At 45.5% G+C, this 72089-nt stretch overlaps 2 protein-coding genes across 6 annotated transcripts in view; one reads left to right on the plus strand and one right to left on the minus strand.

Moving 5' to 3' along the window:
• Positions 1–22993: 22993 nt before the first annotated feature.
• SOCS4 (suppressor of cytokine signaling 4) lies at positions 22994–35194 on the minus strand. Of its 4 annotated transcripts, none has more exons than XM_073577931.1 (2): positions 35174–35194; positions 22994–27496 (listed from the first exon to the last, which is right to left on the minus strand). In XM_073577931.1, exon 2 carries the CDS (start codon positions 27437–27439, stop codon positions 26162–26164), a length of 1278 nt encoding a protein of 425 aa, XP_073434032.1. In that variant the 5' UTR covers positions 27440–27496; positions 35174–35194; the 3' UTR covers positions 22994–26161. The 4 variants fall into 4 exon arrangements, with proteins under 4 accessions (XP_073434032.1, XP_073434030.1, XP_073434029.1 ...); XM_073577929.1 differs by lacking the exon at positions 35174–35194 and adding an exon at positions 34985–35124; XM_073577928.1 differs by lacking the exon at positions 35174–35194 and adding an exon at positions 34158–34327.
• Positions 35195–58643: 23449 nt separating this feature from the next.
• The window catches only part of WDHD1 (WD repeat and HMG-box DNA binding protein 1), a 72586-nt gene continuing 59140 nt past the window's right edge, over positions 58644–72089 (plus strand). The window contains exons 1-9 of one of the 2 annotated variants that reach the window (XM_073577933.1): positions 58644–58799; positions 60245–60324; positions 62836–62947; positions 67726–67877; positions 68934–69045; positions 69778–69828; positions 69918–70013; positions 70919–71011; positions 71489–71595. In XM_073577933.1, coding sequence (XP_073434034.1) covers positions 60248–60324; positions 62836–62947; positions 67726–67877; positions 68934–69045; positions 69778–69828; positions 69918–70013; positions 70919–71011; positions 71489–71595 — 800 coding nt within the window. In that variant the 5' untranslated portion in view covers positions 58644–58799; positions 60245–60247. Of the gene's footprint in view, positions 58800–58821; positions 59184–60244; positions 60325–62835; positions 62948–67725; positions 67878–68933; positions 69046–69777; positions 69829–69917; positions 70014–70918; positions 71012–71488; positions 71596–72089 lie in introns of those variants that run through there. The other variant, XM_073577932.1, reaches the window with a different exon arrangement.

Raw genomic sequence — 72089 nt, forward strand, 5'->3', positions numbered from 1 at the left:
GTCAATTCTTTCTGCGGTTTCAAAACCGCGCGGAAAAATCTGCACCGTCTGCACAGCGTTTTTTTATTCCCATAGGAAATACTGGTACTGTACTCCACAGCAAAAACTGCTGCGGACCTGCAGCGGCCAAATCCGCTGCGGAACCACAGCAGAATCCGCAGCATGTGCACACACCCTTAGGGTACGTTCCCACACTCTGGACCTTGCAGCACTGTAGCTGCGTCCAAAGGGCTGCCGTCTATTGAACGAAGGTAAATCCTCTCTGATCACTGAACCGTGCAGACTCACCGAGTCTAAAACATTCTATTGGCGAAATTTCTCTTGCGGAGATTAGCGCTTCCACAAAAGAGATTGACATACTGCGGTCTTGAATGCCGCAGCATATGTCAGTGTCAGCGGGTGATTCGCAGGCGACTATGCATGCATATTGGATATGGGATTTCTATCCCATCCACTATGCTGTAACATCTGGCAGCTGCAGATTTGACGCTGCATAAATGCGCAGCGTCCAACACGCAGCAACTCCTGATCACGGGCAGATACCCTTAGAGATCATGCAGACAATGGTGGATCTTGATCCAAGTACAGACCCCAACGCCCGGTCTGTACGCAGGTCACTGACCAGAACCTGACAGCCTCATAAAAGCCTATGAGGGTGTCACGTTTGAGTCAGAACAGTGGACAGATCATGCATTGTGGTCTGTGCTCAGACTGAGATACATGGATGTCTTCATGAGCCCTTAGGGTAAGTTAGGGTGGGTGCACACATTGCGGATTCTGCTGCGGATCCGCAGCGGATTTGGCCCTGCGGATCCGCAGCAGTTTTTGCTGCATTGTACAGTACCTTTATAGTTAATGGTAACTGAAAAACGCAGTGCAAATGCGCAGGGGAAAACCACAGGCTAATCCGCACTAAATCCGCTAAATTTAGCTAAATCTGCACGGCGGAAAAATCCGCAGCAGAATCCGCAATGTGTGCACACACCCTTAAACTGGGACTACAAGGCAAATCTCTCTATGCCAGTGCAAAATTGTCATCCGAGTGCAGTCCAATTTTTTTTCCATGGACTCATTGACTTGCATGGTCGATAAGAATATTGGATGCGCATCGGACATGCTGCGATTTTTTTTCCTAGGACAAACTCTGTAGGAGAAAAAAATCGGATGTATGCACAGCTTCATACACTAACAAATATTTTGTTGGATCGCACTCTGACCGAAAACATGGTCATCTACACGAGCCAGTCAAGACAGATCTGACCGTTTTCAGATGGGTATTTATTAAGATATCATTTGAATAGTAGTTTTTATCATTTGCATAGTAATTTTATTTTTAATAGAGACACATCACACTAAATTAAAGTCACTTTTGGTCATTTTGGGGGGAAGTTCACAGAGGGCAAATTGTGGCAGAAGTTTCTGCAGCTGTCCCTTTCGCCTCAATAGACTTTACAGAAACAATCCCATTCAGATATATGAACACGTCGGCCACTTGTCAACACACTTGTGTTCTACAGTTTGGGTTGACAATGGAAGTTTGTGTTTTAGGCTGAGTGCAGACGGACTTTTTGGCCCTGCGGATTTTTCCGCGCAGAATGGAAGAAATCCGCAGGTCAAATGACCTGCATTTTTCCTGCGGATTTCTTCCATTTTTCATGCGGTTTTTGTGCGGCTTTCCCCCTGCGGATTTGGTGACAGGGGAGATGGAAAACCGCACAAAAGAAGTGACATGCTGCGGATTTTGTACCGCGGGAAAACTGCGCGGAAAAATCTGCAGCGTCTGCACAGCGTTTTTTTTTTTCTATTCATTTTAAGGCTACTGTACATCACAATGCGGATATGCAAAGTTTCTGTGCAGTAAAATCCGCTGCGGATCCGCTGCAAATCTGCATCGTGTGCACACAGCCTTATATGATTTATTTATCTTTAGTAGTAGGGCTTGTTTTTACTGTGTTTTCAGTATTTTGTAAACATATTTTTATCCAATATATCTACTTCAGGAACTTTTAGATTTTAAATCTTTTATTCTAAAAGCCACAATGGGTTGAATAATCATGAGAAGTATAATGGAAGGACTTATTTGTGTCTTCAAAAATCACAGTAGTGTCTTTCTAAAAACCGCCTAGTGTATTTTATCAAGAACCTGTCTCCACTCATAGGTGACCTTCACACCCACTTTCCTTTGGCAGTGTTTTATATAAGGTTTTTGTTGCATTTTATTAGTGACTATGTTTTAGTAGGTGCAACTTTTGGCGGCCCTTTTTTTTCGTCATTGCCGTTCTAACATTTTGAGTCATGTGATTCATTAATCCTGAGATTTCTAGACTATCCATAGAATCACATGATTGGACAGATTTTTTTCATAGATAGCTAAACATAATAACAATGGAGGTAATTATTATTATTTATTTATACAGTATAGCACCATTGATTCCATGGTGCTGTACATGAGAAGGGGTTACATACAAATTACAGATATCACTTACAGTAAACTAACAATGACAGACTGATATAGAGGGGAGAGAGGACCCTGCCCTTTCGGACTTACATGCTACAGGATGGTGGAGAAGGAGACAGTAGGTTGGGGGGTTGCGGCAGCTCTGTTGATGGTGAGGCTGTAGCTCCAGTAGTGGTGAGGAGGTAGCGGGATCATTGCAGGCTGTAGGCTTTCCTGAAGAGGTGGGTTTTCAGGTTCCGTCTGAAGGATCCGAATGTGATTGATAGTCGTACGTGTTGGGGCACAGAATTCCAGAGGATGGGGGATATTCGGGAGAAGACTTGGAGGCGATTAGGTGAGGAGTGAATAAGTGTGGAGGAGAGAAGGAGGTCTTGGGGAGGACCGGAGATTACGTGAAAGAAGGTATCGGGAGATTAGTTCAGAGATATATGGATGAGACAGGTTATAGATGGCCTTGTAGGTCAGTATTAGTAATTTGAACTGGATGCACTGAGGGAATGGGAGCCAGTGAAGAGATTTGCAGAGGGGAGAAGCGGAGGAGCAGCCACAGAAAAGGATGTTGCAGTAGTTGAGGCGGGAGATGATGAGGGCATGCACAAGCATTTTATTAGATTGAGGGTTGAGGAAAGGACGGATTCTGGAAATATTTTTGAGCTGGAGGCAACAGGAGGTGGCGAGAGGTGGATGTTAGGTTTGAAGGACAGGGCAGAGTCAAGGGTTACTCCGAGGCAGTGGCCTTCCGGTACGGGGGAAAGCGTGATGTCGTTAATTGTGATAGATAGGTCAGGTAAGGAAGATCTGTGAGATGGAGGAAAGATGATGAGTTCAGATTTGTCCACACTGAGTATTGGGAGTATAATGTCACAAACTGACCAAAACAAATGCCATAAATAGAGAATACTTTAGAATTCGATGGCACAAGGGTGGCACTTTTGCAATATGACCCATGGTGGATATTTATGACATTCTTTCTCCGTGATGTAATGCCCAAGTAGTGCTGCCAAAACAATGACCAAAATCATTCCGTTCAATAGATAAACTCAGGAATATAGCTGAATCCAATACAATAGTGCATCAAGTGTTGAATCTGGAGTGCAAGCAGCAGTGGCGCAGGTCATCAGTGGAGTTTCTTACACAAACACTTAGGGTGCTGTCACATTGCACTTTTCTCCAAGTACTCGGGTCCCGCCTGGGCTTCTGTCTGAACTGCCTAAAAGAATGGGATTCGGACGTCTGCGCCGACTAGGGCGTAGACTATAATGGTACTGGCAGAGCAAACGTGCGCTCTGACGTGCATCATTTTCAGAATAGCCCTACTGGAGGCGGATAATCAGACATAAAAGGCAGATGTGAAAAGTGGATGTTGCACATAATGAACCATAGGGGGCCCTGTTGGACCAACCAAAAAATTGGTAAGTATTTAAAATAGATGTCAATCATTTTTTTTATCTCCTACAACAAAGACATGCATTAAGGGGGGTGGATAATTTTAGTAATTTAAAAATCCTGGTGTACATGAACAAAAGTCTTGAGGTAGTGTAAAGTATGGAAGAAAATGTAGCATGTCGCGATTTGCAACAAAAGTATTAAGTAATGTTTCATTTTGATAACTTTGGCCCAATTTGCTCTCTCTTTGTACAGTGTTATTTTCGCACTATTGATGTTCTCTGTAGTTTCTTCATTTTCTCCATTTTTTAGGGTAGCTATATGCAAGTGAAGATTTCATTTCTCGCTCTACACGCCTGACTTTTCAGGACCGGTTTATCTTGTATTGCTGGTCCGCATTTGTGTAAATTAATAACATTGCTAACGAGTCAAGAAATTCGTAATCTCCCGGACAATCTATAAATAAAAGGGCATTTATCCAGTGTATGCAAAAAAAAACCCAAAACATTTCTTCTGTGATCTGTTTAGTTGTTAAATGCCGCTAATGTGGCCATATCATTATTCCAGACTGTGTAAACACACACCCAAATATTAATTATTTTTCCCAATTTTTTGTCATCAACTGAACTCTAAAAAGTCAGAAATTGCAAAAAAATATTTTTTTCTCACCATTTCCCAGTTTTTAAAAGTGCAACAAAAAAAGGGTGTATGGTTATGATATAGCGGGTGTGACCTACTAGGAAAAAGACAGGAAATGGAGCAAATTTTGGTGCACATGTGTGCCTGCTAATAGACAATCTCTAATGCATTCAGTTGATTAAATAGTGTGTGCCTTTTAATAAATTTGGCAATATATATTTTATTAAAATGTCTGATTTGCCTTTAAATTGTTATGCTTATTCAGCCAAAATGGCCAAAAATGCAATGCCCTGTTTGTCCATTATGGGGTGCAATACTGGAACCCATCTATACATTTTTTTTTATAAATAACTTTATAAACATTTTACATTTCATTTTTTTTACAACTGTGTACCGTATATTATAGTATCTTTACCTGTAGAATATAATAATTTCCAATGCATGAGTCCATTACATTTTTTGACTCGTGTAATATGGTCACAATGCATGTATCCGTATCATCTCTGTCTGTAACCAAATTACCGCCCATTCCTTCTATTACAGATGGGACTGACAGAAAGTCTAACTAGCCCAGTCTCCTTGGCGGAGAAAGGAAACATGGCTGCATTTACCGCGGAGAGGTCTCCAAAGGTCACAGTTTCACAGGAAGGAAATTGTCATTGCATTACTTGATCCATAGAGATGACTGTAGCGGCAGCAAGTCAGGAAGCCAATAATCTAATTTATCATCTTAATGGACGTACTTCATAAATAAGTAATCATGTAGGTTATTTATCTTCCTGTAAAACAGTTGAAAGGAGGAAGAAAATATTCCTCAAATTCCAGATTCACATAAAGAAGACGGCAGCCGGTGCTGTATCCCAGACATGAATCCTGACAGCTACTCAGCCGCCTTAGTAGCGCAAAATTCCTCTAATCCGGCATGCAAAATATTAGATTGCGTATTTATGAATGGCAACTGTGCAATGCTTCATTTCCCCTTTGGTGGCGTTGTTGAGATATTGAACACTTGCTGCAAAGTTTGTCTCCGGATCAGAGCCGATTGCTGCGAGTCTCATTAGGGAACACTTTGTGATCATCTTACTGTCAGAGCACCCTTGTCTTTTATAGAAAAGACATATAGTGAACACAGTGCACCGGAGCAAACGTTATGACTAGAGATGAGCGACTTTGCCTTTTTTCGGGTCGAGTCGGGTTTCACAAAACCCGACTTTCACAAAAGTCGGGTCGAACGAAATCAGCCGATTATCGTGAAAAGTCGACGTCCGACTGAAACACGAAACCCAATGCAAGTCAATGGGGAAGAAAAGTCAGCAGTGAGTGGAGGACAGGAAACACACCTACAGTGCTCATTTTAATGCCAAAAGCATCAATTCTTATTACTTAAGCTTGTCAACCTTAATTTACTTTATAATAATAGTTAGGCATTGAAAACTGGGGGTTATTTGGCTAAAGTTGTGGGGGGGGGGTAGTGCTAGCTTCAGATTTTCATGGGCCCAGGGCCAAAGAGTGTCACTGGGCTCCTTTAACAAATGCCACAATTCATGATACTCTGATACGGCAGAGAAATAGCGGTATAGTACAATGAAAAATACTTCACTTCTTACATCACATGACTGATATCCATTTTAAATTCTCCAATAGCTCCAAAAACAGACAGTATATTACTCCATACAGTATTATGGCCACTGCATAGTGCGCTATACAGAGTAATGAGGCCCATATATTTCTCTATACAGAATCATTGGTTCCATATAATGTTCCATACACTATATGATGAGCTCCACATAATTCTACAGTATATGTTGTTCACCATGGATAAAGCTCCACTGTCTTATGGGCCCAAATAATGCTCCATATATAATGGGCCCCATTTCTAATGCTCCAGTGTATAATGGGCCCTGTAAATGCTGCTCCAGTGACTGATGTCCACCTTTGGAATGCTCCAGTGTATGGTGGGCCCCAGATATCATTCTCCAGAGTATAGTGCTCCACAAAAATTGCTCCCAACCTTTAAAACAATTAAATAAGTCTCCTCGCTAGGGAATCCCTGTACTCTGGACTCCTCCTCGTCCCCATCTTCCATCTCTCTGCACTTGAACTGTTTAGTCAGAGGGCGTACAGACATGATGTCATTGCGCTCTTTGACCAGAATGTCACTGTCAGGAAAAGTGTTTGGTTTCCGGGGGCAGTATGGTTGCAAAGCTGAACCTTAAAGGAATGTCCAGAAGGGCACCACCAGGAGTGGAGCCTGCGGCTTAATTGGACTCAACACGGGCAACCTCAACCATGCCATCCACAAAAAAACTGCACAGATTGCAAGCTTAATTCTGTTAACGAACGAGACTCAGGCATGCCCCCGCGGTCCGCGTCCAGCTTACTAGAGGGGCACGCGAGATCGGCCAATAACAGGTCTGTCATGCCCTTACATGTTCGGGGCTGCACATGTGCTACAATGAAAGGACCAGCGTGTATCGCTTACAGGTGCGGATAACACGCTGAACCCCGTTAGTGATGGGAATCTGGGATTACAATTCTTCCCCGCGAACAAACATTTCCCAGTAAGTGCAGGTCAACCATAATTCCGGAATTAGGACTAAACGGCATTCCAGAAAGAATGTGAAAAAATTAAGTGTCCAAACCACAGGTGCTGTAGCTTGCTTAATAGCTGGGCTCCTCTGCTGAGTAGCACACAGTTCTTACATAAACAGGCGGCATAGCTTGGTTCACGGGTGGCCAACTCTGCTGAGTAGCATACACAGTTACTAGGCCCAAAGTATTAAGTGGTGTAAATGCAGTCAAAAACTGGTTCTTTCATAAACAGGCTGCATAGCTCGGTTCACGGGTGGGCTCCTCTGCTGAGTAGCATACACAGTTACTAGGCCCAAAGTATTAAGTGGTGTAAATGCAGTAAAAAACTGGTTCTTTCATAAACAGGCGGCATAGCTCGGTTCATGGGTGGGCTCCTCTTCTGAGTAGCAGACACAGTTACTAGGCCCAAAAGGATTTTCAGGACAATATGCGGTAAAAAATTATTAGAAACACACACGGTGTAGCTCCTTCACAGGTGTACTATACCGCTGGCTACCAGACACCGCTACTATGCCCTAAAACTGTCTATTATCATTGAAAACCATTATTAATGTGAAAAAAAGATACGCTTTTGCTTAACGAAACGTTCTCGAGCGGAAACTCGAACAGCCGAATTTTAATCAAAGTGTTGTAGTTCGACGAACGGATAAAACACCGCCCAAAACAGCTAGAATTTGAACTTGGCCAACAGTTCCACTCAAACACCACTCATCTGTAATCAGGAGGCAGACTCAGACGGTCTCAGGCCCAGTATGAATTCGACAAGATTGCAGAAAGTTGAGAAAGGGTACAGTATCACTGGATAGCAGGTATATATAGCATAGTTTAATCATTTAAAATCTCTGTGTTTATTTCCGGAGTCCGACAAAGACAATCACAGCCTCAGTATGGATTAGACAACAATCTAAAAAGTAGAAAAAAGGAAATGTTTTTGAAGCGTACACCAGTAATACACTGTTGGGGTATTTTTAAATCTTCATATATATTTCTGTCTCATTAAGACAGTCCAGACTCTCCACAAGAGGAAACGAGATGGATAAAAGTACAGACATAAAGTCGAGTGATTGCAGAAATTTAGGAATTACTAATCACGGGAAAAACTCCCGGGAGAATTCTCAGAGGCGATGCTGACCCTCAATTACTTTGTGTGTGGAGACAGCGAAAACAGTTCTTTGTGAAGAAAGGGTTGCTGTATCGCAGTACCATTGATCACATCACCGTTACTCATCTCCATCAAATTTTGATCACAGGAGAGATGTAGACATGGTCCTCACTGCCTATCATGATCTGTCAGGTAACTTTGGAGTGCAAAAGACAGAAGCCACAGGCTGTAGGCAATTCTATTGGATTGGCATGAGAGGGCACATTTAAAAATGTGGGCAGAAATGTCACACGTCTGTGAGTAGGAAAACTGTGAAAGCTGATGATAAACCACCACTGCATCTCATTGTGAGTCGACGTCCATAAGAAATGGAAGCCATTGATCATCTGAAGCTAGAGCCTGGCCAGCAGGACAGGGCATAGCTACGTCTTAACCATCATCTATCAGTTCACCAAATGTGTAGTGACAGTCCCAGGGAAGGATTTGACAGCCCAGACTACACAGCGGAGGAGCAGGGAGAGGTAAATATTGCAAATGCTGGGGCCCTGCCCAAGCAAGGGGGGCCCACTTATGGGCGTCGGTACTGGCACTGGGCCCTTCATAGTACGCCGGTGTGTCTGACGGCGGGTGTGCCCAAGAGTCAGCCCACCCACCTGTCCAGGGCAATGGCACTCGCACGGTTGCGTGCGCTAGGTGGTGACCCCGGCCATCGGGGGGGAGGCAGCCCAGTTAGGGAGGTTTAAAAAATGGCATATGTTGATGTTGGACATTCAGCAGCTGCAAATGGAGGAATTGGAGAAGTCCGAGGAAGAGGAGGACAAAAGCGAGCCATTTTTCTGGCAACCTATGTGTCATCAGGGGAAGGTGGGCCAAAATCCTTTGAAACCCATGCATGGTTCATATTAATGAAGGTTAGATCATCAACATTTTGGGTCGACAGATGGGTCCTTTTTTCTGTCAGGATTGAGCCAGCAGCACTTAAGACTCTTTCCGATAGCACACTGGCAGCAGGGCAAGCGAGCTCCTGTAAGGCATATTATGCCAATTCAGGCCAGGCGTCCAGTTTAGAGGCCCAATAGTCAAAGGGGAATGACCTGTGAGGGAGAACATCGATATGGGACGAGAAGTAGTTTGTAACCATAGTTGACACCTGCTGTCTCCTGTCACTTTCAATCGATGCAGTATTACCAGTCGTGTGAGCGGGACTTGAAAAATCAGTCCACAACATGGTCATGAAACCCCTGTCTCCAACGCCACTTCTGATGTGTGCACCACGAACACCTCTTCCATGTTGCCCCCTACGGCTCGTTGGAGAACCATCACCGCTGCTGTGTGCTGGGAATGCCTCAAACAAACGGTTTACCAGAGTTGCTTGTTTGTTAGCCAATATTAGGTCAAGGTTCTCCTGTGGCATGATGTTTTGGAATTTGCCTTTATAGCGTAGATCCAGGATGCTGGCCAACCAGTAGTCGTCATTGTTCATCATTTTGGCAATGCGGGGGTCCCTTTTTAGGATCTGCAAGGCATAATCTGACATGTGGGCCAATGTTCCAGGTGTCAATGATGCACTGCGAGTGCTGGGTGGAGGAGCACTTTCTGGCAAATCCACAACCCTCCAGTCATGCACAAACCCTGTACCAGACCTTGCCACGCCAACATTTTCTCTTACCCCACGAGAAGCATCCTCCTCCCCTAAATAATCATCCCCATCATCATCCTCCTCCTCTTCTTCCTCCACCTCGTCCAGGAGAGGTCCCGGAGCAGACAATGGCTGACTGTCATCAAGGCTTCCCTCCTCCTCTTCCTCATCCTCCTCGGCTGCAGACGCCTGCTCCTTAATGTGCGTCAAAGTTTGCATGAGCAGACGCATAAGTGGGATGCTCATGCTTATGATGGCGTTGTCTGCGCTTACCAATTGTGTGCATTCCTCAAAACACTGAAGGACTTTACAGAGGTCTTTCAGCTTTGACCTCTGCACACCCGACAACTCCATGTCTGTCCTCAAAGTGCTTGGCCGTGTATCCTCCCACAAATGCATTACAGCCTGCCTCTGTTCGCACAGCCTCTCAACCATGTGCAGGGTGGAGTTCCACATTGTTGGAACGTCGATAATTAGGCGGTGCTTGGGAAGTTGGAGCAATCGCTGCAGCTTCTGCATATGACTGGAGTGTACGGGCGACCGTCGGATGTGCGAGCACAGTCTTCGGACCTTCTGGAGCAGGCCTGTTAACTCCAGATAATTATTGAGGAAGCACTGCACCACCAGGTTCAAGGTGTGAGCCAGGCAAGGTATGTGTCGGAGTTTTGAAAGGGCTATGGCTGCCACAAAATTCCAGCCGTTATCACTAACTACCTTGCCTGCCTCAAGATGTAGACTGCCCAGCCATGACTCAATTTGTCGCTGCAAGTAGTCGGCCAGTACCTCCACGGTGTGTCTGTTGTCGCCCAAACACATCATCTTCAACACAGCCTGCTGACGCTTACCACTAGCTGTTCGATAGTGGGACACCTCGTGTGCAACACTGGCAGCTGCAGATGGAGTGCTCGTGCGACTGCGCTCTGTGGACGAGCTTTCGCTTCTGGAGGAGAGGAGGAGGCGGATCGAACGCCTACAGCCAACTGTTTCCTATACTGTGAGCTAGGCAGCACCCTCCCACCGCCGCTGTCCCCTGTGGACTCTGCATCCACCACATTAACCCAGTGCGCAGTGATGGACAGGTAACGGCCCTGGCCATGCCTACTGGACCATGCATCTGTTGTGAGGTGCACCTTTCCACTCACTGATTGCTTGAGTGCATGGAAAATGCGGTCTTTCACATGAAGGTGGAGGGCTGGGATGGCTTTGAGAGAAAAGAAGTGCCGACTGGGTAGGTCATAGCGTGGTACTGCGTAGGCCATAAGTTCGCGGAAAGCTTCGCTTTCTACCAACCGGTAGGGCATCATCTCTAACGAGATTAGTTTGGCAATGTGGGCATTCAAACCCAGTGTACGCAGATGAGAGGATGAGTACTTTCTTGTCCTACTCATAGTCTCTGGTAGGGTGAGCTGGACTTGAGAGCTGCATATGGTGGAACTAGAGGTGGACATGGCGGACTGAGAGAGGGTTGATGATGGTGATGGAGTTGGAGTTCTTTCTGATGGCCTAGATTCAGTCTTTCGTAGCAATAACATTGTGATTCCCTGACTGCTTTGGCTTTGCAACGACACCTCAACATTTGCTGCTGGTGGTGTGCTAACCGGTGGGCTTACAGTGGGGGAAACAAAGTAGCGTTGCTGACTACCTTCATTGGGAGCAGTTGCACATGTGGTACGTGAGGTTTGGTAGTCCGTCCACGCTTGCAAGTGCATGGTGGTTAAATGTCTAAGCATGCAACTGGTATTAAAATTTCTCAGATTTTTCCCTCAGCTAAAGGTCTTTGCGCACTTCTTACAGATAACCTTTGCCTGATCATTAGGATTTTGTTCAAAAAAGTGCCACACTGCACTGTTCCTACTATGGAAGACATTTTGAGACCTTGCACGCTGTGCTAATTTGACCGTCTGGCCTAGCTGTCCTGCAACTCTTTTGGTTTTTGCAACCCGTTTTTGGGCCTGCCAGATAACAGCTGTTGCGATGTCGATGCCTGCTGCGGATGCTCCTCCTCCTCTTCTGAGCTATTGGCAGTGGCACCCTCTTCCCCCAATGGATGCCAGTCTGGGTCAACAACTGGGTCATCCATCACCTCCTCTTCAATGTCATGTGCACCTTCCTCTGTGTCACCATGTAAGGTGGTATAGTATGCGGGAAGGGGCACCTGAGTTTCATCAGGGTCAGATTCTGGCTCAGTACACTGCGAGGACAATGTAGTGCTCTGAGTGAATGTACCAGCAGATAAATCTAGCAGTTGCTGTGCATCAGTGCATTCCATGTCAGATTCATCTTGGACTGGGTAATTCACGATTTGACTTGATAACCCAGGCATGGTATGTGAAAAGAGCTCCATGGAGTAATCTGTAGTGTGGCCTGCCGCATCCTTTACTTTTGAGAACACAAAATTCCCAATACATCACTCGGACAGCCGGGTCTCAGCTTCATTGGGGAGCTCCACACCTTCCCTCTGGTGCCTGCTGTCCCTCTCTGGTAAGCTTGACAGTCTGCTCTATGGTTCATTGAGTGCTTGATTGTAGTGAACGCTGAGTGCGTCCAGCGCTACCTCTACCGTGATCCTTTTGCACTTAATACTGTCTGGTCTGACTTGCTTTAGTTCACTTTATTGATTTACGATTTACTGAGCGCTTTATTCTAGTGAACGCTTGGTGCGTTCAGCGCTATCCTTACTCTGATTTTTTGTGTACTTAACACCATCTGGTCTGACCTGTTTTATCTTACCTTACTAATATTGATTACATATTAGGTTTGTTACATACATGAGAGGCACGGTGGTATTTTGGGGTTAGTCTCCTTCTCTGCACTCTAACTGGTATCTGTGTATTTATAATAAAATATTATGAATTTTTTATAAAATAAAATTTGATATTTTCCTTAAGACACTTTGGCTCTTTTTTTCTTTTGGTATGGATCCTTTACTTTTGGTAGGGGTGAAGGACACAAGGAAAGGTATGGTTCCTGACCATGAGCCTCCAATGACGACTCAGTGCTTTTATTTTTTGAAAGTTCAGAAGAGAAGGCGATAGAGCTAGAGGCTGTGTCAGCAATGTAAGCCAAAACTTGTTCCTGAAGCTCTGGCTTTAAAAGCGGTTTACCTACTCCCAGAAAAGGGAGCCTTCGAGGCCTTGTGGAGCCAGACGATGACGCAGGCTCAACACCTCCTGCCTTAGGTGCTATTGTGCTTTTGCCACTACCAGCAGATCCACCACCACCAACACCATCATTACCAGCTGGCAACCCCCGCCCACTTCCACGGCCTCTTCCAACACACTTCCTCATTTTTGGGAAAATGTACCCAAAATACCACCAGCAATATGGTACTGTAAAACAAGGTACAAGGTGTATATAGTATTGGGGAGAATTTGAATCTCCCTACAGACTTGAGGACACTGAACTATTATCTCAGGCCCAGTGCAGATTACACCTCAATATAACAGGCTGAAATTGGATGGTGTATAAAATGTCTATATAGGACTGGGGAGAATTTGACTCTCCCTAGAGATTTTAGGAGGCTGACAATGATGCTCTCAGTCCCAAGTATGGCAGCAGGCAGCCTAATAAGCAGGACTGCTGCACACAAAAGTGTGGAAAAATGAACGCTTGGTAACTGGGCAAAAAAGAGGATGAAAAGTATTTTTGCTTTTAAAAAAGCAGTTTGCACAGCAGTGTGAAAACAGCAATGCAGCTATCAGGGAGCCTTATAAGGCAGCCTAATAACCAACAGAGCTGATGCACAAAAATATAGCCTCCCCTGTCACTGCACACTAACTGGTGTGTTGTACAGGCAAAATCACTAGCAGCAGCAGCAGTTTTTTGTATCTTCTTCCCTGCCTAACGCTCTCCCTACAGAATCAGCAGCAGCAGCAGCTCTCCCTATTCTGAGATCAGCAGAAGTAAGATGGCGGTCGGCATGCACGCCCTTTTATAGCCCCTGTGATGCCACACAAAGCCAGCCAATCACTTGCATGCCCTTCTCAAAGATGGTGGTGGCCGCTGCCTATGTCATCGCGTTGCCCACAGTGTGCGTCCTCCATCGTTGGCTGAAAAAGGGCGCTGTAAGCATCATTTGAAACGCGACTTTGGCACCATGGTGGCCGACCTCACGCTATGGTCGGGTTTCATTTCATGAAACCCGACTTTTGCGAAACTCGCCGACTTTTGAAATTGACCAACCCATTTCGCTCAACTCTAGTTATGACCCCAGACACCTGCCGAAGCACCTGCATGATACCTGCCCATCATGCATGTGGCCTATCATATCTGCTGGTCACGTACGTATCACTGCAGGCATGGGGTCGTCACATCGTCAGCACCGGTCACATCCAATGTGAAATTGAGAAGAGCCTAATGACCCCATTAAGGGCTCATTCACATATCGGACTTTCTCACGTACAAGAAAAACGGACTGATTAGTTTGAGTGTGGTCTGCGTGTCATCGGTTCTTCTCGTACGTGGAGGAAAAAAGTTTTTCCACCTTCTCTTTGACAGTCCGTTAAAATCGGATCCATAGACTTGCATTGCCAATTTTGATCCAACTCTTGGAAAAATCACGGACATGTGAATAGCCCCATAGACTATCAAAGGTATGGGTGTTATCCGGGAAAACCAGAGATGGCACTCGTGTGCAAAAATCGGACATGGAAATGAGCCCTAAGACTATGGACACATGCAACATTTTTCCTTCCTTTGTTTTTATTGTATTCTCTCCCTTAGAAAAAAAGGCAAACAATTGCCAATAAAATTAAGTAGCAATTATATGTGGGTTTTTGATGTATTTTTATGTTTGTGGTTTTTTTTTATTTTTTGCAGCCCAGTCTTATTGATCCAAATGGTAAAAAAAAATGCAGTAGAAACTGTGTAAGTGCATGGTGCGTTATTGTTTTTAAATAGTACCTCAATTCAAAAAACACAAAAAAAAAAAAAAAAAGCAATGTGTGAATTAGAGTTTAGAAATTTTGCTGTTACCGGAATCCTAATAAATGAATTTATGGTCACGAGGATTTCCCCCTAAAATTATACCGTAATCTGTGCATGAGAAAGCTGGGTAACAACCAATATTGTCTACATTCATACAAGTTTTCCGTTTCAAAAGTGCATCAAAATCTGCAATATTTTATATGTTACATGCAGATTTGCTCTATATTTAGCCTTTAATTGACAATCCACATCATAAATTGATATGTGGCGGATTTATAATCTAATTTCTACAGCTTATTTTTTTTTTTCTCTGCAGCAGGTAGATAACAATTGGTAAAATCTCATCTACTTTGCTAGTACTGTATCTGTAGCTAGATGCTACAGATTTCCACCTGCAAATGTGGATAGAAATTGGCAGCATATGCTACAGTATTAATGAGGTTTGTCATCCAGCTTTTCCACTGTATATGATATCTGTAATTTGTATGTAACCCCTTCTTATGTACAGCACCATGGAATCAATGGTGCTATATAAATAAATAATAATAATAATATATGCGGATAGACCTTGACTCTGATTCATCAAGCAGTTTTCCCCAGTTTTCTGGCATAAAACTTTGAAATATCTCAACATTTTTGCATGAGAAGTTTGCAACATTTGTCAGGCCTTACTCCATCTCATTGCTCATCAAAAACTGGTGTAAACTGGTGTAAAAGACGCCAGCCTTGAAAAATCAGGGCTTTATGTTCAGAAGGCTAGAAAATCTGGGTGGCCACCTCCTGAGCCTGTGCACATTGGCCATAGCAGTTGTCATCCAGCTTCCATTCCAGTTCCCACAATGGCTGTCATTCAGCTTTCTTAGGTCAATGAAGAAGAGTAGCAGCACAGGCTTTTTAACATGTGGACAATACAACACCGATCTCCACTCATTTGATGATGGTGCCGGCTTGCTGCTTTTCTCGGGTTTGGAAATTCAACTTTCTTAAGGCCCCGTCTCACATAACGAGATCGTTAGCGAGATCGCTGACACGTCACAGGTTTTGTGACGCAACAGCGATCTCGCCAGCGATCTCGCTACATGTGACACATAGCGGCGACCGGCCCCCCGCTGGATATCGCTGATCGTGCTCGAATGTCCTTGGCCATTTTTTCATCGTTGGCGTCCCGCTGGCCAGCATGCATCGCTGTGTTTGATGCTGAAGAGCGACCTCGTTGGCGACGCAGAACTCAGGGACGCAGGCGTGAGTCGTCAGAATAGCTGCTGTGTGACAAGCTACCAACGACCGCCGAGGTCGTTATACGGATCGCCATATCGTTGAGTAGATCTGCCTGTTTGACAGCTTACTAGGGACCATGTAGCGATGTACCAGCGATTCTTACCAGGTCATATCGTTGTCGGGATCGCTGGAGCGTCGCTATGTGTAACGGGATCCTTAGACTCTTCGCCTATACAGTATATTCAGTAATACCAGGGTATAACTGGACATGTAGGCAAATTAACCCTTCAGGAATGTGGGAAATCTGGGTGGCAGTAAAATTTTGCTTATGTTTCAGTGCAACAGTAGTTATAAAATATAGTGATGTCCCTTATTCCTCAGTAATCGCATCCCTGTTAAAAGGAACCTGTGAGAATGTATTTACATATGGAAATAGTAATATGGCTGTATAGGCGCACGTCCCCCAATAAATATGACATCTTTGTTATAGAGATCCGATGTGCCCGTTCTGAGAAATCTAGTGTAAAAGACAAATGCAAATCACTCTGGAAGTGTCCTGGGGGTGTGAAGAAACAGACCTTTGACACGCTCCTAAGGCACTTCTAGTCTGATTTGCATTTGTCTCTAAAGGCCCCGTTACACATAACGATGTCTCAGCGATCCCACCAACGATCCAACATGGATGGGATCGCTGGGACATCGTTAGGCTGATCACTGGTGAGTTGTCACATAGACAGCCCCTCCAGCGATCAGGACCAGCAAGCAAGCTGGTTTCCAATGTAAACAGCGGGTATCTAAGAGCCACGCGGCTCTTGGATACCTGCTGTTTACCCTAGATACTAGCGTGCACGCTGGTATCCAATGTAAACATCGGGTAACTAAGAGACGCGCGGCTCTGGGATACCCGCTGTTTACCCTAGATACCAGCGTGCACGCTGGTATCCAATGTAAACATCGGGTAACTAAGAGCTGCGCGGCTCTTGAATACCTGCTGTTTACCCTAGATACCAGCGTGCGCTGGTAACGATCAAAAAATGGCCCAGGACAATCCTGTATGATCAGCGATACCCGGCAGGGGGGCCGTTGGCTGATCCCCGTCACACACAGCGATATCGCTGGAGAGATCGCTGATGCGTCACAAAATCAGTGATCTCGCTCGCGATCTCACTGTGTGTGACGAGGCCCTTAGGGTCCCGTTTCACTTAGCGACGCACCAGCGATCCCGACAACGATGCGACTTGGTAGGGATCGCTGGAGCGTTGCTAAATGGTCGCTAGTAAGCTTCCAAACAGGCAGATCTCTTCAGCAGCAACGATCCAGCGAGACCGCTGTTGCATCACAAAATCGGTGACGCATTCGTGATCTCGCTATGTGAGACGGGGCCTTTACATTCAATTTCTCAGGATGGGCACATCGTATCTCTATAATAAAGATATCATATTTATTGATGGACAAGCGCCTATACAGTCGTATCACTACGTCCATATGTAAACATTTTCTGACCAGTTCCCTTAATTCTTGATTATATATAGCACCTTTTTGTGGGATTTCAAGTCCCTAATATATTCATATCCATTAGACTAAGATGTGGCAAAAAAACGGACAAAATATATTTAATTCTGCCTTGTGTTGTGGCTTCCTTCATCACTTTACTACATGTGATTTTATGGCCGCTTGTTAACATATCACTTAATATTTCCATAAAATAAAGGTTGCGCTTGTGGTCAGCAAAGTCACGTGAACTGATCCTCCATCGCATTACCATGGCCATTTATCAGGGAAGCACTGGCCTCGTTCCAGACGTGGAGGAGCGGCCACTTGGGGCGGGTGAGACGATATCAGCCAACATAGATGAGAATGATAAGTATGGGACTAGTCCACGTGCGGCGACCACATTCGGCGTTTTGTATTGTAGATACTGTGTGAATATTTGACAACTTATGTTTTGCACAGACATTCCCCAATCTAAGGGGAGGCATTTTGTGGTTGTTTTTAGCACAATTTTGCTAAAGAATACAAGCCTAGATCTGCGTGAAAATGATGCTGTGCCCTAAAATCTAGCGAAGTTCATTAGAAAGAAAAACTGTTGCTCATGGACACCAATCAGAGCTCAGGTTTCAGTCTTTAAATTGCTCTAGTAGATTGTAAGCTGAGCTCTGATTGGTTGCTATGGGTGACAAAGATAGTTTCTCTTTAGGCTATGTGCACACGCTCCGGATTCACCAGCGCATTTTTCCGTGCGGATCTGCAGGTAAAACCGCAGGTAAATTGACCTGCGGTTTTACCTGCGGATTGGCCTGCGGTTTTCGCCTGCGGTTTGACACCTGGACAATGGAGTAGGTGTCAAACCGCAGCGGAATCCGCAGAAAGAATTGACATGTCAATTCTTTCTGCGGATTTAAAACCGCAGCTTTTCCGCAGTGAAAAAACCGCAGCATGTGCACAGCAGAATGTAAATCCCATAGACTTACATGGTACTGTACACTGTCTGCGGAACTGCTGAGGATCCGCAGAGGCCAAATCCGTTGTGGATCCGCAGCAGAATCCGCAGCGTGTGCACATACCCTTAGGACGTTTTCATAAATGAAGCCTGTTGGCCCCAATCCAGGAAGGAGTTTTTTTTACCATTTTTCTAGCCAAAAAATTCATACGTCACAAAAACAAAAGTTGATTTTGCGTGTTGTGAAGGGCTTTTATGGCTCTGTCCCAGGTCCATTTCTGGGGTTTGGGGAGTGGCCCTGCTGGCCCAGGGTGTCAGCAGTATGTCTGAGCTTGGCACAGCAGGTGCGATGAGGTCACTATATCCTGCGTCATCACACAGAGAAAAAACTGCTCATTTTGGGAATGGGGCAGGGGATTTTTTTCTTTAGCCAGGGCACCAATAGGATGGGGTGTAGGGGCATCATAATGGGAAGGGGAGACTGTGGGGGGCTTTGTGAGTGGGGACACTCAGGCCGCCTCACACTGTGTTGTGGTCACTATAAGGGCAGAGACACACTGGCGTATTTCTCCTGCGATAATCGCATCGCACTTCATGGACTGGCCGACACCTCTCCTGACCTGAGCATGACAGCGTGATGGATTACTATGCAGCTGTCAAGCTCAGGTCAGGAGAGCAGACAGCCAGTGCGAGTTTTACAATGCAAATCTCGGACGAAAAATACGCCAATGTGTCTCTGCCCTAAGGGCATCTTACTGTGTGGGAACACCATGAGGCTCTACTATAGTGACCATTTCCACAGACATGGTTGTGGTGGAGGATAACCTCTCAGAGAGCTAAAAGGTCACAAATGGACAGTCATTGCCACACAGCCTGACGTGGTGGGGTCTCTGGCAGAGATTGAGATCTGTGTGCTAAGTGTGGGGATCAGCATTAAAAGTGGCGTTAAGTGTTAAAAAGAAATAAAAAAAAATAAGTCATGGCACATAGCGACCACTTGCATCAGGCTTTACTTTTATGCACAACGTTGATGTACATACAGGTGCATCTCACAAAATTAGAATATCATCAAAAAGTTAATTTATTTCAGTTCTTCAACACAAAAAGTGAAACTCGTATATAGAGTCATTACAAACAGAGTGATCTATTTAGCGTGTTTATTTCTGATAATGTGTCCATATTGTGGCTTACAGCCAATGAAAACCCAAAAGTCATTATCTCAGTAAATTAGAATTCTTTATAACACCAGCTTGAAAAATGATTTTAAAATCCGAAATGTTGGCCTACTGAAATGTATGTTCAGTAAATGCACTCAATACTTGGTCGGGGCTCCTTTGGCATCAATTACTGCATCAATGCAGCATGGCATGGAGGCGATCAGCCTGTGGCACTGCTGAGGTGTTATGGAAGCCCAGGAGCCTTTAGCTCGTGTGCATTGTTGGGTCTGGTGTCTCATCTTCCTCTTGACAATATCCCATAGATTCTCTATGGGGTTAAGGTCAGACGAGTTTGCTGGACAACAAGTACAGTGATACTGTTGTTTGTAAACCAGGTATTGGTACTTTTGGCATTGTGGACAGGTGCCAAGTCCTGCTGGAGAATGAAATTTCCATCTCCAATAAGTGACGCCAATCAAGGTCCCGGAGTCTGGAGGAAGAACGGAGAGAAACACAATCCAAGCTGCTTGAGGTCTAGTGTGAAGTTTCCACAATCAGTGATGGTTTGGGGAGCCATGTCATCTGCTGGTTTAGGTTCATTATGCTTTATCAAGACCAAAGCCAGCACAGCCGTCTAAGGGCATGTTTCTATGGTCAGGAAACATTCAGGATTAGCTGCAGATTGAACGCTGCATCCTGCCGCAGTGTTTAATCCGCAGCGGCCAGATGTTCCTGCATAGTGGAGGGGATTTTATGAAATCCCGTCTCCATTATGCATCCGATTATGTGGGTGACACCTGCTAAACCGGACATGTGGCGCGTCTTTTTAGACTGCAGCATGTCGGTTTTCTTTGCGGAGACGCCAAGTCTCCGCAAGGTAAACAGCCTACAATATGGCTCCGCTGCGGCGATTCCAGATATGTTCAAAGAGCATCGTGCGTACAGAAGGGGGCGGGACTTTGGGCGGAGCAGGGTTTCCCCTCCGTCCAAAGCGCAGGGAATACGGTACGTGGAGACATACCCTAACAGGACATTTTAGAGCACTTCATGCTTCCCTCTGCCGACAAGCTTTTTGGAGATGGGAATTTCATTATCAAGCAGGACTTGGCACCTGTGCACACTGCCAAAAGTACCAATACCTGGCTTAAAAACAACAGTATCACTGTGCTTGATTGGCCAGCAAACTTGTCTGACCTTAACCCCATAGAGAATCTATGGGATATTGTCAAGAGGAAGATGAGAGACACCAGACCCAACAATGCAGACAAGCTGAAGGCTGCTATCAAAGCAATGTGGGCTTCCATAACATCTCAGCAGTGCCACAGGTTGATCACCTCCATGCCACGCCGCATTGATGCAGTTAATTGATGCCTAAGGAGCCCCTACCAAGTATTGAGTCATTTACTGAACATACATTTCAGTAGGCCAACATTTCGAATTTTACAATCATTTTTCAAGCTGCTGTTAAAAAGTATTCTAATTTCTCTGAGATAATGACTTTTGAGTTTTAATTGACTGTAAGCCATAATCAACATTAAGGCTGGAGTCACACTGCCGAATTTCTCCTGCGATAATCGCATTGCATAGCACGGACTGGCCGGCACCTCTCCAGACCTGAGCATGACAGCGTGATGGATTACTATGCAGCTGTCAAGCTCAGGTCAGGAGAGCAGACAGCCAGTGCCAGTTTTACGATGCGATTCTCAGACGAAAAATACGGCAGTGTGTCTCTGCACTAACAGAAATAAACACTTGAAATACATCACTATGTTTGTAATGACTCTATATAATGAGTTTCACTTTTTGTATTGAAGAACTGAAATAAATTAACTTTTTGATGATATTCTAATTTTGTGAGAAGCACCTGTAGGTCAGGGGTCATACAATTTTTCCAGATAAGACGTCAGACAGAAATCAGATTTTCTCTGCGTAACATGACCACTTAAAGAGCCTAAAAGAAGCCGCCTTCTTAAAAGCCACACTAGTCTGGGTATGAATGAAGGAGAAGGAAATACTATTGAACTGTCCACAGTCCATAAATCCATCCCCTGAAAGCTTCCTCTCCTCCTGCCCCAAGAGACTGGGCCTGTAATGTGTATCTTCCAGGATCGGGTTGTAGGAAATTCCCAGAAATTCTCTTGTAACTAAGTCGGAATTTCTGCATTGAGCAATTTAGCACGTGAGACCCATGGGATGGAGGCCTTTTGTATTTCTTAAAGCTGGACCATGTGATTTTCAGTTTCACTTGGGTACTAATAGTGATGGAAAAACATGGCCCAAAAATACTGAAGGGTTGTGCTGTGGTGGCCAACAACCGTAGTGTACAAGCCATGCTAAGCCAATAGGACTGCCAAAAATCCCGAGATAACCGATCTATGTGTCATTTTAGGCCGCATGGAGATCAATGAGGAGGGTCCCCACTGTGTTATAACATATGGCTGCCACATCGGTCCATCATAGTGACAAAATCCCTTTAGAAAAAACACAAATTTCTAGACACCTCACTGGAAAGATATTTGTCATGTGCCATGTAAAATGTCTCATGGGTCACTCATCTCATTGCATATTGTTAGGTCGGAGCTTCTGAACTTGGCGAGGCCGATGAGTAAGGAACGGTGGCTCATAATGGAATACGGGACCCTCACAAAAGGTCATTTCCTCCCACTGGGGATGTAAAATAAAAAGCCAATTAAGCAGCAGAATTTGCAGCATTATTGCCAATGAAACTTTCAGGATTAAAAAAACAAAATACAATACTCATTTAGTATTGTACTATATTCCAATCCTAGGTTTTCTCTATAAAGATCAGCAGGTTCATCTGGCGGTCACTTATCCATAGTAGACAATGCTCCCTTCACGAGAATTCCCATAAAGTGATTTTGTCTATATAAAATGACTGATCAAACCAAGCACTGCACCTTTTTGGGAACACAGCCTTAATAAAAAACGTAACTTTTTTGTCCTAATCTGTTAGAAACTGTTTATGCAAATGATGTGCTCAGAGCACCCTGGGCGTGGCTGAGCCGTTCAGTACACCTTCCCACCTACTTGATTTTCATCTGTCTCCCTCATTTTCCTTGATTGGCAGCTCTAACTTTACAGGAGGTAGAGAAAGATGTAAATCAAGTAGGTGAGAAGGCGCATTGAACTTCTTGGCCACGCCCACTGTGCACGGAACACCTCATTAGCACATATCTCAAACGCACCAACAAATTTGGACACTGCAAGAGGACTTCAGTACCAGACAGATCCTGTGCACAGAAGTGGCGCTGTTTTTCCAACCTGCCTTCATAATGTGGAGAATGTATGTTATAGAATGTAGAGACCATACTGTGCCTGCAGGAAGAGCAAAGCCTCTACAGCGCCCAGCTAAGGAACACAGCCTGTACACACGTCACGTATAAGACACCACAGAATTCGAGTCGGACACATCACATACCAGAAACGTTATTTATTTTGATCGGTTTTCAGAAAATTACATATTGTACACCAGTCTCTGTGAATGCAGTAATGGAGCTCGATGATGAAAGACCACCGTCAGCAACGACCCCAAGAGGAGGTCTCCTGTACAGTACGGAGGTATCTGGACACATTACCGGGTAACACATCAGTGGCAATTCCTGCTCCGGGATCACACCCATCTTATCTTCAGCCCAATCACAGATCACAAGATTTCTATTGTGAGCAAATGTCCCTTTAAGTCGGCAGAAAAAAAAGGTTAATGTAAACTTTGGGAAAAGTGTTTGATGTGAGATTAATAGCAGACGATTATGGGAAGACTATAGGGCGTCAAGAGTGTAAGTGACAGACGTTGGCTTGGATCCAGCTTCAAAAGACTCCACAGCCACAATAATTTATGCTGGGACTTATAGTCCTAAATATATTAAGGTGCACTCAGTGTGGATGGCGGACAGACAGGTAGCTGGCCTTACGCCTTAAAAGGGGTTTCTCTATCTTATTAAATAGGTAAAAACAAGCAACTTAGCAAATTATCTCTTGTTAAAAAATCCTTTCTATTTCTCTACAATGGAAGGACTTTTAGTTTACTGATCGTTGCCAAGGTTACCGGCCACTTCTGAGGTATGGAGCTGGCACTTGCAAGCTCTGTTCTTAAACTTGCAAGATCCGGGCAGCTTCGGTCCCCCTGTACTTTTCCCATGCTGCATAGGCAAAGCTAACCCTTCTACCAGCACTAGGGAGCGCTCAATTCGGGACTTTGGCTCAGCCGAAGACGGGACGTAAGGGACATAGTGCACTCCTGATTGGAACACAACACTGCTATTCCTTCCAGCATGCATGCACACTTTGCCTAAGCATGCATGTACTCTCAGTAGGGACAATTATAGGCCACTGCGAGACACCTCAAGTGACAGCTTAAACTAACAGAGACAAAAAAAATGATCAGGCACGTTGAAATCCAACATGCCTGTTCCTTCAATTCTCCAAAACCTGCCCTCAGGTTAGGTAGGACACGTCACATACATTAGATGGTTGGTCAATTGCCCGATTTGGCGGACGTCCATCGAATGTGTATGGAAACCTTTTAAATGAGAACCATTACATTTCAGGCTCAGACGTGGTCCCTAGGGTACGGTGTTAGGCCTGTTTCACACATCCGTTTGTGTCCATCAGTCAAAATCCGCCGTTTTGCAAAAAAAAACGGATCCACCATTTTTCTTGTCGGATCCGTTTTTTTCCCCATTGAGTTGCATTACCGGCAAATCTTGACGGATGGCCATGCATTGGATCCGTTTTTTTGCCGACATGCCCGAACGGACCATGCAACGTTTTTTCGGGCGGCAGGATCCGCACTTCTCACTGCGCATGCCCGAAAGACTTCACTCAGTCGGAAATTTAACCCTAAACTCTGTTCTGGCGGCTGAAAAATTTCTCTCTCTCTCGGCAGCGGTTCCTTTAAAATTCTTCCTTTCACGGATCCGTTAAAATAACGGTCCGGTGACAAACGTTGTGGTCAGTACAGGAACGGATCCGCTATCCACCATTTTAGCGGATTTTGACTGAACAAAAAAACTGATGTGTGAAACAGGCCTTATGCTCCTGCTTTGGCAGCTGTGAAATTCAAGAAGTTATTTAAAAATTGTATCTGTAGATGGTGACGCTATATGAAGTGGAGCATTTTACCCAGGCCATGGTGCCCAAAAGAACAAAATGGTCCCTTGCTCATATATGAGCACGTGTCCTTCCAACGGGCTGTACAGGGTTAGAAAAAAAAATATTTTCTTCCATAAACAGCGCCACACTTGTCCAAAGGTTGTGTCTGGCATTACGGTGCAGTTCCATAAATTTCAATTTGACTTAGCTACAACACAAGAGACAACCCAGGGCGCTGTTTTTGAAGGGAAGCGGATATATTTTTATAATTAGGGATCGGGGTGTTCAGAAGCAAAAACAACAGACATTAAATAAATCCACAGAACCTAGCAAAGAAAATAATCCCATTCTCCACCCTTGATCTAACTGACTTGTAACTCACACTATCTTAGGAAATGTGAGCATGTCGCCGGCTGTGCGTGCATGCTGGGAGTTGTAGTTTGACAACAGCTGGAGGGTCATAGACCTCTGCTTTAGGAGATCATCTTTTGAAATGAGAGACCACTTTGTTGACTATATCTACCTGTGTACAGCTTTATATTAATACCCTGTATTAATGCCGGACCCTATGCATCAATGATCCCCTCTGCCCACATTCACTAGCATGGAGCTTGCAAACAGCAGAGGAGTATGGGATCGATACTTGCTATGTGGTAAATCACTAATTCGACATGTCAATAAGTGGTTAAACAGGCTAAAGGGGGCCATGTTCCTTGACAGAGCTGCTAGTGATCTCTTTTCATTCTCCACACACATGTATGATCGGTTCAGCAGAGCATGCATGTATCTTCAAAAGAAGAGAGAAGCCCCTGGCAGGGCTGTCTAGCAGCAGCTTATCTCCCCTTAACATTCATCATACCCGACCTGTTTTTTTTTTTTTTTTCATCCGAGGCCTTCCTTCCATCCATACACGACTTAGTCGACCTGTCTGGCAGGTTCCACCGACATTCATCTTTAAAACGCAGTCATTTTGGAGGGCAGTACTAGATAGCATAGTGATTAATGGGTGAAAAGAAATCCCTACATGATGGGATTTACAGCAATAGTTCTAATATCTTTAAAACAGGTGGAGAGTATTTTTTTCCTGACACAGAGTTCCAAATCTCCTGCATAGACCCAGCCCAAATGATACATTTGTGACATTCAGCAGTCACCACTAGAGGGAGCTCACTGTGTACTGCTTTATTATTAAATTCAATGTATAAAATGTCTGCAGTTAGCTCCCTCTAGTGGTGAAATCACATATTTTGACTCGACACTGGAGATTTGGAGCTTTGTATCAGAAAAAAAAAATACAGCTCCAATCACTATAAATATAATCTGTCATTTATTAGATGATTTGGAAGCTAAGGACACATTTGTAAATCTTATTTTTAAAATACTAAAACTTTGCGGCTAAGGAAGCATCAATGCACGGGGAGGGGGAGGTCACAAACTTTGAGGAGTGAGTGAAACAGCAATAAAAAAAAAAAGTTATTAATAAGTCCAGTTGTCACTTGTGGTGGTGCTCGGGTATGTCGACACGGCGGACTCGCACTTTAGACTTGTAATGATATTCCTTCAGGTACAGTTTCATGGATGAAGGGATGGGGAGGGCGTCAATGCCGTCGTAGTTTGTGGAGCCGCAGATGACAGTTCTGCATATGTGCTGGAGGGAAAAGGGGAATGTCCTGTGCAAAGGGCTGGAGAGAAGCGGCTCGAAGAACATACAAGAGCTGGGGTCTTTGTAATGCTCCAACAGACCCGTGACGTTGGGCGCGTGGAACACGCATGGATCATGGGCGTCAAAGCTGAAGTTATGGTTCCACTGCTCAATCCTGGCGTGGAGGGAGCGGCTATAACGCCTAAAACTGACGGAAAACAGGTAGTCTTCCTGTGCCGAGTCCCGTAGTAAAAATGTCCCCTCCGGCTTTCCATCTAATAAGGCCTCTGCTGCATACCTGTCCATAACTCCCCAGTAACACGGATTATTATTGATCTGGAACAGATCGGGCACCAGACAATGGACGTAATCTATCTGGGTGTGATACTTAGGGGGGGTCGCGGCCTGAAAGATCTCATCGTCCGGATCCCACCTGGGCTTATTCCTCTTTCGAGAACTTGTACAAAGTGTGAGGACCTCATCGTCTGAATCAATGTCACTGTCCTCCTTACTGCCCTGCAAGGCTTTGGTGGTGACCAATTCTACCATATTAACCTCACAAGGCAGGATCTCTCCCTCCGATAACATGTCCTCATCCCCCTCGGCCATGGCTAGGGACTCCACCTGCGGAGCGTCTTTCACCACATACTGGGTGTGTGGTTGACTTACAGGGGCTGTGTGTCTTTTGATGAAATGCCACCTGTAGGCCAAGTCCGATTTAGGGGGGAAGGGGCACTTGTCCAGCATCAGCTCACTTATATGAATTTTCCTTTTGGAAGACAATACGGATTGGTGACGGCTGCTGCACGTCTTTATGGGAAAGCACTGCCCGACAGCATCTTGTAGCTTCTGCTTCAAAGACCGACCCAAGAGCTTATGTCCACAAGAGCGGTCTAGATCAAGTTCTATGGAGGAACAGCTGTGCGTCCTCTCTTGGCTCCGTGCAGACCCCTCGGCCTTGTCCATAGAGCAGCCAGCACCCCCATCAGCCAAGTGGCCGCTTTTATTTGACCAGGAAAGTTTCTTCCCGCTCCAGACGTATCCATCTTTCCGGTCTGCACTGCGACTACGGCTGCTCTTCGGTCTGACGTCAAGATCACCGAGCTTCTCCTCAATGTTTTCAGCCATGGTTAACCCTCTGGATGGTGGCGATGTTCACACCTTTTCCAGGATTCCCAGCAGGATCTGCATATTGAATAGAGTAACAGATTTAGACAAGAAGTTTATTTTACAAAGAACTCCAATTTCTTCACAATATTCAAGATATCTTCCTACAGTCAGAAGTAGCAAACTAGGTACACAGCAAGGCTGAGCTGAAAGCAGGATACAGGTGTATCTGGCACGGACCACCTCTGTGGGAGGAACATATGGGCAGGCGACAAAGCAGCAATCTGATACAATGTGTCAGGCTGCAGTCAATGTTTTTACTTGATACAATTGTATCCATTTCTTAGCCTAGAACAGGATTTGGTTTAGATTTTCAGCCTCTAAACAAAAGCAGAAGAATTGGTGTTCATTCACAAAAAGTAGAGATGATAAAAATGGCGAAGAATTTAAGAACAAACTATAAAAAAAGTTGTAAAACTTTTCATTTATTAACCTAAAAACAGAAATTCCTTTACAACAATGTGCAAGTGAATCAGAGTCCTTCTCAAGACTGATAAATGGGACCATGTAGATGGACAGACAAGGTTGGGGCACAACAGGAGTCTGGCCTCCAGGTTGGGGCACAACAGGAGTCTGGCCTCCAGGTTGGGGCACAACAGGAGTCTGGCCTCCAGGTTGGGGCACAAGAGGAGTCTGGCCTCCAGGTTGGGGCACAAGAGGAGTCTGGCCTCCAGGTTGGGGCACAAGAGGAGTCTGGCCTCCAGGTTGGGGCACAAGAGGAGTCTGGCCTCCAGGTTGGGGCACAAGAGGAGTCTGGCCTCCAGGTTGGGGCACAAGAGGAGTCTGGCCTCCAGGTTGGGGCACAAGAGGAGTCTGGCCTCCAGGTTGGGGCACAAGAGGAGTCTGGCCTCCAGGTTGGGGCACAAGAGGAGTCTGGCCTCCAGGTTGGGGCACAAGAGGAGTCTGGCCTCCAGGTTGGGGCACAAGAGGAGTCTGGCCTCCAGGTTGGGGCACAAGAGGAGTCTGGCCTCCAGGTTGGGGCACAAGAGGAGTCTGGCCTCCAGGTTGGGGCACAAGAGGAGTCTGGCCTCCAGGTTGGGGCACAAGAGGAGTCTGGCCTCCAGGTTGGGGCACAAGAGGAGTCTGGCCTCCAGGTTGGGGCACAAGAGGAGTCTGGCCTCCAGGTTGGGGCACAAGAGGAGTCTGGCCTCCAGGTTGGGGCACAAGAGGAGTCTGGCCTCCAGGTTGGGGCACAAGAGGAGTCTGGCCTCCAGGTTGGGGCACAAGAGGAGTCTGGCCTCCAGGTTGGGGCACAAGAGGAGTCTGGCCTCCAGGTTGGGGCACAAGAGGAGTCTGGCCTCCAGGTTGGGGCACAAGAGGAGTCTGGCCTCCAGGTTGGGGCACAAGAGGAGTCTGGCCTCCAGGTTGGGGCACAAGAGGAGTCTGGCCTCCAGGTTGGGGCACAAGAGGAGTCTGGCCTCCAGGTTGGGGCACAAGAGGAGTCTGGCCTCCAGGTTGGGGCACAAGAGGAGTCTGGCCTCCAGGTTGGGGCACAAGAGGAGTCTGGCCTCCAGGTTGGGGCACAAGAGGAGTCTGGCCTCCAGTTTGGGGCACAAGAGGAGTCTGGCCTCCAGGTTGGCGCACAAGAGGAGTCTGGCCTCCAGGTTGGGGCACAACAGGAGTCTGGCCTCCAGGTTGGGGCACAACAGGAGTCTGGCCTCCAGGTTGGGGCACAACAGGAGTCTGGCCTCCAGGTTGTGGCACAACAGGAGTCTGGCCTCCAGGTTGGGGCACAACAGGAGTCTGGCCTCCAGGTTGGGGCACAACAGGAGTCTGGCCTCCAGGTTGGGGCACAACAGGAGTCTGGCCTCCAGTGGTCTGGGCAAGGTTAGGGTACCATAATGGACGCTACACCTTTATACAATATTTTATGGCTTGTGTTAGATACTCTGATTTTGAGCCCTTACCAAGTCACCAGTCAGGGGAGGCTTGCATTTCGGACCTCTAGACTACTCACAGCATGTGCACACTGTCTACAAATCCCATCAAACACGATATGTATTATCCACAAATAATGACTACTCCTGATCAAAGTCAAATAACGGAGAAGCGAGGGCTCTCGCCCTGGAAAACACCTACACTAACATTATATTAGTAATATCAACCACAGAGGAAGCTGAAAAGGGAAGCACTAAATAATTCCACAGCTCCCAAACCTCCAGCACCTTGTGGAGATGACTAACGGGTCATCCCATGGAGAAATAGAAACCCAAAACATTATGTACCGGGTTCTACAGGATTCCCACAATACTTCCCATCACACAGGCTCCAGCAAGAACCTCATGTATAAAACAAAACAAACATTCTGTTTTTGCCTTAGAAAAGCTGCAATCTGATTTAGAAGTAATTGTCCCTACAAGGGTTATTAAACATCATGGATTGTTCACTATTCCAATTTTTCACCCACTTCGATCCAAGCAGTGCTTTATAGTAGACTGCAAAACAACTTTTGTCCAAGTAAGCATTGCGTGATCGGGGTGGTGTTAACCATAGGGCATTAAAGGGAGCCTGTCACTCATATAAAAAATTCAGGGGATTTAGCCACATCTCATCCCTGTAATATAGTCTTTGATTGCTTAGGTTTTCAGAATACGTGTTTTATTTCTTAGGCACACGAGGCAGCTTTGGTGCACCCGTGGTGTGGCCAAGGACTCAGTGCACCCTTAATCACCATACTGCTCTCCTCTGCTTATGTGGACTGACAGCGCTCACGGGCTCCTCTCCTCATTTACCATTAGTTACACGTCCAGTGAGCGAGCAGCAGCTAAAGACAGGAGAGAGGGATGAGAGCGCGCCTGCACTGACACTGTGCACCCGCTGGCCTCCGGCAGTGTCAGTGCACAAATGCAGGGCCAGGGATTCAGACCAGGGAGCACTCACTCTGGGCAAGCGAGTGCTGTCGGTCAGCGTCAAGGGGAAGTATGCCGCCTGATTGGGGCATAACAATGCACTTGGCAATGCTAAGGGTGCACCAAAGTGCCTAAGATATAAAAGGCATTTAAAAAAAAACCAAAACTAAGCAAATAAAAACTACATTACAGGGCTGAATTTCATAGTGGCTGTCCCCCAATATGACGTTTTGGTAGTGACAGGCGCCCTTTAGATATGCAGAAAAGTGCAATTATAATGTTCTCCGTCGGACTGTGCAAGGCAGCTAAAGCAATGGTGCCTTGCAGCGCCCAAGTCCCGGGTTCAAATCCCACCAAGGACAACATCTGTAAGGAGTTTGTATGTTCTCCCCGTGTTTGCGTGGGTTTCCTCCCACATTCCAAAGACATACTAATAGGGAATTTAGATTGTGAACCCTAATGGGGACAGTGATGATAATGTGTGCAAACTGTAAAGCGCTGCGGAATATGGTAGCGCTATGTAAAAAATAAACATTATTATTAACTGGAGGCCCCCATTTTAGTGCTCTCCAGCAATCATATGTATCACCTACGCACTGAAATGACAAGAAATTGTCCCCATTTGACAAGAACGCTCTCGGATGTTCTCCATCAGCAGTGACCTCTGCCTTACAAGTCCAGACAAGCACAAGGCAAGACAATGGATAGGGGGAAAAGACCTTGGAAAGAAGGGGGCAATGTACACAAGCAATAAGCTTAGTTTCCGCACACGTACAGCGAGGGAAGCCTGGGACGGTTCTCTGAATGAAGAGCAGCTTGTCAATGGCTCCTGAGCCCATTCAGAAAATGTTCTGCAGAGCTGCTATCCCCCGCTCCTCTCACCTACACTATTCACTCACATAACATTCAGCTTTTCAGCTGACTTCATGCAAGAGAGAATGTGCAGGGAATGTCAATGACGCCGCCTGATGAATGACGGAGTCGGCAAATGTATGGATTTCTACATGATGCTGATTTATAGGTACCCTACACCTGGTTGCATGGCCGCGGAGGGTTCCTCTGCATTCCCACCCCCTAATAGGAAACCTCGTAAGGAAAAAAAAGGCCTTATGCAATAAAAATACCTTTCCATGGTACCCATTGGAGTGAGCAAGCTACTATTGCACATGTATGGGTCAGGAGACTGTATTAACACTATAGTACACACAGGTTAAAGGGATTGTCCTGTCCATCGCATTGGATTACATTTGCTGACACTTTCATGGTGGCCATGCCTCCGGCCGACCGCTATGTATATATGGGTGTCCTGACTCTACCCACAGCAGATGCAAAGAAAGAGAAGACATACTGAGATTCAATATGCCAGATCTTTTGGCTTTCAAGTAAGACAAGTCCCTGTTAGGTGCTTTGCTTCTCTCCCTATTGAAATCGCATCCAGTCTTGGCCAAGCTTTGCATATGGGGGAGGCTGTGTACACTGCTTGGACCAAGGATTTCTCTGCAGTACAGGTATAGTGCACCTGCCCTATTCTAATATATACCCTGTATGTAAATGACTACTTTTTCTTAATACTGAGAACTAGAATAAAGTATACCGACACTTACGAGCTAACTGTATGCAAAAAAGACAAACTGTTGGCAAACGACGAGCCTACTATGCACAACATGCCCCACAAACAACCATGAAGCCAAATATCTAGTGTAGATTGGCGAACAGTCACCATCGGGAGGAGGCGGCGCCCCTATAGAGATAAGCGGCACAAGAGGCACCCCTATAGAGATACGCAGCACCTCGAGAGAGATAAGCGGCACAATACTGTTTGACAGCCAACCATCTCCATCCCCCTATTAAAATATCACATGATTTCGGCAAAGGGATGGTGTCGGTAGGACTAAGGCCTAACATAAAGCAGCTGTAAAACTGGAAAAGCTGATTCACAGAGTCCCGGTCATGGACATGATTTAATGCAGGAAATCATGACCCATAAAACGCAGCGAGGCAACATGAAACAGACTCCGGCTGTGAAGCAATGAGACAATTGTAGGATGCTCAGCGTGAAAGCTGCACATACTCAATGGCTGCTGGTACCGAGCCCAGAAGAAGCCCACGGTATACACGTGATTTCCAGCAGCTTCAGGAATGTTCGGACAAGTTTCTGGAAGAAAGTAGCCATGCTTTTGTAATCCCCAATTCACAGAATAGATAACCAGAGATCATGAGAACAGGGGTCGTGCCCAAGCGACGTCTGCTCCATTCACTTCTGTGGGAGTATGTTAGCGGTAGTGCACATGCACTGTAAACGCAGCGGTGGTCCCTAGTGCTCGGATAAGGTGTTATCATGCTCGGACAGTAACCAAATGACTTTGGCGTCCTTGAAAAATATGTTTGAGCCCCCGCAACTGCATGTCTCGCGTCTGTTCGGCAGCCGCAACACATGGAAGGATTGCCCAACAAACGTATTTTTTGAGCACGCCAAAGACACTTGATTAGTGCCGGGCACGGTCGCTCATCACCAGTGATCCCACGGGCACTATGGTGCCATTCCCACAGGGGCCACAGTTCATGAGATTGGTGCGAGTCCAGGCTACCTACTTCCCTGCACAGGCCGTGTCTGGCAGTGCCATTGTTGCCCCTCTTTACCTTGGCAGGAGGCCCCAACGTTATATGATGTATTTATTATGGCTGGGTAGGGCCCCTTTAAGGATTATGTTCTGATACTATGGGAACATAACTGAGACTCCATGCACAAAGAACGGATCCGTCATGTAAATGGACCGAAACGTTCCGGGAAACCCCCGCAGTGCGGCCTCCGCGGCCGTACAATGTCTGCAATTGTGAGTTTACCATAAATTATTCATCAGTGACTTCCGCCTCCACTGCTGTAAGTGACAGAAAGTCTGGCATCTGTAGTTCCTCTAGGGAACATTTAGTGGTCGACGCTGTTACTTACACAGCGCGCAGTCACTGTCACACTCATCGTAAAGGCAAATTCTGACCTAAACTGCTCCATCATATAATGGTCTGTTGACCCAATAACAAAAAAAAATGCAAAAATAATAAATGTACAGTATATCCACAAACTACCCCGGGAGCTGCTCAACTACAGATTTACTGGGTGATCGGGAGAACAAAAACATTTGCAAAAAAATTAAAATAAAAGCTGCACAGTGACTCCTGGTCATACTTGCAGATAATATCACATCTTGTCACTATCTGCAAGGTTTAAAGGTCCAGGAAGATTATTCCTTAGGTCAATGTATCTTTGCAATCAGTTTGGAAAGTCCCTCAATGAGGTAATGGTCATTTATCTCCGTCCGATGTCCGGGGTTAGTTTGGTACCAAATACAGTAGAGGATGGTGTGAAAAAAATCTTACAAAAATATATTTTTTTTTTATAGAAATACAGACATGTCATATATTAATGCATTTTTATATTAAATATATATATATGTGATTCTAAATAAATATAAAAATTCATAAATAGCTTAAATAAATCCAAATAATATATGTTACCTACCTATGCCATTACTGCAACCCCCAAAATATAAAAAAAATTATGAAACCGTAGACAATTTCTAAATATGGCGGAAAGTGTGAGAGTTATAAAGACAGAAATAATTCAGATATAAATAGGTTTTTAGATGATCGTGAGCCCCCAGCGCCGATGGCACTGTGGATCTGTCCGGACCCACAATACCCACTGTGTCCCTATATCCAGCCCTGGGGCTGTACTATGGGGGGCTCACAATGTACAGCACAAGGGCAGGAAGAGCCCAAAGCTGGGAACACACCTATCCTGTGCCCCTACATCTGCCCTGTGCCCCTCTCACCTTCTATCTGGGTCCCAGCACTGGATCCAATCCGCTGCTATGAGGCCAGAAGAACAAAGGAAAGAAGATGTGAGAAGAAGAAGAGGAGCAGCAGCAGGCAGGGAGCAGCCACAGAGCCCAGCAAGCAGCAGCCATTTCCTGTACACACAACTACATTACCCAGACTCAGGCAGCCCACAGCTCCCAGCATGCAATGCGCACTGAGACCTATTTTTTTTTAACCCCTTAGTTGTTTTTTATTCTTATTTCCTTATTTTACTGCTCTTTAATTCATTGTATTTTATTGCTATAACAAAGTGATCAAACAGAAAAGATAGACTGCGAGAAAGAACTCAGATTAGGCACAGATCATCAGTGCAGCATCCAATTTTAATGGATAGATTTCTATTATAAATCCAGGAAACTGTATTTGATCATATACATTTTGTAATGTAGCTGTAAGAAAAAAACGGACGTCACAAATAAATGAGGCCATATACTGCTATTCCATAGAAAAAGAGATGAAATCGATTATAGTTACACTCATGGCCAAAAGTGTTGACACCCTTCAAATGGTTCCAGAAAATGACGTTTTCTCCCAGGAAATTACCGCAATTACACATGGTTTGTTATACACGGTTTTGTGGACAGATGAGACCAAAATAGAGCTTTTTTGTAAAGCACATCATTCTACTGTTTACTGAAAATGGAATGAGGCCTACAAGGAAAAGAATACAGTACCTACAGTCAAATATGGTGGCGGTTCAAAGATATTTTGGGTTTGTTTTGCCACTTCTGGCACTTGGTGCCATAACTGTGTGCAAGTCATCATGAAATCTGAATATTACCAAAGCATTTTAGGTGGCATTGTAGTTCCCAATGCCAGAAAGCTGCGTTTGTGTCTTAGGTCATGGATCTTCCAGCAGAACAATTACTCCAAACATATTTCAAGAAGCCCCCAGAAGCGGATGGAAACAAAGGGATGGAGAGCTCTGAAGTGGTCAGCAATGTGTTCGGATCTAAATTCCATTGATCACCTGTGGAAAGGTCTTATAACTGCTGTTGGGAGAAGATGTCTTCAGATGTGAGAGACCGGGAGCAAGTTACAAAAGAAGAGAGTGGTGACTAGTTCCAGGTGAGAGGAGTAAGGGTGTGTGCACATGCTGCGGATCCGCAAAAACTCTACCATTATAACCTATGAAAAACAAAAACCGCAGTGCACACAGTGCGGATTTGCTGCGGTTTCAAAACCGCAGCATGTCACTTCTTTGTGCGGAATCCGCAGCGGTTTCACACCTACTCCATTGTAGAGGTGTCAAACTGCAGAGGAAAACCGCAGGCTAATCCACAGATAAACCAAGACCTGCGGATTTACCTGCGGATTTTGCAAAATTCGCATGGAAAAATCCGCAGCAGAATCCGCAGCTTGTGCACACACCCTTAGAAGCCTGTGGATGGTTATAGGCAGGGCCGGCGTTATGGGCAGGCAGACCAGACAGCTGCCTAGGGCCCCCGCTCCTCCAGGGGCCCCCAGCCAGCGGCACATCACACAGCCGCTATGGGGCCCGTGAGGCAGGGGGGCCCGCCTGCCCCCAGCGCCGACTCCCGCCGCCACCGCCACAGCATTGAAGGAGGCAGTGACGGAGGAGAGGGCGTCAGCTGACGCTCCCTCTCCCATCATTCCCTGCTCTGCCTCTGACACAGCGGGGGCGTGATGACGTCATCGCGCTCTGTGTGCCAGAAAGAGCAGGAGCAGCCTGCAGCGCAGGCAAGAGGAGAAGGTGAGGAGTGTTTTTTTAAATCAGTGTGCGTACTGGACTGTGGGGCCACTCTGGGGGGACTATATAGCATGCTCGGCTGTATTATACCATTCTAGGGGGGCTATATACCATGCTGGGCCATATTATACCATGCTCGGCTGTATTATACCATTCCAGGGGGGCTATATACCATGCTGGGCCGTATTATACCATGCTCGGCTGTATCATACCATGCTGGGGGGGCTATATACCATTCTGGGCTGTATTATACCATTCTGGGGAGGCTATATACCATGCTGGGCTGTATTATACCGTGCTGGGCTGTATTATACCATTCTGGGGGGACTATATACCATGCTGGGCTGTATTATACCATGCTGGGCTGTAATACACCATTCTGGGGCTATATACCATGCTGGGCTGTATTATACCATGCTCGGCTGTATCATACCATGCTGGGGGGCTATATACCATGCGGAGCTGTATTATACCATGCTGGGGGGGCTGTATACCATGCTGGGCTGTATTATACCATGCTCGGCTGTATCATACCATGCTGGGGGGGGCTATATACCATGCTGGGGGGGGCTATATACCATGCTGGGCTGTATTATACCATGCTCGGCTGTATCATACCATGCTGGGGGGGCTATATACCATGCTGGGGGGGCTATATACCATGCTGGGCTGTATTATACCATGCTCGGCTGTATCATACCATGCTGGGGGGGGCTATATACCATGCTGGGCTGTATTATACCATGCTCGGCTGTATCATACCATGCTGAGGGGGCTATATACCATGCTGGGCTGTATTATACCATGCTGGGCTGTAATACACCATTCTGGGGGGACTATATACCATGCTCGGCTGTATCATACCATGCTGGGGGGGCTATATACCATGCTGGGCTGTATTACACCATTCTGGGGGGGCTATATACCATGCTGGGCTGTATTATACCATGCCGGGCTGTATCATACCATTCTGGGGGGACTATATACCATGCTGGGCTGTAATACACCATTCTGGGGGGACTATATACCATGCTCGGCTGTATCATACCATGCTGGGGGGGCTATATACCATGCTGGGCTGTATTACACCATTCTGGGGGGGCTATATACCATGCTGGGCTGTATTATACCATGCTCGGCTGTATCATACCATGCTGGGGGGGCTATATACCATGCTGGGCTGTATTATACCATTCTGGGGGGGCTATATACCATGCTCGGCTGTATCATACCATGCTGGGGGGGCTATATACCATTCTGGGCTGTATTATACCATTCTGGGGAGGCTATATACCATGCTGGGCTGTATTATACCGTGCTGGGCTGTATTATACCATTCTGGGGGGACTATATACCATGCTGGGCTGTATTATACCATGATGGGCTGTAATACACCATTCTGGGGCTATATACCATGCTGGGCTGTATTATACCATGCTCGGCTGTATCATACCATGCTGGGGGGGCTATATACCATGCGGAGCTGTATTATACCATGCTGGGGGGGCTATATACCATTCTGGGGGGGCTGTATACCATGCTGGGCTGTATTATACCATGCTCGGCTGTATCATACCATGCTGGGGGGGGCTATATACCATGCTGGGGGGGGCTATATACCATGCTGGGCTGTATTATACCATGCTCGGCTGTATCATACCATGCTGGGGGGGGGCTATATACCATGCTGGGGGGGGGCTATATACCATGCTGGGCTGTATTATACCATGCTCGGCTGTATCATACCATGCTGGGGGGGGCTATATACCATGCTGGGCTGTAATACACCATTCTGGGGGGACTATATACCATGCTCGGCTGTATCATACCATGCTGGGGGGGGGCTATATACCATGCTGGGGGGGGCTATATACCATGCTGGGCTGTATTATACCATGCTCGGCTGTATCATATCATGCTGGGGGGGCTATATACCATGCTGGGGGGGGGCTATATACCATGCTGGGCTGTATTATACCATGCTCGGCTGTATCATACCATGCTGGGGGGGGCTATATACCATGCTGGGCTGTAATACACCATTCTGGGGGGACTATATACCATGCTCGGCTGCATCATACCATGCTGCGGGGGCTATATACCATGCTGGGCTGTATTACACCATTCTGGGGGGGCTATATACCATGCTGAGCTGAAAGCAAAAATTCTGCCAGAGTATGTAAACTTTTGAGCACAACTGTAGATAATAAATAGATAATAGAGAAATAGATAATAGATGATAGATAATAGATGGTTGGATAGTAGCTAGATAGATAATAGACAGATAATAGATGGATATTAGAAAATAGACAGATAATAGATTGATAATAGATAACAGACAGATAATAGATAGATAACAGATAATAGACAGATAATAGATATATAATAGATACCGTAGATAGATCTGTGATAGGTTGATATACAGAGAGATAGATGTGACATGAGAGATGACATTGCAGATAGACAGAAGAATAGATATGAGACAGATGCTATTTAGACAGACGGCAGGTATGAGAGACAACTGATTAGAGCGAGTGCTGGGCGGATTTCCCCAGTAATGTGTTGCCAAGATCTGCCATTCAGGAGTTTGGGAGAGCTGAGTGCTGGCTGCTTGTGTCCATCCTGGTATTATTATAACCAGCTAATGTCGACTGTATTGTTCCATTGCTCTTTTTTTTCTATTCCATTGGATAATACGAACATTGAAAGAATGTGAAATAATTGATGAATCATCTTTACGGAAAACTCCCAGAATGTCACAATATGGGGAGTCCAGCTCCGGCTCCGCTGTTTTCTGTAATGATATAATCGGAGGAAGAAATTTGGAAATCGATACTGACATGAATCAGCTATAGAAGGTGCTGTGGTAGCAGGCACACCTGAGCCCCGTGGGGTGTAAAGGCCCCTCTGTCACATAAGGCACCCCAGCGTCTCCCGTGGCACACCGTGGGGCCCTGGTACAGATCTGCATTGGGGCGCAGGAGCTCCCGGTTTTCCTCCGGCTTGTACTGGGGCTTTCGCTATTCCTCTATCTGTGCACAGAATTCGTCTGATCTTATGTCACAGTTTCGGGGATACCTATAATCACGCCCGTCCCCTCCTACCTATGTAGATGCTACACCATGATGTCATCACATGGTTGGAGTGTGACATCATCAATCCGGGGACTCTGAGGCTCAGAGCTGTTCCCCTGATGTTCTCTGCTTCCAATTCAACTCACAAAATGTTCCCAAAACTTGGATCCATAAACATCCATCTTAAAAGCTTCTTCCCTTAAAGGGGCTGTCCACATTCATGGATATTTTTTGCTTCTCCATTGCCCCTATAATTAAAATGAAGCAACTTTGCAAATAGTCTGAAATCAAGGATCTCCTGCAGCTGTGTGCAGAGCTATGCATCGCCATGGTTACAGACTACAAACAAACCCTGTGTAGTCAGATCCAGAATGTTAAGTCTGGATGTTTGACTGTATGACAAGGCTGATTGGCCATTCAGGAGTCCCGGGAAGAAGGGTGTTCTTGCGGTGACAGACGCCACTCTGCCATCACCCAGATCATTTATTTCTAGTGGTCTGATCCCTATTTCATTGTAATGCCCCCTGTGTTGTGGTATAAGACCCCCGGGGACGTGCACTGCGAGGGCTGATCCAATATTCCAGTCACACTTGTATACCACCATAAACAAGAAGATGCTGTCAGTTATTTGCAGAGATTTCTGCTAGAAATTAGACCGAAGGGTCATTGTCCCCGACATCTGACAAAGACACAAGACTCCTGTCCTATCACCGACTGACGCCAGCAAAATCCCTGAGCTGCGGTAACTGTAGCCATAGGGAATGGACCCCTGTGTGTATCACACTGTACAGGCTTAGATACACTGGCTTTCAGACAGTATCACACACGATTGGCTTAGATACAGCAAATCATCAGACAGTATTACACACGATAGGCCCTGAGACACTACGTAGCAGACAGTATCACACAATGGGTTAGATACAATTACTTAGCATTATAGACTGTATCACACATGAAAAGCTTAGATACAGTGGATCAGCAGATAGGATTAGACATGGTACGATTAGAAATAATAGCTCATCAGAGAGTATCACACTTAGATACTTATCAGACAGTATCACACAATGGGTTTAGATACCATGGCATGACCGGCTGTTTTACACATTATAAGTTTAGGTACAAAGACTTAGTAGATAGTATCACATGGTAGGATTAGATTCACTGACCCAGCAGACAGTAACACACAGGATAGGATTAGATACACGGCTCAGAAGACGATATCACACAGGATAGGATTAGATACACAGCTCAGCAGTCAGTATCACACAGGATAGGATTAGATACATGGCTCAGCAGTCAATATCACACAGGATAGGATTAGATTCACTGACCCAGCAGACAGTATCACACATGATAGGATTAGATACACGGCTCAGCAGTCAGTATCACACAGGATAGGATTAGATACACGGCTCAGCAGTCAATATCACACAGGATAGGATTAGATTCACGGCTCAGCAGACAGTATCACACATGATAGGATTAGATACATGGCTCAGCAGACAGTATCACACAGGATAGGATTAGATACACGGCTCAGCAGACTGTATCACACAGGATAGGATTAGATACACAGCTCAGCAGACAGTAACACACAGGATAGGATTAGATACACGGCTCAGGACACAGTATCACACAGGAGAGGATTAGATGCACGGCTCAGCAGTCAGTATCACACAGGAGAGGATTAGATACACGGCTCAGCAGTCAGTATCACACAGGATAGGATTAGATACAAGGCTCAGCAGTCAGTATCACACAGGAGAGGATTAGATACACAGGTCAGTAGACAGTATCACACATAATAGGATTAGATACACAGGTCAGCAGACAGTATCACATAGGATAGGATTAGATACTCGGCTCAGCAGACAGTATCTCACATGATAGGGTTAGCTATACAGCTCAGCAGACAGTATCACACAGGAGAGTATTAGATACACGGCTCAGCAGTCAGTATCACACAGGATAGGATTAGATACATGGCTCAGCAGTCAGTATCACACAGGATAGGATTAGATAGACAGGTCAGTAGACAGTATCACACAGGATAGGATTAGATACACGGCTCAGCAGTCAGTATCACACAGGAGAGGATTAGATACACGGCTCAGCAGTCAGTATCACACAGGAGAGGATTAGATACACGGCTCAGCAGACAGTATCACACTGGAGAGTATTAGACACATGGCTCAGCAGTCAGTATCACACAGGATAGGATTAGATACACGGCTCAGCAGTCAGTATCACACAGGAGAGGATTAGATACACGGTTCAGCAGACAGTATCACACTGGAGAGTATTAGACACATGGCTCAGCAGTCAGTATCACACAGGATAGGATGAGATAGACAGGTCAGTAGACAGTATCACACAGGATAGGATTAGATACACGGCTCAGCAGTCAGTATCACACAGGAGAGGATTAGATACACGGCTCAGCAGACAGTATCACACTGGAGAGTATTAGACACATGGCTCAGCAGTCAGTATCACACAGGATAGGATGAGATAGACAGGTCAGTAGACAGTATCACACAGGATAGGATTAGATACACGGCTCAGCAGTCAGTATCACACAGGAGAGGATTAGATACACGGCTCAGCAGACAGTATCACACTGGAGAGTATTAGACACATGGCTCAGCAGTCAGTATCACACAGGATAGGATTAGATAGACAGGTCAGTAGACAGTATCACACAGGATAGGATTAGATACACGGCTCAGCAGTCAGTATCACACAGGAGAGGATTAGATACACGGCTCAGCAGTCAGTATCACACAGGAGAGGATTAGATACACGGCTCAGCAGACAGTATCACACAGGAGAGTATTAGACACATGGCTCAGCAGTCAGTATCACACAGGATAGGATTAGATACACAGGTCAGTAGACAGTATCACACATAATAGGATTAGATACACAGGTCAGCAGACAGTATCACATAGGATAGGATTAGATAGACAGGTCAGTAGACAGTATCACACAGGATAGGATTAGATACACGGCTCAGCAGTCAGTATCACACAGGAGAGGATTAGATACACGGCTCAGCAGACAGTATCACACAGGATAGGATTAGATACACAGCTCAGCAGTCAGTATCACACAGGATAGGATTAGATACACGGCTCAGCAGTCAGTATCACACAGGAGAGGATTAGATACACGGCTCAGCAGACAGTATCACACAGGATAGGATTAGATACACAGCTCAGCAGTCAGTATCACACAGGATAGGATTAGATACACGGCTCAGCAGTCAGTATCACACAGGAGAGGATTAGATACACGGCTCAGCAGACAGTATCACACAGGAGAGTATTAGACACATGGCTCAGCAGTCAGTATCACACAGGAAAGGATTAGATACACAGGTCAGTAGACAGTATCACACATAATAGGATTAGATACACAGGTCAGCAGACAGTATCACATAGGATAGGATTAGATACTCGGCTCAGCAGACAGTATCTCACATGATAGGGTTAGCTATACAGCTCAGCAGACAGTATCACACTGGAGAGTATTAGATACATGGCTCAGCAATCAGTATCACACAGGATATGATTAGATAGACAGGTCAGTAGACAGTATCACACAGGATAGGATTAGATACACGGCTCAGCAGTCAGTATCACACAGGAGAGGATTAGATACACGGCTCAGCAGTCAGTATCACACAGGAGAGGATTAGATACACGGCTCAGCAGACAGTATCACACAGGAGAGTATTAGACACATGGCTCAGCAGTCAGTATCACACAGGATAGGATTAGATACACAGGTCAGTAGACAGTATCACACATAATAGGATTAGATACACAGGTCAGCAGACAGTATCACATAGGATAGGATTAGATAGACAGGTCAGTAGACAGTATCACACAGGATAGGATTAGATACACGGCTCAGCAGTCAGTATCACACAGGAGAGGATTAGATACACGGCTCAGCAGACAGTATCACACAGGATAGGTTTAGATACACAGCTCAGCAGTCAGTATCACACAGGATAGGATTAGATACACGGCTCAGCAGTCAGTATCACACAGGAGAGGATTAGATACACGGCTCAGCAGACAGTATCACACAGGATAGGATTAGATACACAGCTCAGCAGTCAGTATCACACAGGATAGGATTAGATACACGGCTCAGCAGTCAGTATCACACAGGAGAGGATTAGATACACAGCTCAGCAGACAGTATCACACAGGAGAGTATTAGACACATGGCTCAGCAGTCAGTATCACACAGGATAGGATTAGATACACAGGTCAGTAGACAGTATCACACATAATAGGATTAGATACACAGGTCAGCAGACAGTATCACATAGGATAGGATTAGATACTCGGCTCAGCAGACAGTATCTCACATGATAGGGTTAGCTATACAGCTCAGCAGACAGTATCACACTGGAGAGTATTAGATACATGGCTCAGCAATCAGTATCACACAGGATATGATTAGATAGACAGGTCAGTAGACAGTATCACACAGGATAGGATTAGATAAACGGCTCAGCAGTCAGTATCACACAGGAGAGGATTAGATAGACAGGTCAGCAGTCAGTATCACACAGGATAGGATTAGATACACGGCTCAGCAGTCAGTATCACACAGGAGAGGATTAGATACACGGCTCAGCAGACAGTATCACACAGGATAGGATAAGATACACAGCTCAGCAGTCAGTATCACACAGGATAGGATTAGATACACGGCTCAGCAGTCAGTATCACACAGGAGAGGATTAGATACACAGCTCAGCAGACAGTATCACACAGGAGAGTATTAGACACATGGCTCAGCAGTCAGTATCACACAGGATAGGATTAGATACACAGGTCAGTAGACAGTATCACACATAATAGGATTAGATACACAGGTCAGCAGACAGTATCACATAGGATAGGATTAGATACTCGGCTCAGCAGACAGTATCTCACATGATAGGGTTAGCTATACAGCTCAGCAGACAGTATCACACTGGAGAGTATTAGATACATGGCTCAGCAATCAGTATCACACAGGATATGATTAGATAGACAGGTCAGTAGACAGTATCACACAGGATAGGATTAGATAAACGGCTCAACAGTGATTACATGATGGGAGTTGTAGTGCTGCTTCTCTGTAATTGCTTTGCACATGATAAATATAAATAGATTGTCAGCAGATCATTATGTAATGGTAATTCTGTGTATTCCCTATTCCCCTGATAATTCTTGGACTTTTGTTTAGACTTTTGCAAGGTTAGGAATTTTTTTTTGTTTATATTTTTTGGGGTTTTTTTCAAGACAAGGATGATAAATATCTAATGTTATTATATTATTATTATTTTACTCACTTTTATAGCACCATTAATTCCACAGCGCTTTACATACATTATAAAAGAAATATTCTGTTTAACCCCTTAAGAACCAGGGTTATTTCCATTTTGTACATTTCCGTTTTTTGCTCCCTTTCTTATCATAACTGTTTTATTTTTCCATCAATATGGCCATGTGAGGGCTTGTTTTGCGGGACGAGTTATACTTTTGAACGACACCATTGATTTCACCATATCGTGTACTGCAAAACAAGAAAAAAAATCTTAAGTGCAGAGAAATTGCAAAAAAGTGCAATCCCAATATTTACCATGTTCACTAAATGCTAAATCTGAGCTGCCACTATGATTCTCCAGGTCATTAAGAGTTCATAGACACCAAACATGTCTAGGTTCTTTTGTATCTAAGTGGTGAAAAAAAATCCCCAGTTTGTAAAAATATTAAAATGGAGCCATTTTCCGAGACTCGTAGCGTCTCCATTTTTAGGGATTTGGGGCTGGGAGAGGACTTATTTTTTGAGCAAAGCTGATGTTTTTATGTTTTTATTGATAACATTTTGGAATAGATGTGTAATTCTGGCACTTTGATTTTTTTTTCTTGTTATGCAGTTTACCAATTCATTCTTTTTTATATATTGATAGATGTGTATTTTTAATTAATTGTTTTTTTTGTGAATGGGGTGAATGGGGGGTGATTTGAACTTTTATATTTTTTTTAAACCTTTTTTATTGTACTTTTCACCTGCTTCAATAGTCTTCATGGGAGACTAGAAGCTGCGATCATCTGATCGCCTCTGCTACACATAGGGCTGCAGTGCTGCTCTGTGTAGCACAAATAGTCACTTGCTATGAGCACCGACCGTTGGGTGGCACTCATAGCTGTCAGCCTATGTCTACCACAGGGGTCTTCTGCAGACCCTGGGTTGCCAAGCTAACCCATCGGGAACCCGCAGTCATGTGACACAGGCGCCGATGGACTTGATTAGTGACGCGCTTCCAGTGCGTGCATGTTAGATACCGCAGTCAAAGATTGACAGCGGCATTTAACATGTTTACAGCCACAGATGTATCGCGATTCCACCCGAGTCTGTTAGAGGCACATGACCGCTGATCAGATCAGCGGTAATGTGCCAGAAAAGGTGCTGACTCATCGCCAGAGCCTGCACCAAAGAGAGGGAGGCGCCCCATGATGGATATATACGTTATTCGATGTTAATTAAAGGGTTAAAGGCAATGTACAGTGTAATGGTGGCTGGGTTCCCAAAAGTGGCTTTTACTGATGCATTTTATATACAGTATGTGTGTTAGTACATAATGTGTGTGTGTGTATGTATGTACAGTATATATATATATATATATATATATATATAATCTGTCTTCTAGCAGTTCAACTCACTCAGCGGTACACAAAGGTAAAAAACAGGAACACTGTCTCTTATATAGACTGCATAAACCAACATGAAGGGAAAAGTAAACACAGCCCTTCAAGCAAAACAGGAAAACTAAAAAAAAAAAAATGCTGTAACACAGTACATACATTTGCAGGGAGCTGCCCGCTCTGGATCAACGCTCTCCAGTCCTACTGAACATACACTGTCTCTGGAGTCCAGTTATTTAAGCCCCAGACTACACCCTGGGGTGGAATAAGGTGGACAACCTCCCCATACACTATGGATGTCCACATAAAAGCCATCAGATTATGAAAACTAGCTGTTAATCCCTCACAGCACTAAGGGTGCTGGAGGAAAACCTCTAGGTTTCACATCACTGACGCCATTAAGCGCAGTGAAACATACCTCCCTCCAGCACCTTACCAGTGACTTTGTCACTTTGTCACAATATACAGTGGGGCAAAAAAGTATTTAGTCAGTCAGCAATAGTGCAAGTTCCACCACTTAAAAAGATGAGAGGCGTCTGTAATTTACATCATAGGTAGACCTCAACTATGGGAGACAAACTGAGAAAAAAAAATCCAGAAAATCACATTGTCTGTTTTTTTTTTTCATTTTATTTGCATATTATGGTGGAAAATAAGTATTTGGTCAGAAACAAAATTTCATCTCAATACTTTGTGATATATCCTTTGTTGGCAATGACAGAGGTCAAACGTTTTCTGTAAGTCTTCACAAGGTTGCCACACACTGTTGTTGATATGTTGGCCCATTCCTCCATGCAGATCTCCTCTAGAGCAGTGATGTTTTTGGCTTTTCGCTTGGCAACACGGACTTTCAACTCCCTCCAAAGGTTTGAAACTTTTTTGCCCCACTGTATGTATATATATTTTAACAGGTCTCCACCATCTGTGGACCGGTAAGTACTCATTTGGCCCGAGCATCGTCCGGCAACCATCTGGCTTTATAGAACCCATGGTCCTAAATGAGCCTGGTGTGCCTACCAAGGATTCGTGTCCATTAACAGTCTGTGACGACCGCACAGGTTCCCGGATACCTCTTATCCTCAGAGGTGTCCTCTCCGTAGGTATGTCACAGGACTCCTCTCTCTGGCTCAGGTTAGCCAGCACTGCTGCCCGTGCACAAACACACAGGCTCCATCTTGGGTGTCCAGACACACCCCCTTGGGTGGGGTATGTAAGTGACTGGACCCACCCATCTCTCCAAGTCACCTGGAAGCCTTCCCAATGTATAATACACCCTCAGCAGTAGATCTGCTGAGCAACACAAGCTCAGGCTTTCATCACAGGGCCACCTGTTATGAATGGGTCACCGAGGAGGAAAACAAGACCAAGCTAAGTCACAGAAAACCAGGGAGGTTGGTAACTACGCGGATTGCAGACCCCTGATCCTAACCATACAACTAACAGCAGCCGTGGAGCGTACCAACGATGATTCTAGATGCCTCGTCACAGCCGGAGGACTAAATAAGCCAAAAGCAAGAAAAGGGGAAATCTAAACTGCCCCAGAGCAGACCCTAAAGGAATAGACAGCCCCCACACATGTATTGACGGTGAGACAAGATGAAAGCACAAATACAGGTAGGAAAATCGGCTGAGCAAACGATGGGGCCCACACTAACTAGATAGGACAGGAAAGGAAAGATACTGTCTGCAATCACGCCAAAAAACCCTGCAAAAATGTCCAACACTTCTGATAGCAAAAAAATACCCTGAAGTCACTAGACTTCTCCCACTATATCAGCACTCTGGCATATTCTGAGAACAGAGCAAAAAGAGGCCAATCTAATCAGGGACAAAAAGCAAACTAGCACATACAATGACATAAGAGTGGAAATTCAGCACAGCCCCAGCCGGGGCTGGCTGACCACATAAAAAAACTGAATAGACCAAACAAAATCAAATGTGAACATAAGCAGAGAACAACTTAGTTTGAGAAGGCAGGAACTGAGCTGGAAACTAAGACCTCAGGAGGCAGGAAAAAATCACCAGCATGGGAATAGGCAGTAGGCTGTCTTAAATCCAGTCTGAGACTCCAGATGTCCACTCCTCATCCTCATTATCAGGTGGCAGGTCTCTGTTAATTAGATCAGCTTCATTACCTCCCGCCACCACCAGAGGGAGCCCGGAAAGAGAACTCACAACTCCTCTGTCAGCACAACCAGCTCCCGCGCCAGAAACCAGAGGCAGACCAGAAAATGAGTTCACAACAGTACCTCCCCTTGAGGAGGGGTCACCGAACCCTCATCCACGCACCCAGGCCGATCAGGATGGGCCCGGTGAAAAGCACAAACCAATCTATTGGCATGAATGTCAGAGGCAGAGACCCAAGACTTATCCTCCTGGCCATAACCCTTCCATTTGACCAAATACTGGAGTCTTCATCTAGCCAAACGAGAATCCAATATTTTCTCTACCTCATATTCCACATTGCCTTTAACCAATACAGGGTCAGGAGGTGCCGCCATAGGAACTACTGCCTCAAGAAACCTCTTCAACAGAGATCTGTGAAATACGTTATGGATCTTAAACGTAACTGGAAGAGCCAATCGAAAAGAAACAGGATTAAGAATCTCCAAAATCTTATAAGGTCCAATAAATCTTGGCTTGGACTTAGGAGACGCAACCTTGATAGAGATATTCTTTAACGACAACCAAACCATATCACTCACTTTAAACCGGTGACCAATGGTCCTATGCCGGTTGGAAAACCGCTGGGTCTTTCCTGGGAGAGTGACAACTTATCCACCACTTGGTCCCAAATCTGCTGCATTCTCTCTACCACAGTGTCCACACCTGGGCATGCTGAAGATTACACTTGCACTGAAGAAAATCGAGGATGAAATCCAAAGTTACAGAAAAAGGGTGACATCAAAGTGGCAGAACTAGCTCTATTGTTTAGCGCGAATTCGGCCAAGGGCAAAAATGAGACCCAGTCATCCTGATCAGCAGATATAAAACATCTCAAATAGGACTCCAAGGTCTGGTTTGTTCTCTCAGTTTGCCCATTGGTCTGAGGATGAAACGCAGAGGAGAAAGATAACTGAATTCCCAGATTGGAACAAAAGGCTTTCCAGAATCTGGAACCAAACTGGACTCCTCTGTCTGACACAATGTTTTCAGGAATCCCATGCAACCGAACCACCTGTTGTAAAAACAAGGGCACCAACTCTGAGGAAGATGGCAACTTTGGGAGTGGTTCAAGATGGACCATCTTCGAAAATCTATCACAAATCACCCAGATAACAGTCATTCTCTGAGAGACAGGAAGAGCAGAAATAAAATCCATTGAGATATGGGTCCATGGCCTCTTGGGCACCGGCAGGGGCTTCAACAACCCACTAGAACGAGAACAGGGTTTAGACCGAGAACAAGTCCCACAGGACTGCACACAATACCTGACATCACGAGACAAGGCAGGCCACCAAAAAGGCTGACTCACCAAATCTCTGGCAGAAAGAACTACCCCCTCACCTAGGATGGTAGTAGGCTTGGTCACAATAAGAGAATCAGCAAAGAAACTCCTAGAAAGGGCGTCTGCCTTAACATTCTTAGTGCCCGGAAGAAAAGAGACCACAAAATTAAAACATGTGAAAAACAAGGCCCACCTAGCCTGTCTAGGATTCAAGCGTTTGGCCGACTCCAGATAACTCAAATTCGTGTGGTCGGTGAGGACCACAACTTGATGTCTAGCTCCCTCAAACCAATGTCTCCACTCTTCAAATGCACATTTCATGGCCAACAATTCCCGATTCCCCACGTCATAGTTGCGTTCAGATGGGGAGAACTTTCAAGAAAAGAAGGCACAGGGATTCATTTTAGAAGTCACAGGATTTTTTTGGGGACAAAAGAGCTCCTGCACCAATCTCAGAAGCATCTACCTCCACCTGAAATGGAAGTGAGACATCAGGTTGCCGTAAAACCGGAGCAAAAGTGAATCTCCGCTTAAGCTCCTGAAATGCCGAGACAGCCTCTGGAGATCAATTCAGCACATCAGCACCCTTCTTGGTCAGATCAGTCAGTGGTTTGACAATACCAGAAAAATCACCTATAAATTTAAGATAGAAATTAGCAAAACCCAAAAACTTCTGGAGAGCCTTCAAAGAAGTGGGCTGACCCCAATCATAAATGGCCTGTACCTTGGCCAGGTCCATTTCAATAGTCGACAGAGACAAAATAAATCCCAAAAATGAAATCCTCTGTACACCAAAGAGGCATTTCAATTCCTTAACAAACAGGGAATTCTCCCTCAAAATCCAGAACACAGTCCGGACATGTTCCACATGAGAATCCCAATCCATGGAAAAGATCAAAATATCATCCAGACAGATGATGAAAAACTTATCCACAAAGTCCTGAAAAATATAATTCCTAAAGGATTGGAAGACAGAAGGGGCATTAGTGAGCCCAAAAGGCATCACCAGGTACTCAAAATGTCCCTCCGGAGTATTAAACGCCGTCTTCCATTCATCCCCGTGCTTGATGCGAATAAGATTATACGCCCCCTGAGGTCAAGCTTAGTAAACCAGCAGGCACTCTTAACTCTGGAGAATAAATCAGACATCAGGGGTAACAGGTACTGATATTTAACCGACATCTTGTTAAGGGAATGATAGTCAATACAAGGCCTTAATGAACAATCTTTCTTGGCCACAAAAAAAAACCCCCAGCACCTAAGGGAGAATAGGATGGTCTAATATGACCCTTCTCCAACGACTCCTTAATATAGGATCTTATAGCATCATGTTCGGGTACTGATAAGTTGAAAAGCCGACCCTTGGGAAATTTACACCCAGGCATCAACTCAATTGCACTGTCATAACTCCTATGAGGAGGCAAAGACGCAGACTTACTCTCACTAAATACATCAGAAAAATCAGCCAAATAATCAGGAATATCATGAGACTGAGGAGAGGTGGAGAAAACAGGAGCATCCCTAAGAACACACTGATAACCCCAACTCACCACAGACACAGATTTCCAGTCCAAAACTGGATTATGAGTTTGCAACCAGGGAAAACCCAGAACAATAGTATCATGCAAATTGTGCAGCACCAAAAATTTACAATTTTCCTGGTGGTCTGGGGAAACTCGCATTATCACCTGGGTCCAAAACTGAGGTTTGTTCTCTGCCAAAGGAGTAGCATCAATACCCCTCAAAGGAATAGGCGTCCGCAGAGGTATCATAGGAAAACCACAACGTTTAGGAAAGGACAAATCCATCAGATTCAAAGCTGCTCCTGAATCTACAAAAGCCTTAGCGGAAAATGTGGATAAGGAACAGATCAGAGTAATTGCCAAAAGAAACTTCGGTTGTACACTGTCCACAGCAAACGTGTGTGCAAAACGTTTCTCTCGTTTAGGGCAGACAGAAATAGTATGAGAGGCGTCTCCACAGAAAAAACACAGCTTATTACGCCTTCTAAACTCCTGACGTTGCGCCATAGACAAAACCCATCACATTGCATAGGTTCAGACGTTTGTTCAAAAGGTGGCAACGCCTCTCGTGTAGTTTTACGTTCACCTAAACGCCGATCAACTTGAATGGCTAATGACATAGAATCATCAAGACCACAGGGAACAGGAAATCCCACCATAACATCTTTTACGGTCTCTGATAAACCCTTCCGAAAGAGAGCTGCCAATGCACCATCATTCCATGTAGTAAGGACCGCCCACTTTCGGAATTTTTGACAGTATAACTCTGCAGAATCCTGACCCTGGTTCAATGCCAACAGGGTTTTCTCAGCTTGATCAACAGCATTAGGTTCATCATACAACAACCCCAAGGCTTGAAAAAATGCATCCACATTAGTCAGAATAGGATTTTCAGGTGTCAGAGAAAAGGCCCAATTCTGGGGATCGCCGTGCAGCAAGGAGATGACAATTTTAACCTGCTGCACAGAGCTCCCCGATGAGTTAGGCTTCAAGGCCAGAAATAATTTACAATTATTCTTAAAATTCAAAAATTTAGACCGATCCCCAGAAAACACATCAGGAGTAGGGATCTTCGGTTCAACAGCATGTGACTGAGTGAGATAGGCGGAAATTCCCCGCACTTCAGCAGCGAGCTGCTCCACACGATCAGACAATTGCTTAATCTCCATTAGAGAAAAAATCTTCCTACGGCCCCAGAGAAAAAGAGGATATATATATATATATATATATATATATATATATATATATATATATATAAATTCTGACAATTTTTTTTTTTTCAACAATTCTTTCCTGCTTTTTAGTACCCTAGAATCTTTGGTATGGCTGGTGATTCTGTTATGAATGAGTCACCGGGGAGGAAAACAAGACCAAGCTAAGTCACAGAAAACCAGAGAGGTTGGTAACTACGCGGATTGCAGACCCCTGATCCTAACCACACAACTAACTCGCATTGGAGATCGGAGGTCACAAGCTCAGGTCCTGCTTCTGCTCTGACTGGATCATCAGGAAGGTCGTGGCTATAAAAGCCTTGCATGGTCGCCCCGCCATGCGCTATGATAGACATTAGTTCTTATTTTTATAGTGGTGTGTGAGATGATGGATGTATGAGACAGGTGAATGACTCATTATGAAACCCCTTCCCTTTGATATGCATGTTTGTAGGGTTTAGAGGTTAGAGTCAGTGTAATGTTAAGATATGTTGGTAAAGTATGATGTTTCTGGAACATTCTAGAAATCTCCCATTTCACTCTACTGAGGACATTGTAGCCTGTCACAAGCTTGCAGCATCCTCCTTCCCCCTCCCCATTTCGCCCACAGCTTACAAACACACATAGACCAGTGCCCGCCTGCTTGCAGCTCTGTGAAATCTGAACTCACACTGAGGAATTCTCTCCCCTTCCCCCCCTGCAAGGGATGTTAATTAAGCTGAGTGGAAGGATGTCTTTTGTTCTAAGACATGCAGCTTGAATTCAGCTAGGTGGAGTATTAAAACAAGTCATATTGCAAAAACCATACACCGCAGAGAAATAATAACCACATCACTGCATAGGCAACGAAACCAGCTTTCTAATCCCTAATTCTCACGGCTCTAACCCCTCCAGAAACAGAGATATGGATTGCTCCCAAATGGAGTGTCTTAATTACGGCATGTTTGATGTTGTCTTATTGGGTTCGATAAACTACAAACAATGATACCTGTTATGAATGAGTCACCGTAGGAGGCAAAAACAGAAATACTAGCTAAGTCCAGAAAACCAGAGAAGTTGACAGCTATCGGATTGCAGACCCCTGAACCTAACAACAACAACTAGCAGTAGCCATGGGGGGTTCCTACGGTGCCCTAGACAGCAGAGAACTAAATAGCCTAAAGACAGAAAGGGAAATCTAAACTGCCCCAGAGCAGACCCCAAAGCAATAGGCAGCCCCCAACAAATAATGACGGTGAAGCAAGATGAAAACAATAACACAGATAGAAAGATAGGCTGAGCAAATGATGGGGCCAAAGCTAACTAAATAGGACAGGATAGAAAAGCTGCTGTCTGCAATCCGCAAAAAAACTATCAAAACAAGAGCCAACAGACTGATAGGGAAAAAAGCCCTGAAGACGCTAGGCTTCAAAAAGACTATATCAGTACTCAGGTATTTTCTGAAGACAGAGCAAAAAGGAATTCAGCTCACCCCAGCAGGGAATGGCAGAAATCCAGAAAAACAAGGCAAAACAAAACCAAAACACAAATGCAAAAAGCAGAGCAGAAAACTTAGCTTTTGAGGAGCGGGAATCAGACTGGTCTCCTAGAATCCCTCAGGGAAATCACCAGCAAGGCAAAAGGGCGTCAGCTGCCTTATATCCAGTCAGCAATTCCAGTCACCCAGTCATCATCATCCAACTCAGGTGCTTGGTAATCAGCCTCACTACCTTCCTTCACCAGAAGAGGGAGTTCATCAGACCTCAATGGTGAAGGGGAAAATGAACTCACAACAGATACCCTTGGTAAGTTTATACGAGCTTCCCTCGTTAAGATATGGTTATTATAAGTTTTTAGATAAATTGCAACTTAGAGAGTAGGGGGTTGGACCTCACCAGACCGCCCATTTCGTGAGGTCACAAACCCAAAAGGATAAGGTATTCCCTCCCAAAATTCATTCAGTTGAGCTGCAGATGCCATGCTAGAAAGATCTGCAGCTGTCCAGGGATGTGTGGTTGGCGGACCATCCCCCGAGCCACATGGGATGCCAAAAGAGCCATAAGCAACTGTAAGTGTAATTTCTGTCTTTTCATCCATGTTATTTTATACTCGCATTGTACATAGCTAATGTCACAACTTTGTAACAATTTTTATCTGTGTAATCACTGCCCACATTTTGGGAATAAATGATAAAATCTATTAGTTTGTCTCCATGCTCTAAGAAACTATGCGCCTTTTTTAGATAATTACGCTACTGTTTGGGTTGGCTTCGAACCCCTCCATTAAGTCTATAACTTAAGTGGAGAAACCAGGAGCTGGTGGCAGCGTGGTGTGTGCGGTTGGGTAGGCTGGTTGGCAGTACGGAAGGGTCTTATATTGCTGAATAAGGGGGGATGCGGTTACAGCCTTGATAATTCCCTTACTGCAGTAGTCTAATTGCCTGTCCACAACAAGCAGCCCATCCGGCGGCTAATTATCCTAGGTGAAGTTCCCTGACTCACCTGAGAATAAGGGGGGGCGCCTGAGAGCTGCGAGTTCCAAAGTGGAACTGAGAAAGTGGGATATACATAAATCCCCGCAGTTCTTGGAAGGTTGTTAGCAGTGGTGGGGCATCCAAAATACCCCCTGCGATAAATTGTTAGGGCAAGATTAGCTTGCTGTATATTTTTGTCACATGGTACCGGTGGTGGGATAACTAAGATAAGCCCCCACTGTGCCTGTGATAGCCGTGTGCCGGCAGTGCTTCGAGTCCCTCCGTCCGCTGACATACCGGTGTCAGTGGTGGGATCGTGACATATTGATGGCACAGGGTGCGTTCGTCATCACAGTCAGCACTTAGTACTGGTACTGCCTAGCGCCGCAGTGCATTCAGCTCACTCATCCGTTAGTGCCAGTGGGCGCCAGTCACCATAGGCATCACAGTACCACATGTGTTGCAGCGTCCGCCTGTGCGGCGCCGTGCACAGATAGTGTGCTTTCCAGCACTAAGCTCAGGCTGGTTAGTGGCGACCTTTAGTGCAGATGCAGTACTTACTCAAAGCGGTAGGCTAATGTTTTCTGTGCCCTGTGACGTTTAACAGGGCCTAGCGTTCCAGGGGGAACTTTCCCTGGCTCAGCAGTAGTGGTTCAAGGTGCTAGTGGGTCTAGAGGGGCACGCTTCTCGTGTATCAGAAGCAGCCATAGCCTGTGAGGTTTAACAGGCTTCGGCATCAGTTTCTGTGAACTCTGTGCAGTAACAGAGCTTGTTTCCTATCACACCGGGTCAGTGGTTACCCGCCGGTGTCAAGCGAGCATTTTACTACTCGCTGTCTGTTGTTGTACAGCAGCAGTATACCATCTCTGCACGGTGGACCCTGGGTTGCGATCGCACCTTTTCTTAATTTATATTTGGTGCGATCCACAAACCCTAACACCCCGCCTGTCAGAGCAGGACGGTGTGGCGCTTACAGTATATACTGTGTGTGTATATGTAACGTGAACTATATGTGTATGTTGACACACAAACGCCTTGGCCGCCTTCGTCAGTGACTTTAGAGCCCAGTGGCCATTTCTAGATGTGTGTATATACTGTGTGTGTATATACCGTGTGTGTGCTATGTGTATGTAGTTACACAAACGCCTTGGCCGCCTCCGTCAGTGACTTTAGAGCCCAGTGGCCATTTCTAGATGTGTGTGTATACTGTGTGTGTATATACCGTGTGTGTGCTATGTGTATGTAGTTACACAAACGCCTTGGCCGCCTCCGTCAGTGACTTTAGAGCCCAGTGGCCATTTCTAGATGTGTGTGTATACTGTGTGTATATACCGTGTGTGTGCTATGTGTATGTAGATACACAGACGCCTTGTCCGCCTCCGTCAGTGACTTTAGAGCCCAGTGGCCATTTCTAGATGTGTGTGTATACTGTGTGTATATACCGTGTGTGTGCTATGTGTATGTAGATACACAGACGCCTTGTCCGCCTCCGTCAGTGACTTTAGAGCCCGGTGGCCATTTCTAGATGTGTGTATACTGTGTGTGTATATACCGTGTGTGTGCTATGTGTATGTAGATACACAAACGCCTTGGTCGCCTCCGTCAGTGACTTTAGAGCCCAGTGGCCATTTCTAGATGTGTGTGTATACTGTGTGTATATACCGTATGTGTGCTATGTGTATGTAGTTACACAAACGCCTTGGCCGCCTCCGTCAGTGACTTTAGAGCCCAGTGGCCATTTCTTGATGTGTGTATACTGTGTGTATATACCGTGTGTGTGCTATGTGTATGTAGATACACAGACACCTTGGCCGCCTCCGTCAGTGACTTTAGAGCCCAGTGGCCATTTCTAGATGTGTGTGTATACTGTGTGTATATACCGTGTGTGTGCTATGTGTATGTAGATACACAGACGCCTTGTCCGCCTCCGTCAGTGACTTTAGAGCCCGGTGGCCATTTCTAGATGTGTGTGTATACTGTGTGTATATACCGTGTGTGTGCTATGTGTATGTAGATACACAAACGCCTTGGCCGCCTCCGTCAGTGACTTTAGAGCCCAGTGGCCATTTCTAGATGTGTGTGTATACTGTGTGCATATACCGTGTGTGTGCTATGTGTATGTAGTTACACAAACGCCTTGGCCGCCTCCGTCAGTGACTTTAGAGCCCAGTGGCCATTTCTTGATGTGTGTGTATACTGTGTGTGTATACCGTGTGTGTGCTATGTGTATGTAGATACACAGACACCTTGGCCGCCTCCGTCAGTGACTTTAGGGCCCAGTGGCCATTTCTAGATGTGTGTGTATACTGTGTGTATATACCGTGTGTGTGCTATGTGTATGTAGATACACAGACACCTTGTCCGCCTCCGTCAGTGACTTTAGAGCCCGGTGGCCATTTCTAGATGTGTGTATACTGTGTGTGTATATACCGTGTGTGTGCTATGTGTATGTAGATACACAAACGCCTTGGCCGCCTCCGTCAGTGACTTTAGAGCCCAGTGGCCATTTCTAGATGTGTGTGTATACTGTGTGTATATACCGTGTGTGTGCTATGTGTATGTAGATACACAGACGCCTTGGCCGCCTCCGTCAGTGACTTTAGAGCCCAGTGGCCATTTCTAGATGTGTGTATATACTGTGTGTGTATATACCGTGTGTGTGCTATGTGTATGTAGATACACAGACACCTTGTCTGCCTCCGTCAGTGACTTTAGAGCCCGGTGGCCATTTCTAGATGTGTGTGTATACTGTGTGTGTATATACCGTGTGTGTGCTATGTGTATGTAGATACACAAACGCCTTGGCCGCCTCCGTCAGTGACTTTAGAGCCCGGTGGCCATTTCTAGATGTGTGTGTATACTGTGTGTGTATATACCGTGTGTGTGCTATGTGTATGTAGTTACACAGACGCCTTGGCCGCCTCCGTCAGTGACTTTAGAGCCCAGTGGCCATTTCTAGATGTGTGTGTATACTGTGTGTGTATATACCGTGTGTGTGCTATGTGTATGTAGATACACAGACGCCTTGGCCGCCTCCGTCAGTGACTTTAGAGCCCAGTGGCCATTTCTAGATGTGTGTGTATACTGTGTGTATATACCGTGTGTGTGCTGTGTGTATGTAGATACACAGACACCTTGTCCGCCTCCGTCAGTGACTTTAGAGCCCGGTGGCCATTTCTAGATGTGTGTGTATACTGTGTGTATATACCGTGTGTGTGCTATGTGTATGTAGATACACAGACACCTTGTCCGCCTCCGTCAGTGACTTTAGAGCCCGGTGGCCATTTCTAGATGTGTGTATATACTGTGTGTGTATATACCGTGTGTGTGCTATGTGTATGTAGATACACAAACGCCTTGGCCGCCTCCGTCAGTGACTTTAGAGCCCGGTGGCCATTTCTAGATGTGTGTGTATACTGTGTGTGTATATACCGTGTGTGTGCTATGTGTATGTAGTTACACAGACGCCTTGGCCGCCTCCGTCAGTGACTTTAGAGCCCAGTGGCCATTTCTAGATGTGTGTGTATACTGTGTGTATATACCGTGTGTGTGCTATGTGTATGTAGATACACAGACGCCTTGGCCGCCTCCGTCAGTGACTTTAGAGCCCAGTGGCCATTTCTAGATGTCGCGGGTTGTGAATCTGCTCTCTGTTAGTAGACAGTAATCACAGGTCATGGGACGAGCGGCTCCTCAGCTTCCTCACGTGGTCGATCTGTCACTCCAAGAACCAGAACCATTTTTTCCGACAAATTTATTAAAGAATAAAACTGACTGAGAGAAAATGGTTGTCGCCCGTAGCAACCAGATGCTTTACTGCATGCTAAGCTCTGCAAGACGTGACAGCCGCGCTGTTTGCTCTGGGCGAGCGAGTGATAACCTGACTCCATTACCACAAGGGTCCGCGGTGCAGTGCATACAGCTATTGGGGGTATGGCCATTTTTGTGGACTGTTCACATAACTTCGCAGGGGTTGTTTCCTTAAAAAGAAAATGTGGCAAATTCGGTAATAAATAAATACCGTAATTGGGTTGTAAACAACAATAAAATGTTTATGAACAGATTGTCATTTCGTGTCTACAGCCACAATGCAGGCCTTTGTATCACCATGGTAACAGACAAATCCTGCGTAGTCAGATGATCTGGAGTACGAGGATCCGCCACATAGGGGGTGCTGCACCCAGCAGCTGGGTGACAACTGCTAGGACAAAGCTTGCGGTTGTTCTACTTAATGCGCTCTGCTAAACCGAGACTATCCAGCGGGGGAACGGTTAACACGAGATTGGCGCAGTAGTGACATCACTGTAAAATACCTTACGTTAAGGGTGTGGTTTCTGGAAGCGAGGTTTGGAACGCGTCGTGGAACGCAACTTCCTGTTTCCGGTCACTAGGATTCCCGCTAACAACTTGCAAATTACGCGCGAAAGTTGAAAACGCGGAGTCTGTAGGCGCCGACACCCGGTATGTGCGATTGTCTGCGGTTTCTGTGTGACTTGTCCTCATTGTCACTGATCGGGTGTTGGGGCTGGGGTTATTATCACTTCCCGGGTTCTGTGATGAGATTACATGGGAATGTGTAATAATGTGATGTTACTGGAGTTGTTCCCCATGTACTGTTATATGTGTGCAAGCAGCGCTACTATGGCGTATTCTGCCGAAACTGCCATGAAGCGTCCGGCGGAAGCGTTTCCCGACCTGTCCTCCCCGACCTGATCCGTCAGCTTTCCCGACCCGTCATCCTCCCCGACCTGACCCGTCCGCCTCCTCTGTCAATCATTCTCCACAATGGTCTTCTTGGGGAAACAATGGATGCTCATAAAGAGGAATAGTGAGGCGACCAATCAGGTGGCTGCTCACACTGTACATCACTCCTGCGAGAAATAAGACGCGACATCTGATTGGTTGCCAGGAATAACACTGTCACTTGCTTTGTCCCCCTGACTGGATCCAAAAATCTTTTTTAAAGGGATTGGCCATCTTTTTTAAACTTCTGTTTTTCCTGTTCTGCAGCCCCTGTGTTTGGGGCTAAAAAAATAATCATTTTTGCAAAATGGGTTCTAGATGATAGGGGGCGTCTATAGCAGGCCCCCGATTGCCATGGTGACCCATGTTGTCAATTAAATGCCTCGGTCTGAGATTGAAATGGTGAAACTGCAGCGATCGGCGCACGCTCTTTCGATATCTGCCACGTATGATGTGGATTAGCTTCTGAGCCGGATCATACTTTCATTTGAGACCTATGGAGTAAATGTACGTCACGGGTCGTCAAGGGGTTAAATGGCCATCACTTGCTGACCGGCCTGCTGTACATGGCATGAGGCCGAGAAGGAGTAGAAAATAAAGTATCTGTTTGCCCATTGACTTTTTTTTTTTTTCTTTAAGTTTTTTTTGTCCCCACTACCCCCCATCCTTTGCAATTCTTTGTGGGAGTGAGGCAAAAAACTACTGTAAAAATAAGATTTATTTAGTCAAAATAAGTAAGAAAGAAAAATATATATATGAAATGCAGTTTTTTGATTATTAAAAAAAACAAACAAACAAGTTCATGATGTTTCTGAAAAGCCCCAAAAATTATTAAAAAAAAAAAAAAAAAGTGTGTGAAAGAAATGATGGAAAGTTTCAGTCTTAAAAAACGAAATCATTATAAGGAGACTTTATGGCCCTGGCGCTCACGTCGGCTGCAGCGTATGTTGGTTCTCTGCTGTACAGTGATGTGGTTTAGTCGACTCTCTTGCTTTCACACAGTTTTAAAACTAGTTGACCGTGACACCATCTAAGATTCCGTGCGTACATTGCTTATTTTTATTTTTTTTTATTTTGTAGCTTTTAATCACAGCCTGCCTATTTATTTTCATGCTGCTTTAGTTTGTTCCAAGATCTATGCTGAAATGTCACCTGTCTTGCAGAATATGCCTGTCGAAAAGAAGCCCATGCGATACGCGCACCTCGAGGGACACACAGATGTTTGCTTCGATGAAACTGGAAGGTAAACACTTTTACTCCTTGTTAAAAAAAAAAAAAAGTTCATCCCTTGTGGTCCGTTTCACACATCTGACATTGACGGCCCAACTAGAGAGCCTCTGGATCGGATGTGGAAGTGTGCACTCGGACCAGCCTAAATATACAGGTGCTTTTCACAAAATTAGAATATTATCAAAAAGTTCATTTATTTCACTTCTTCAATACAAAAAGTGAAACTCATATTATATAGAGTCATTACAAACAGAGTGATCTATTTCAAGTGTTTATTTCTGTTAGTTGATGATTATGGCTTACAGCCAATGAAAACCCAAAAGTCATTATCTCAGGAAATTAGAATAAATAACAAAAAAAACACCTGCAAAGGCTTCCTAAGCATTTATAAAGGTCCCTTAGTCTGTTTCAGTGGGCTCCACAATCATGGGGAAGACTGCTGAGGTGACAGATGTCCAGAAGGCAGTCATTGACACACTCCACAAGGAGGGTAAGCCACAAAAGGTTGTTGCTAAAGAAGCTGACTGTACACAGAGTGCAGTATCCAAGCATATTAATGGAAGGAAAAAGTGTGGTAGAAAAGGGTGCACAAGCAACCGAGATTCACAAGGAAGTAGACTGCTGCTGTAGTCATTGCTTCAAGAGCCACCACACACAGACGTATCCAGGACGTGGGCTACAAGTGTCGCATTCCTTGTGTCAAGCAACTCGTGACCAATACATAACGCTAGAAGGTTCTTACCTGGGCCAAGGAGAAAAAGAACCGGACTGTTGCATAGTGGTCCAAGGTGTTGTTTTCAGATGAAAGTAAATTTTTCATTTCATTTGGAAATCAAGGTCCCAGAGTCTGGAGGAAGAGTGGCGAGGTCACAATCCAAGCTGCTTGAGGTCTAGTATGAAGTTTCCACAATCCGTGATGGTTTGGGGAGCCATGTCATCTGCTGGTGTAGGTCCACTGTGTTTTCTCAAGACCAAAGTCAGCACAGCCGTCTACCAGGAAATTTTAGAGCACTTCATGCTTCCCTCTGCCAAGAAGCTTTTTGGAGATTAAAATTTCATTCTCCAGCAGGGCTTGGCACCTGTCCACACTGCCAAAAGTACCAATACTTGGTTTACAAACAACAGTATCACTGAGCTTGATTGGACAGCAAACTCACCTGTCCTTAACCCCATAGAGAATCTATGGCAGACCTGGGCAAGGGGCGGCCCCCGGGCCGCATCCGGCCCGCCCACTCCCTGTGACCGGCCCGCGGAGGGGTCCGGGACTTCTCCGGTTCCTGCTTTCCTCATGAATCATTCATGAGGAAAGCAGGAAGCAGAGGAGTCCCGGCAGACGTGGCGGTGAGCGGAGCGGACCCCAACCTCCTGTGAGCGGCGCAGAAACATTGCCTCCAGTGCACCGCCCACACACCAGACCTGCGGCGCTGACTGGTCGAGGCTGGAGGAGGGCGTGGTCTGAGAGAGGGCTGTGTAGATGCCGCTGGTGGCGTCTGCTAGCAGCAGTATACATCACACCACGCCTCCAACTCTGCTAAAATGTGCAGGCGTGAAGGCGTGGTGTGATCTATACTGCTGCAAGCAGACGAGTGAACACTGTGGTGCAATGTAAGGCTAGCATCAATTACTTTAGACTGGGACTGGACTGGGTGTTTGGGTTTGGACTGGGTTTTTACGTCAGGCAAGGGTCCATATTTTCATTGTATTGTAAATCTTTGCATTGTTTAACATACTGTTTGTTTATGAAAAGATAGCATATGTATACTATATATTATATACATGTATAGTATTGGGTACAACTGAGTTAATTATATTAGTCCGGCCCTCTGACACCATCCCAATTTCAAATGCGGCCCCATGGCAAAATTAATTGCACACCCCTGATCTATGGGGTATTGTCAAGTGGAAGATGAGACACCAGACCTAACAATGCAGACGAGCTGAAATCTGCTATCAAAGCAACCTGGGCTTCCATAACACCTCAGCAGTGCCACAGGCTGATCGCCTCCATGCCGCGCCGCATTGATGCAGTCAGTAATTGGTAATTGATGCCAAAGGAGCCCCGACCAAGTATTAAGTGCATTTACTGAATATACATTTCAGTAGGGCAACATTTCGGATTTTAAAATCATTTTTCAAGCTGGTGTTATAAAGTATTCTAATTTGCTGAGATAATGACTTTTGGGTTTTCATTGGCTGTAAGCCATAATCATCAACTAACAGAAAGAAACACGTGAAATAGATCACTCTGTTTGTAATGACTATATAATGAGTTTCACTTTTTGTATTGAAGAACTGAAATAAATTAACTTTTTGATGATATTCTAATTTTGTGAGAAGCACCTGTATGTACTATAAGCCTTATTCAGACGTCTGCATCTCGCACATGAACCCACTATAGCCTATAGGCTGATCTTGAAGCATATGTGGGTGACACATGGATGGTAAATGTGAGCTCCTGCTCCGAGCTTATATCCACCCCGGAAGGCTGTGCGCAGCACGTAACATTCATCTCATTGCTTCCCAGCTGTCTGGTGACCTGTGGCAGTGATGGAGACATTCGCATCTGGGAAAATATAGAGGACGATGACCCCAAGTCCATCAGTGTTGGAGAAAAGGCGCATTCATTTGCTTTAAAAGTAAGCACAATTTTGCTATGTCCCTATAACCGTCTTATTTACTGTCATGTTTTCGGCTCCTGTTCTCTTTGTTAGACCTCTTTCAGACGTCCATGTCTCTCGTAGGTGTGGTTACAGTTTTCACACGCACACGTACCGGAGACGCTTGCACACATAGACACATTGCAATCTATGTTGCTGTGCACATGTCTGTGTGTTTCCACGGACCGTGTGTCCATGTGACCCACATGTAAACATATACGTTTTTTAGCGGCAGCACAGGCCTCAAAACATCCCGCACACGGATGACACACTGGGATGTCATCCGTGTGTAACGTCCCGGCGCCTGAGAAGCAGCAGTACAGTAAGCGCTGTTCCCAGCACCGAGTGCTGAATATGGCTGTGTGAGTTTTGCCTGGCTTGTTATAGAAAATACAGGGGAACCCATGCCAGATTTTTAATTAATTTATGTTATTGCGCAGACGGTGGGTGATGAATACTCTCATCCGCCACTCCTGTTCTCAGTTATTTGCGGCAGCAGGTGTAGGCTGATTGAAGTAATTGTCCCATCAGCCGCTGCCTTCTCTCACTGTTATGAGTTTGAATATAACTCAACATTCTTCCCTGCTCGCGCTGATTGCCGGCAGAGAAAGGAAAATGATGAGAGACGTCTTCAGCACCCGGTGCCAGGGAACAGGCGCTTACTGTACCGCTGATTACCAGGCGCTGGTACGTGTGGTACTGATGCGGCACATGGTTGCTACACTTCTGCTACAAGTATTAGGGTATTTTTCCACGGCCCGGATTACATCAGGATTAGCTGTGGATTGAACGCTGCGTACAGCCGCAGTGTTTAATCCACAGCGTCCAGATGTTACAGCATAGTAGAGGGGATTTTAAGAAATCCCGTTTCCACTATGCGTACTAAAATGCGGGTGACACACTCACGAATCCGGACATGCGGCGCGTCTTTATAGAGTGCAGCATATCTATTTATATCTTGCGGAGACGTTTAGATTGACTGGTGTAATTCACACTGCAACCCCTTTATTACACCTTGTCAAGGCTCCGTTTACTCTACATTGTGTGCACAATCATTATTAATTTTTTTTTGAGAACCTCCAGAGTTACCAGCACACATAATGCATTTTTGTTCTTGTAGGTATTTTTATTTATTATTTTTTAATCAGGATGGAAAAGTGGTCAATAGTCTATGGATAAGATGCGGTGATTCCGCATGTGTTCAATGAACACTTGTGGAATCACCGCGCATAGAAAAGGGGGCTGTGCTTTCGGTGGAGAAGGCTTTCCGCTACGTCCAAAGCGCTGGAAATCTGGACTGTGGAAACACACCCTTACACACACTGACATCTCCGGTACCGTTTTTTTTTTCCGGTACCTGAAATATTAGGACGTATGAACCTGGCCTTACATAGTTACAATTACATAGGTTGAAAAAAAAGACCCTGTCCATCAAGTTCAACCTTTCTCCACCAATTGTACATTTTGTCTCTAAGTTATCTACAGTTGTGGCCAAAAGTATTGACACCCCGGCAATTCTTCCATATACTTGAAAAAGGCCGCAATATGGCCGAAACGTATTTTATACGGGCAGAATAAATATTTGATACGATTTTTCACCTGGATTGGATGCTGTTCCTTTTTCTTATATGGACATTTGTTCATTTGGGTCCATGAACCTTTGAACCTGCATCCACTTTTCCGCTGTGCTGTCGGCTGCTTTTTGCTGCACCCCTGCAATTCTGTCAGATAATACTCAGTTTCTTCCTGAAAATGATTGCAAACACAAATTCTTTGGTATTATTATCTTCATTTAATTTGTCTTAAATGAAAAAACACAAAAGAGAATGAAGCAAAAAGCAAAACATTGATCATTTCACACAAAACTCCAAAAATGGACCAGACAAAAGTATTGGCACCCTCAGCCTAATACTTGGTTGCACAACCTTTTGCCAAAATAACTGCGACCAACCGCTTCCGGTAACCATCAATGAGTTTCTTACAATGCTCTGCTGGAATTTTAGACCATTCTTCTTTGGCAAACTGCTCCAGGTCCCTGATATTTGAAGGGTGCCTTCTCCAAACTGCCATTTTTAGATCTCTCCACAGGTGTTCTATGGGATTCAGGTCTGGACTCATTGCTGGCCACCTTAGAAGTCTCCAGTGCTTTCTCTCAAGCCATTTTCTAGTGCTTTTTGAAGTGTGTTTTGGGTCATTGTCCTGCTGGAAGACCCATGACCTCTGAGGGAGACCCAGCTTTCTCACGCTGGGCCCTACATTATGCTGCAAAATTTGTTGGTAGTCTTCAGACTTCATAATGCCATGCACACGGTCAAGCAGTCCAGTGCCAGAGGCGGCAAAGCAACCCCTAAACATCAGGGAATCTCCGCCATGTTTGACTGTAGGGACCGTGTTCTTTTCTTTGAATGCCTCTTTTTTTCTCCTGTAAACTCTGTTGATGCCTTTGCCCAAAAAGCTCTACTTTTGTCTCATCTGACCAGAGAACATTCTTCCAAAACGTTTTAGGCTTTTTCAGGTAAGTTTTGGCAAACTCCAGCCTGGCTCTTTTATGTCTCGGGGTAAGAAGTGGGGTCTTCCTGGGTCTCCTACCATACAGATGCCGACGGATAGTACGGGTTGACACTGTTGTACCCACGGACTGCAGGGCACCTTGAACTTGTTTGGATGTTAGTCGAGGTTCTTTATTCCACATCCGCACAATCTTGCGTTGAAATCTCTTGTCAATTTTTCTTTTCCGTCCACATCTAGGGAGGTTAGCCACAGTGCCATGGGCTTTAAACTTCTTGATGACACTGCGCACGGTAGACACAGGAATATTCAGGTCTTTGGAGATGGACTTGTAGCCTTGAGATTGCTCATGCTTCCTCACAATTTGGTTTCTCAAGTCCTCAGACAGTTCTTTGGTCTTCTTTCTTTTCTCCATGCTCAATGTGGTACACAAAAGGACACAGGACAGAGGTTGAGTCAACTTAAGATCTCTCCTTCAAACCACATATCCAAGCCCTTTCCACTTCCTGCCGACTTCAACTCAAAAATATTTCACGAATCCGTTCATTCCTCAACCAAAAATCTGCAAAAACCCTAGTCCATGCCCTCATCATCTCTCGCCTTGACTACTGCAACCTCCTGCTCAGCGGCCTCCCCTCGAACACTCTCGCACCCCTCCAATCTATTCTAAACTCTGCTGCCCGACTAATCCACCTGTCCCCCCACTATTCCCCAGCTTCTCCCCTCTGTCAATCCCTTCACTGGCTCCCCATTGCCCAGAGACTCCAGTACAAAACCCTAACCATGACATACAAAGCCATCCACAACCTGTCTCCTCCATACATCTGTGACCTCGTCTCCCGGTACTTTCCTGCACGCAACCTCCGATCCTCACAAGATCTCCTTCTCTACTCCCCTCTTATCTCCTCTTCCCACAATCGCATACAAGAGTTCTCTCGCGCATCACCCCTACTCTGGAACTCTCTACCACAACATATCAGACTCTCACCTACCATCGAAACCTTTAAAAAGAGCCTGAAGACCCACCTCTTCCGACAAGCCTATAACCTGCAGTAACCACCGATCGACCAAACCGCTGCATGACCAGCTCTACCCTCGCCTACTGTATTCACACCCATCCCTTGTAGATTGTGAGCCTTCGCGGGCAGGGTCCTCTCTCCTCCTGTACCAGTTATGACTTGTATTGTTTAACATTATTGTACTTGTTTTTATTATGTATACCCCTCCTTACATGTAAAGCGCCATGGAATAAATGGCACTATAACAATAAATAATAATAACTTTAATCCATGTCTACTGGCTGCAAGTGTGATTTAGTTATTGCCAACACCTGTTAGGTGCCACAGGTAAGTTACAGGTGCTGTTAATTACACAAATTAGAGAAGCATCACATGATTTTTCGAACAGTGCCAATACTTTTGTCCACCCTCTTTTTTTATGTTTGGTGTGGAATTATATCCAATTTGGCTTTAGGACAATTCTTTTTGTGTTTTTTCATTTAAGACAAATTAAATGAAGATAATACCAAAGAATTTGTGTTTGCAATCATTTTCAGGAAGAAACTGAGTATTATCTGACAAAATTGCAGGGGTGTCAATACTTTTGGCCTCAACTGTATAAGAGAGGTCTCCATCCCTTGTAATATAGGAGAGGCCCTCCATCCCGTGTAATATAGGAGAGGCCCTCCATCCCGTGTAATATAGGAGAGGCCCCTCCATCCTGTGCAATATAGCAGAGGCCTCCATCCTGTCTAATATGAGAGCTCCAGTACAGATCCCTGCGGCCCCCCTTCTCCCAGTACAGATCCCTGCGGTCCCCACCGCTGACTATATCCAATTTAGAGAATGTACCATCTATGACCACTCTTTGTTTCCTGTCATTTAGCCAATTCCTTACCCATCTGCATATAGTTTCCCCCAGTCCCGTCTTCTGTAGCTTCAGTATAAGGCTGTTATGTGGTACAGGATCAGTTGTCTCGATAAATCACATCAGTGCACGACCAGCATCCAGATCCGCACTGACCTCCTCATAGAAACCAACATGCTAGTAGAGAACATTCCTGGAAAAGTTTAGATTGACGGGTGTAATTCACACTGCAACCCCTTTATTACACATTGTCAAGGCTCCGTTCACACTACATTGTGTGCACAATCATTATTAATTTTTTTTGAGAACCTCCAGAGTTACCTGCACATGTAATGCATTTTTGTTCTTGTAGGTATTTTTATTTATTTATTTTTTTTAATCAGGATGGAAAAGTGGTCATAGCATCTTCCAACAATGCAATTCAGATGCACACGTTTCCCGCTGGCGACCCGGATGGGATTCTAACTCGGTTCACCACCAATGCTAATCACGTAGTCTTTAACACTGATGGCTCTAAGATTGCAGCTGGCTCCGGGTAAGTGACAATGCATCATGCGCATAAGTGCTGCGTTCAATATTAATGGCCTAGCCTTCTTGTAGGCCGTCTGTATCAGATTGATGGGGTCCCACTCTTTTATCTTCACTGATCCCCTATCCGAAGGGGCTGTGGTGCTTGTTTGAGTGCCGTGACCATAACTAGCAGCCTCATAGACATATATTGTCCAAGCACTGCAGTCAGTGTGTGAATTCAGCCGTAGGGCTCGTTCAGATGAGTAGACGCGGTCAGTGTGTGGTCTGTGTTCGCCATGGACAGCACACACCCAGTGTGCCAGTGCACAAGGCTGATTTTCCACATGGACCTGCTATGGGAAGAATACAATTTGCGCTTCACAATATATTTTAGTCCTTTTGAGACCAAATTGTAGCATGCACTCTGACTGCAGCACTGGCACAAAGTGTAGCCAATTTTCGCACATGCGGACATGACTTTTTTCAATACAGCCGACTGAAACCGGCCTAAGGCTGAATTCAACTGAAAGATAAATAACTCGTCTGTATCATCAGTGATTGACAGACAGGTCTTACATCTGAATGCGATGTTTTCTTTCTCTGTTTTTCACAGACTCATTGAAAAGGTGTTGGTGTATACTGGCTCCAGAATCTCGCCATAAGGCCGGGGTCACACTTGCGAGTGTGATACTCGCGCGTGGATACCCGGCACTGTATTTCTATGCAGCCGCACACTCCGGTGCCGAGCGCCGGCGGCAGTCACTGGTACTGATGCGAGTTTCTCACATCACACACGCAAGTGTGACCTCGGCCTGATGTTATCTGCGCAACCAACAGTCCTTGTGGAAAATCACACACAACAATTGGCTTATTGACCTTAATGGGTCAGTATTCAATGCAGCAGAGCCGTGCCTGTGTGGCCCATGTTGGCGGTGGCCAAGCCGTGCCTGGGTGCCCCGTGTCTACGGCCCAGCTGTGACGTGCCTTGTGTTGGTGGCACCATTGTGTGAAGCCTGTGCTCCTTCTTAATCGTTTATATGTTGAGATATGCTTTATTAACGGTATTTTATTCTTCTTTTAGGGATTTCTTGGTGAAGGTTGTGCAGGTGGAAGACAGCAGTGTACAGAAGACTCTGCGTGGACACAGCGCTCCAGTATTAAGCGTTGCCTTTGATCCTAAAGATGAGTATTTGGTACGTTTTCTTGTTGTATACTGCTGAACTTATGTTGTAAAATGGCAACTTGAAGTAGCTACTTGCTGGGAGTTGTAGTGTTACAACAGCCATAGAAGCAGTTTACTGCTAACTGAGTATTTTAATGATTAATTTCCCTGCATGTAGTCTGCTAAGTATCCAATTTATCATCCACATACGATTATGCTTTGCATCGGGAAAATGCTAAATAGCTTGCTGAGCAGCACGAGATGCTGAATACTTGAGTGCAGTTAAAGCAACTAGAAATGAGCATTAACCTGGTCCAGCGCCCACGTCTGTATTCTGCGGCGTTCGAACAGCCTCTACCTGCTGAAGTCCCCAGCGCCTCTTCTAATTTGTTAGCCCCACGTGACATCATCGTTGTGGTGGGACGCATGGCATCCTGCCGGGCCCATCAATCTAGAGAGTTGTCAGTGATGCCAGCAGGTACGCTAGGGTTCACTGGGTCCTCCAAATCGATTGCCTCATCTCTAAAAGCAACCTGGAACTATGGCTGCCCTTTGACAAGCTCAGTGGTCTTCGCCTTTGTCCAGCTGTTAAAACCCCACAAGTTGCAGCAGTCAGGGTGGCTCTTCAGGTTGAATTGGTCCTTTTCCGTCTTTCTGCTTCTCCCTTGTTAGTGACCTGATGTTTTCTGGGACATGGTGGGATGGGGAGCCGGGTATATGCTTGTTTCACAATGCAGGTGTTTGGGTCTGTTCTCGTTCCCAGGCATCTGCAGGATGTGACGGGACGGTGAGGATATGGAACATAGAAGAACAGGTACATTTCCTATGCACAGAAGTAATGTATTCACAGGTGGAAAGGTCCAACATTGTATTTGATCACTGCCATTATTTTCATTTTTTCAGATTTGTGAAGTAAATTTGTCCCTTCTACCAAAGTGCAATGATGTGGTCAATGCCAAGTCTATTTGTCGTCTGGCATGGCAACCCAAGAATGGAAAGGTGAGTCGACTCATACCGGCGATCATATCGCGTTTTACATGACACGTGTTGGATCTGCCGTCACTCCATGATCGGTGGCCGTCCAGACTCTGGTACACTGATGTAATTCTGTGTCCTCATCACTGATTGTTTCCTCCACTGTGGCCCCTGCCGCCCACTCTGCTGGAGTGTGAGAGGGAACCAGCTATCAGATTCATGCTGCCTGAGCCACGGACAGACGGTGACTGAGATGGCAGCCAGGTATGTTTTACTCTGACATGTTGTGGCGGTTTCAGAGTTAAACGTACTTTGAAAAGCCAACCACGGACTACAAGGCCGATGCGTCAATGTGTTTACACCAGAAAACTAGCGGAAAACACATGTGCAAAGTTGTGAAATGTTTGCCGAGGGCAAAGTTTGCACAAATTTGTATGGACTTTTGATATTTTCACAACCGTTTTGGTCAGCTCAGCCAATGCAGGCAGAGCGGAGGAACGGTGGCTGCGTTTTATACTCCAGGAATGTTACTGCAGCGTCTGATGGGGGTAACATTTATGGAGCAAACTGCTGATAAAATACAGCAAATTCATTAAGTTCAGCCCCCCTATTACCACACACCCCTTTATTAGACTAACAGAGAGACAGATCCCCGGCCGGCTTCTCCCCACCCTGATCGCTCTGACAGATCTCTCCTTATGTGCACCCACTTCTGGGAAGATCTGTCAGTCCACGGGGCGTCAGCTGGGGAACGTGCTACGGAACAGTCACCTGAGACAGTTCCCAGCCGGCCTATACAGGATAATTGATAATTTGTGAGCGTTTCAAAGTAAACCTTTCCTGGCCGCAGTCTCTCCGAAAGTGTTCCCTGTAGGTCGCCATGTACACCACTAAGTGCCAGTAACACGTCTGTATTCCCGTCTCCGCAGTTACTTGCTGTTCCAGTTGATAAAGCAATTCAGTTTTATGAGAGAGATGCGTGGATGCTGAGTTTTACCCTCTCTGATGACTTCATAAGTCAGGTACGTCTATTTGCCGAGCTCACCCACCATATATTGTCCTTTGTGCCGCCTTACCAGGCTCTGTTGCTTGCTGCTTGATGTGTCCGATATTTGATTCGGCTGCAATACCACACACAACCTGCCGACGTTTATGGCGCTGTTTTTTTTCCTGTACTATCCCATTTAACCTGCGTGTCTGGCCAAATGCTAATGCACAACCATATTAATAGGCAGTTACCTATTATTTAGGCCATCAGTAGGGTAATATGGGTGCTGTCATTTCACGCATCACTACACCGAGAGCCTTTATTTTGGGCTCTGTCTTGGTACATTTCCTGAGTGATGACCTCCAGAAGTGTCATTGGGGATTTTGGCTGTTTGGCTTCTCTACAACCAGCTCTTTTTACCTTTTATGCCGCAGTTTTTCATGTCTGGAGCTCCCTTTTTACATGTGTGTTCTGTAGATTGACCTGACATTTTCCTTCTCCTGCATCTCAGCCTCTGAACGTGGTGACTTGGTCTCCCTGTGGACAGTTCATCGTAGCTGGAAGTATCGACGGCCGCATCGTGGCTTGGAACGTGATTAGTAAAGCCTGCTTGGAAAGGTGACTACTGAAGACTAAGGGCCCCGTCACACATAGCGATCTCACCAGCGAGATCGCTGTGTGTGACACTTCTCAGCAACCGTCCCCCCCCCCCCCCGCCGATATCGCTGATGGAAAGCCCTGGACATTTTTTTGGTCGCTGGTCTCCCGCTGGCCAGCACGCATTGCTGTGTGTGACAGGCGGGAGACCAGCGAGCTGGTAACTAAGGTAAACGCAGGGTTTCTAAGCGGTGCTTAGAAACCCGATGTGTACCTTAGTTACCAGTGCGCTGATGCAGGGAGCTGGTAACCAAGGTACACATCGGATTTCGAAGTGACGCACGCCCCTTAGAAACCAGATGTGTACCTTAGTTACCAGCTCCCTGCATCAGCGTGCTGGTAACTAAAGTACACAGCGACGCCGCGCGCTCGGCGTCGCTGGTGCTGATTGCTGGTGAAGAGGTCTGTTTGACAGCTCACCAGCGATCATGTAGCGACTCACCAGCGATCCTGAC

The sequence above is a fragment of the Dendrobates tinctorius genome, unplaced genomic scaffold (assembly GCF_039654945.1).
Source record: "Dendrobates tinctorius isolate UK_male_01 unplaced genomic scaffold, ASM3965494v1 ptg000058l, whole genome shotgun sequence".
NCBI classification, from domain to species: Eukaryota; Metazoa; Chordata; class Amphibia; order Anura; family Dendrobatidae; genus Dendrobates; species Dendrobates tinctorius.

Bases quoted from the DNA above. Each gene is read 5' to 3' on its own strand.
- SOCS4 (XM_073577931.1), bottom strand. From the start codon at position 27,439: ATGGCTGAAAACATTGAGGAGAAGCTCGGTGATCTTGACGTCAGACCG.